Source organism: Lethenteron reissneri, chromosome 24 (assembly GCF_015708825.2).
Source record: "Lethenteron reissneri isolate LAM-NWPU_2019-01 chromosome 24, ASM1570882v1, whole genome shotgun sequence".
Lineage (NCBI taxonomy): Eukaryota > Metazoa > Chordata > Hyperoartia > Petromyzontiformes > Petromyzontidae > Lethenteron > Lethenteron reissneri.
This window is the reverse complement of record NC_083802.1, coordinates 726,806-795,313: the sequence shown is the minus strand read 5'-3', so window position 1 is coordinate 795,313 and position 68,508 is coordinate 726,806. Positions and strand designations below refer to the sequence as shown.

At 54.3% G+C, this 68,508-nt stretch overlaps 2 protein-coding genes across 2 annotated transcripts; one reads left to right on the top strand and one right to left on the bottom strand.

Moving 5' to 3' along the window:
• The first annotated feature begins 7,878 nt into the window (after positions 1 to 7,878).
• On the top strand, positions 7,879 to 16,033 carry LOC133346318 (WAS/WASL-interacting protein family member 1-like). The gene is made up of 4 exons (XM_061557814.1): positions 7,879 to 8,119; positions 9,682 to 9,779; positions 12,344 to 12,488; positions 15,291 to 16,033. The coding sequence occupies exons 1-4, from the start codon at positions 7,879 to 7,881 to the stop codon at positions 16,031 to 16,033; spliced, it is 1,227 nt and encodes a 408-aa protein (XP_061413798.1).
• Positions 16,034 to 16,915: 882 nt separating this feature from the next.
• On the bottom strand, positions 16,916 to 51,970 carry LOC133346376 (interleukin-6 receptor subunit beta-like). The gene is made up of 17 exons (XM_061557885.1): positions 51,664 to 51,970; positions 40,074 to 40,190; positions 39,451 to 39,557; positions 38,735 to 38,939; positions 33,906 to 34,029; positions 33,134 to 33,303; positions 32,578 to 32,732; positions 31,926 to 32,079; positions 29,394 to 29,476; positions 26,435 to 26,699; positions 25,605 to 25,829; positions 25,118 to 25,225; positions 23,743 to 23,895; positions 23,118 to 23,264; positions 21,156 to 21,243; positions 20,299 to 20,377; positions 16,916 to 19,156 (listed from the first exon to the last, which is right to left on the bottom strand). The coding sequence occupies exons 2-17, from the start codon at positions 40,150 to 40,152 to the stop codon at positions 18,470 to 18,472; spliced, it is 2,829 nt and encodes a 942-aa protein (XP_061413869.1). The 5' UTR covers positions 40,153 to 40,190; positions 51,664 to 51,970; the 3' UTR covers positions 16,916 to 18,469.
• Between the last annotated feature and the right edge of the window lie 16,538 nt (positions 51,971 to 68,508).

The window sequence follows — 68,508 nt, the reverse complement described above, 5'->3', positions numbered from 1 at the left end:
TCACGCCTGGTCAGAGTGGAAGAGTAGGCCAAGCACCACCTGGAGCTGCCTCTAGTCTCGTGGGTAACTTCCGACGCTCTTCAGCAACAGCAGCCTGGTCAGAGTGGAAGAGTAGGACCAATCACCACCTGGAGCTGCCTCTAGTCTAGTGGGTAACTCCGACGTCTTCCATCACGCCTGGTCAGAGTGGAAGAGTAGGCCAAGCACCACCTGGAGCTGCCTCTAGTCTCGTGGGTAACTCCGACGTCTTCCATCACGCCTGGTCAGAGTGGAAGAGTAGGCCAAGCACCACCTGGAGCTGCCTCTAGTCTCGTGGGATAACTCGCCGATCCTTGCTACACGCCTGGTCAAGTGGAAGAGGTAGGCCAAGCCCCACCCTGTCTTCGTGGGTGAACGACCTACTCTTTTCAACACGCCTGGTCAGAGTGGAAAGAGTAGGCCCAAGCACCAGCCTGGTCTCGATGGTTGTACTCCGACTCTCATTCCAACACGCCTGTTCAGAGTGGAAGAGTAGGCCAAGCACCACCTGGTCTCGTGGTTGACTCCTACTCTCTTCCAACACGCCTGTTCAGAGTGGAAGAGTAGGCCAAGCACCACCTGGTCTCGTGGTTGACTCCCTACTCTCTTCCAACACGCCTGTTCAGAGTGGAAGAGTAGGCCAAGCACCACCTGGTCTCGTGGTTGACTCCTACTCTCTTCCAACACGCCTGTTCAGAGTGGAAGAGTAGGCCAAGCACCACCTGGTCTCGTGGTTGACTCCCTACTCTCTTCCAACACGCCTGTTCAGAGTGGAAGAGTAGGCCAAGCACCCTCTAGTGGAGGAGCTTCTGCCAGCAGGGCCTTGCAGCAAGGAAATTGCAGTGGCTGCGCCTTGAGGTGCTTTAAGGCTTTAAGCGACCAGTGAGTACAGTGAAGTTGTATTCGAAAGTAAATTTAAACTATTTAAGAAAACAAAAACTTGGAACGTTTACGTTTGGAAAGCAAAGAACAACAATACGCAATTAAATTTTAAAAAATAGAACTTTAGTTTATCGCGACATTTACCTCAGCAGGTAAAATTCGCTTGGCGTCCAATAGAAAAAAACGACGTTGATCGACCGACGTAATAATAATAATAACAACAACAAAGTTACAAACGTGAGACATTACCGTGCGTGCGATGAAGTTGAATTAAATGCGAGGTTCGTTTTTTAAAAAAATAAAAAAAATTCCGTCGTCGGCGTCGTCAATGGCGACACCGATGCAGGAAGCGACGGCCGCGTTCCCTCACGCGAGGCGACACTTTTGTGGTTTATTGTTGCTGCTGCTGCATACAAACTCACGAAACTAACGACGTGCGTTTACAGCAGCCTCCGATTATGTTGTGGTGTTGTTGTTGTTAACGTTTGTAAAAAGAAAAGCCAGCAAGCGGTGTTTAAACGTCACTGTCGAGATCCCCTCATAACTTGAACCGCTGTGACGTCAACTTCCTCGATAGCGGGGGGCGGGGCGGGGCGGTGGGGGGCGGGGCGATGGAGGGGGCGGGGCGGTGGGGAGGGGGCGGGGCGGTGGGGAGGGGGCGGGGCGGTGGGGAGGGGGCGGGGCGATGGAGGGGCGGGGCGATGGGGGGCGGGGCGGTGGGGAGGGGGCGGTGGGGAGGGGGCGGGGCGATGGAGGGGGCGGGGCGGTGGGGAGGGGGCGGTGCAGGGGGCGGGGAGGGTGGGGAGGGGGCGGGGCGGTGGGGAGGGGGCGGGGCGGTGGAGGGGGCGGGGCGGTGGAGGGGGCGGGGCGGTGGAGGGGGCGGGGCGGTGGAGGGGGCGGGGCGATGGAGGGGCGGGGCGATGGGGGGCGGGGCGATGGAGGGGGCGGGGCGATGGAGGGGGCGGGGCGATGGAGGGGGCGGGGCTGTGAGACAACACAGAGACAGACAGAGAGAGACACACAGAGACACACAGAGAGAGACACACACATAGACACACAGAGAGACACACCACATAGACACACAGACACACAAGCAGAGAGAGACAACACAGAGACACACAGAGAGAGGCACACCACATAGACACACACAGACAGACACACACGCAGAGAGAGACAACACAGAGACACACAGAGAGAGGCACACCACATAGACACACAGACAGACACACAAGCAGAGAGAGACAACACAGAGACACATAGAGAGAGGCACACCACATAGACACACACAGACAGACACACAAGCAGAGAGAGACAACACAGAGACACACAGAGAGAGGCACACCACATAGACACACACAGACAGACACACAAGCAGAGAGAGACAACACAGAGACACACAGAGAGAGACAACACAGAGACACACAGAGAGAGGCACACCACATAGACACACACAGACAGACACACAAGCAGAGAGATACAACACAGAGACACACAGAGAGAGACAACACAGAGACACACAGAGAGAGGCACACCACATAGACACACACAGACAGACACACAAGCAGAGAGAGACAACACAGAGACACACAGAGAGAGGCACACCACATAGACACACACAGACAGACACACAAGCAGAGAGAGACAACACAGAGACACACAGAGAGAGGCACACCACATAGACACACACAGACAGACACAAGCAGAGAGAGACAACACAGAGACACAGAGAGAGAGACACACAGAGAAAGGCACACAGAGAAAGGCACACCACATAGACACACACAGACAGACACACAAGCAGAGAGAGACAACACAGAGACACACAGAGAGAGGCACACAGAAACACACACAGAGACACACAGAGAGAGACACACAACATAGACACACAGACAGACACACACAGAGAGAGACAACACAGAGACACACAGACAGAGACACACAACATAGACACACAGACAGACACACGCAGAGAAAGACAACACAGAGACACACAGAGAGAGGCACACCACATAGACACACAAACAGACACACACGCAGAGAAAGACAACACAGAGACACACAGAGAGAGGCACACCACATAGACACACACAGACAGACACACAAGCAGAGAGAGACAACACAGAGACACAGAGAGAGGCACACCACATAGACACACACAGACAGACACACACGCAGAGAGAGACAACACAGAGACACACAGAGAGAGGCACACCACATAGACACACAGACAGACACACAAGCAGAGAGAGACAACACAGAGACACACAGACAGAGGCACACCACATAAACACACACAGACAGACACACACGCAGATAGAGACAACACAGAGACACACAGAGAGAGGCACACCACATAGACACACAGAGAGACACACAAGCAGAGAGAGACAACACAGAGACACACAGACAGAGGCACACCACATAGACACACACAGACAGACACACACGCAGAGAGAGACAACACAGAGACACACAGAGAGAGGCACACCACATAGACACACACAGACAGACACACACGCAGAGAGAGACAACACAGAGACACACAGAGAGAGGCACACCACATAGACACACAGAGAGACACACAAGCAGAGAGAGACAACACAGAGACACACAGAGAGAGACACACAGAGACACACAGAGAGAGACACACACATAGACACACAGAGAGAGACACACAGAGACACACAGAGAGAGACACACCACATAGACACACAGACAGACACACAAGCAGAGAGAGACAACACAGAGACACACAGAGAGAGACACACAGAGACACACAGAGAGAGACACACACATAGACACACAGAGAGAGACACACAGAGACACACAGAGAGAGACACACCACATAGACACACAGACAGACACACAAGCAGAGAGACAACACAGAGACACACAGAGAGAGGCACACCACATAGACACACAGACAGACAAGCAGAGAGAGACAACACAAGACACACAGAGAGAGGCACACCACATAGACACACAGACAGCCACACAAGCAGAGAGAGACAACACAGAGACACACAGAGAGAGGCACACCACATAGACACACACAGACAGACACACAAGCAGAGAGAGACAACACAGAGACACACAGAGAGAGGCACACCACATAGACACACACAGACAGACACACAAGCAGAGAGAGACAACACAGAGACACACAGAGAGAGGCACACAACACAGACAAACACAGACAGACACACAGAGAGAGACACACCACATAGACACACAGACAGACACACAAGCAGAGAGAGACAACACAGAGACACACAGAGAGAGGCACACCACATAGACACACACAGACAGACACACAGAGAGAGACACACCACATAGACACACAGACAGACACACAAGCACAGAGAGACAACACAGAGACACACATAAAGAGACACACCACATAGACACACAGACAGACACACAAGCAGAGTGACAACACAGAGACACACAGAGAGAGACACACCACATAGGCACACAGACAGACACACAAGCAGAGAGAGACAACACAGAGACACACAGACAGACACACAGAGAGAGACACACCACATAGACACACAGACAGACACACAAGCAGAGAGAGACAACACAGAGACACACAGAGAGAGGCACACCACATAGACACACACAGACAGACACACAAGCAGAGAGAGACAACACAGAGACACACAGAGAGAGGCACAAAACACAGACAAACACAGACAGACACACAGAGAGAGACACACCACATAGACACACAGACAGACACACAAGCAGAGAGAGACAACACAGAGACACACAGAGAGAGGCACACCACATAGACACACACAGACAGACACACAGAGAGAGACACACCACATAGACACACAGACAGACAAACAAGCAGAGAGAGACAACACAGAGACACACAGAGAGAGACACACCACATAGACACACAGACAGACACACAAGCAGAGAGAGACAACACAGAGACACACAGAAAGAGACACACCACATAGACACACAGACAGACACACAAGCAGAGTGACAACACAGAGACACACAGAGAGAGACACACCACATAGACACACAGACAGACACACAAGCAGAGAGAGACAACACATAGACACACAGAGAGAGGCACACCACATAGACACACACAGACAGACACACAGAGAGAGACACACCACATAGACACACAGACAGACAAACAAGCAGAGAGAGACAACACAGAGACACACAGAGAGAGACACACCACATAGACACACAGACAGACACACAAGCAGAGAGAGACAACACAGAGACACACAGAAAGAGACACACCACATAGACACACAGACAGACACACAAGCAGAGAGAGACAACACAGAGACACACAGAGAGAGGCACACCACATAGACACACAGACAGACACACAAGCAGAGAGAGACAACACAGAGACACACAGAAAGAGACACACCACATAGACACACAGACAGACACACAAGCAGAGAGAGACAACACAGAGACACACAGAGAGAGACACACCACATAGACACACAGACAGACACACAAGCAGAGAGAGACAACACAGAGACACACATAAAGAGACACACCACATAGACACACAGACAGACACACAAGCAGAGAGAGACAACACAGAGACACACAGAGAGAGGCACACCACATAGACACACAGACAGACACACAAGCAGAGAGAGACAACACAGAGACACACAGAGAGAGGCACACCACATAGACACACAGACAGACACACAAGCAGAGAGAGACAACACAGAGACACACAGAGAGAGGCACACCACATAGACACACAGACAGACACACAAGCAGAGAGAGACAACACAGAGACACACAGAAAGAGACACACCACATAGACACACAGACAGACACACAAGCAGAGAGAGACAACACAGAGACACACAGAGAGAGACACACCACATAGACACACAGACAGACACACAAGCAGAGAGAGACAACACAGAGACACACAGAAAGAGACACACCACATAGACACACAGGCAGACACACAAGCAGAGAGAGACAACACAGAGACACACAGAGAGAGGCACACCACATAGACACACAGACAGACACACAAGCAGAGTGACAACACAGAGACACACAGAGAGAGACACACAACATAGACACACAGAGACTAAAACAGCTCAGTAGTGGGCCGTACCTGGTAAAATAAAAACAATAGCTTCGTTCTTAGCTAGTTCATCAATAACAGGGTCATTGCCCGAAACGTCGCCCTATTTTATGTTGTTTTATTGTCTCCATTTTGCTGTGCCTGTGAAACCGCTGTCAAAGTTAAGCACAACCTTTTGTGCATTCAAATAATAAAGCTCCCCTCAGACTGGAAAACCTACGACTCGACTTTGCGCAAACTGTATAAAGATGTCGAACTTAAGTCAACAGCGGCATTAGGGAGGGAATGTTGTGAAACGAAAAAGCATAAATCCGCAAAAATAGCCTCCAGAAATTTCTCCAACCCTCAGCTACAACGTTAAGCAAACACACACGCACAGACAGAGAGCCAGACTCACATAGGCTCACACGCGCACAGAGACAGAGAGACAGGCTTATACAGAGAGAGCCAGACTCACGCACGCACATATACTCACACAGACTCACACACGCACAGATACTCACACAGACTCACACACGCACAGATACTTACACACGCACAGATACTCAGACAGACTCACACACGCACAGATACTCACACAGACTCACACACGCACAGAGACAGACAGGCTTATACAGAGAGAGCCAGACTCACACACGCACATATACTCACACACGCACAGATACTCACACAGACTCACACACGCACAGACACTCACACACGCACAGATACTCACACAGACTCACACACGCACAGATACTCACACAGACTCACACACGCACAGATACTCACACAGACTCACACACGCACAGAGACAGAGAGCCAGACTCACACAGACTCACACACGCACAGAGACAGAGCCAGACTCACACAGACTCACACACGCACAGACACTCACACAGACTCACAAGCGCACAGAGACAGATAGCCAGACTTATACAGAGAGAGCCAGACTCACACACGCACATAGACCGAGCCAGACTCACAGACGCACACACACAGAGACACAAACATTTACACGCACACACAAATATTGACAGGCACGCACACATATAGACTGACATAGAGACACACACACGCAGGCAAACATTGAGAGACACACACAACCACACGGAGACACACACACTAGAGAGACAGACACACACGGACAGATAAACACACAGAGAGAGAGACACACACACAGACACAGACAACACACGCATAACCACACGGAGAGAGATAGAGAGACAGACACACACAGACACACACGGACAAACACAGAGAGACAGACACACACAGAGAGACACACACACACAGAGACACACACACAAACAGACACACACACACAAACAGACACACACGGACAGACACACACAGAAACACAGAGAGGCACAGAGAGACACAGAGAGACAGACACACACACAGAGAGACACAGAGAGACAGACACACACGGACAAACACAGAGAGACACACACACACACACACGGACACACACAGAAAGACACACACAGACAGACGCACACACACAGACACACAGAAAGACATACAGAGAGACACACACACAGAGACACAGAGACACAGAGAGACACACACACAGTGAGACACAGAGAGACACACACACAGAGACACAGAGAGACACACACACAGAGACACACACAGAGAGACACACACACAGAGACACACACACAGAGACACACACAGACACACAGAGAGACGCACACACAGAGACACGCACAGAGAGACAACACACACACACAGACACACAGAGTTACACAGAGACACACACACACAGACACACTGCGATGATTTCATCCGCCAACCCTCCATATCACCTCCTCCTATTTCCCATCATCATCATCGTCGGCACCACCACCAGCAGCAGCAGCATCAGCAGCAGCATCAGCAGCAGGGCGATGGCTCCTCCACTGCCGCCGGCGTCTCGACGTTCCGGGCTCGGCCCTGCCTCAGGCAGCATCGTGGAGATGATGCAGGTGGAGAGGGTGCAGCAAGGGGGAGCTCGAGGGGGGCCCCCCGCGACCCTGCACCCATACCTACGTCTCCTGTCGGTGATGGGAGGTGGAGGGGGGGGTGGAGGGGGGGGGCGCAGGACGTGGGGGGACGCGGTGACCCTGCGCAGCCTGCAAGTCCAGCCAGGTAACCCCGACTCTTACATACAGACGATGACGACGACGATGACGATGATGATGACGACGATGATGACGATGACGACGACGATGATGACGACGATGAGCGGAGTTGGCGTGACGACGATGATGATGACGACGATGATGATGATGACGACGATGATGATGATGACGACGATGATGATGACGACGATGATGATGACGACGATGATGATGACGACGATGATGATGACGACGATGATGACGATGACGACGACGATGATGACGACGATGAGCGGAGTTGGCGTGACGACGATGATGATGACGACGATGATGATGATGACGACGATGATGATGATGACGACGATGATGACGACGATGATGATGACGACGATGATGATGACGACGATGATGATGACGACGATGATGACGATGACGACGACGATGATGACGACGATGAGCGGAGTTGGCGTGACGACGATGATGATGACGACGATGATGATGACGACGATGATGACGATGGCGACGACGATGATGACGACGATGAGCGGAGTTGGCGTGACGACGATGATGATGACGACGATGATGATGATGACGACGATGATGATGATGACGACGATGATGATGAGCGGAGTTGGCGTGACGACGATGACGACGATGATGATGACGACGATGATGATGATGACGACGATGATGATGAGCGGAGTTGGCGTGACGACGATGACGACGATGATGATGACGACGATGATGATGATGACGACGACGATGATGAGCGGAGTTGGCGTGACGACGATGACGACGATGATGATGACGACGATGATGATGATGACGACGATGACGATGATGACGACGATGACGATGATGACGACGATGATGATGAGCGGAGTTGTCGTGACGACGCTTCACGCTGCCTTGACGAGGAAGTCTGCAGGGAGGTGTCTCTGTGGATCGGTCGTGGGGGCGAGCGCGCGCGGAGCGCAACGACTGGAGTCGACCGCGGCTGCTGCTGGGTTTTTTAATGACCTACGACGATGATGACGACGATGATGAATGATGATGAAAAATGATGATAATGATGATGAAGAATGATGATAATGATGATGAAGAATGATAATGATGAATGGATGATGATGAATGATGATGATGAAGATGATAATAATGGATGATGATGATGAACGATGATTAACGATGATGAATAATGATGAAGAATGATGATGATAATGAATGATAATAGGTGCTCGCAGACTCGCAACTCTTAAAACAGGGGGTGGCGGTGGGGAGCGATAGTGTAGCGGTTAGCGCGCTGCGCTATGAACCTGGCGACCCGGGTTCGATTCCCGCTCACGGCTAACACCAGTGACGATTATCTGAACCGGTCCTGGACCTCCCCGAGGTCGACTCAGCCTTAAATGAGTACCTGGTGCGGTGTGTAAACATCGCCACTGGGGAGACAAAGGCGGTCGGGCGTGGTGCTGGCCACCCACCCCCTCGTGTACCGTTTCGGCCTTCATTGGTGCTCGCTAACAGCACTTACCCCAAAAGTCTGTTAAGACTACACGGGGGATCTTTGTCTATCCCCCTGTCACCGTGCAGGGAGTCCCAGGGGCCAGCTCTGCTTCAATGCCTCGGGCCTCAGGACACCCGGCACCGTTCTGAGATTGGTCCTTCGAAGGCGCGTGCTGGAATTCAAGGTACAGTTGTACATCGTCGTCGTCATCGTCGTCGTCATCGTAGTCGTCGACATGATGATGATGACGAACATCATCACGATCCATGGGGCAGATAGCACAGTAGTAGCAGTCCGTGGTAGTGGTGGTGATGCACGTCTCTTCACGTGCCGCTTCCACTTTCTCTCTCGATCTCTGTGTGTGTCTCTGTGTGTGTGTCTCTCTGTGTGTGTGTGTGTCTCTCTCTGTCTCTCTGTGTGTGTGTGTCTCTCTCTCTCTGTGTGTGGGTCTCTCTCTCTCTGTGTGTCTCTCTCTGGGATCGGTGCCAGACAAGAAGTGGCCACCTCTTGTCTGGCACCGATCCCTCTCTGTTAGAGGTCTTCCTCTGTATCTCCGTTTATAGGTCTGTCTATGTGTGTGTCTGTGTGTGTGTCTGTGTGTGTGTCTGTCTGTCTGTGTGTCTGTCTGTCTGTGTGTCTGTCTTTGTGTGTGTCTGTGTGTGTGTCTGTGTGTGTCTGTATGTATGTATGCATGTGTCTGTATGTGTGTGTCTGTCTGTGTGTCTGTCTGTGTGTCTATGTCTGTGTGTCTATGTGTGTCTGACTGTATGTCTGTGTCTGTCTGTGTCTGTCTCTATGTCTGTGTGTCTGTATGTCTGTATGTGTGTCTGTCTCTATGTCTGTGTCTGTCTCTGTCTGTGTGTCTGTATGTCTGTATGTGTGTCTGTCTCTATGTATGTCTGTCTGTATGTCTGTATGTGTAATTTCTTTCGCACCGTACGCAGCCAACCCTGCTAACAACCACCATCGCCATCACGATCCGAGGCACAGACAGCAGCCACAGCAGCAGCCACAGCAGCAGCAGCAGCCGCAGCAGCAGCCGCAGCAGCAGCAGCCGCCGCCGCAGCAGCAGCCGCAGCAGCAGCAGCAGCCACAGCAGCAGCCACAGCAGCAGCCACAGCAGCAGCAGCAGCCACAGCAGCAGCAGCCACAGCAGCCGCAGCAGCAGCAGCCACAGCAGCAGCCACAGCAGCAGCAGCAGCCACAGCAGCAGCAGCCACAGCAGCAGCAGTAGCAGCAGCAGCCGCAGCAGCCACAGCAGCAGCCACAGCAGCAGCCACAGCAGCAGCCACAGCAGCAGCCACAGCAGCAGCCACAGCAGCAGTAGCCACAGCAGTAGCAGCAGCAGCCGCAGCAGCCACAGCAGCAGCAGCAGCCGCAGCAGCAGCAGCCACAGCAGCAGCCACAGCAGCAGCAGCAGCAGCAGCCGCAGCAGCAGCCACAGCAGCAGCCGCAGCAGCAGCCGCAGCAGCCACAGCAGCAGCCGCAGCAGCAGCAGCCACAGCAGCAGCCACAGCAGCAGCCACAGCAGCAGCCACAGCAGCAGCAGCAGCAGCCGCAGCAGCAGCAGCCACAGCAGCAGCCGCAGCAGCAGCCGCAGCAGCAGCAGCCACAGCAGCAGCAGCAGCCACAGCAGCAGCAACCGCAGCAGCAGCAGCCGTAGCAGCAGCCACAGCAGCAGCAGCCACAGCAGCAGCCGCAGCAGCAGCCGCAGCAGCAGCAGCAGCCGCAGCAGCAGCAGCCGCAGCAGCAACAGCAGCAGCCACAGCAGCAGCAGCAGCCCCAGTAGCAGCCACAGCAGCAGCAGCAGCCGCAGCAGCAGCCACAGCAGCAGCAGCCGCAGCCGCAGCAGCCGCAGCAGCAGCAGCCACAGCAGCAGCAGCAGCCGCAGCAGCAGCCGCAGCAGCAGCAGCCACAGCAGCAGCCACAGCAGCAACAGCAGCAGCTGCAGCAGCCGCAGCAGCTGCAGCAGCAGCCATAGCAGCCCCAGCAGCAGCAGCCACAGCAGCTGCAGCAGCAGCTGTAGCAGCAGCAGCAGCTGGAGGAGCGTCCACTGCTCGCCTCGTCACTGCCCATTCCTCACAGCCACAATCCTGGCCGATGTCCCCCCGTCGTCACCTTGCCCCCACCGCCAGGGTCACCACCACCGTGACCCCTTTGTTGGTGTTGTTGTTTGACTTGCATCCCACTGGGATGTTTGCACAGCGTTGCTTTTTTCTGGAAGACTTTGCAGTTTTGTCCTGAAATTTTCTGTTTGCGCATAGTCACTTTAATATGCTTTCTTGTTCATGTTTTTTGTTTGTTGCGGTTGCACCCGATTCAAGAGCCGAATGGCTCACAGGGCTATACCAAATAAATGAAATGAAACTGAAAAAAATTAACCCGTAAAAACAAAGTTTCTCACTATAAATCCTTTATATGCGTGGCGGCTCGAGTCCTCTCGTCCTCTGGCTTGAGATGGCTGCCACCAATGGGTCAGATGATTGCCTGCCACCATTAAGCAATTGTAATTAAATATTTTTAAAAAATCCTAAAAAGTGTAAAATTTTGGAAAAAATTTTCACGAAAATTAATTGTCACGCACAACGAGTCTGTGTGCAAAATGTCAGCTCGATTGGATCACGGGAAGTGGGTTAAAAAACGACCGAAAGATTTGCACGGTCGTAAGCGCGCAAGCAAGCAAGTGAACTTAATATAAAGGATTTTAAAAAACCCTCTGACTCCTAATGCCCCCCCCCCCTCCGCCAGAACGACCTGCAGGGCGAGGGCGACTTCCTCAGCGTCGGGGTGTCGGTGCTCAGCGTCCACCCGAGTCGACCACCCCACTGGCTCGACCGCTCCACCATCAGCCTGGCCCGGCACTCGACCCGCGCGGCTCCCCGACACACCGCTGGTGAGGTCACCTGTGGCAGAGATGCCGTGCGTGGCGTCGATTCTGAACGTGGAGGGGGAAAATCGGAGGACCCGGGGAAAAATCCACGCGACCACCACACAAACAAACAATAAACACAAACAATAGGACTTCACAAGATGTCAGAAATGCGAGTGGACTCAACATGGTTAGTTAAAAAATATTTTAATATGGCATTTTTGTTGTACACACAAAAGTGACATTACATTCATAAAAGGGTTTGTTATTAAATTGTTTTTAATCATTATTATTCATCTTCAGTGTAAAATGCCTCCAGACCTTTCAAGCAATTCACACGCGGGGAAACACTCAACGGCAGTCTTCAGTGTGGTTTTAAAAATAAATCTGCCACAGTCGATTAACGATCATCATCTCGGGCGCCGCGGTGGCTAGGATGTTGACTACCTCGCCTGGTGTACAGGAGGTCGTGGGTTCGATCACGACCCCTTACGCCTGCTGCTGTATATTTGGAGTTTGCGTGTCTCTCTCTGTGGTGAGATGTTAACTACCTCGCCTGGTGTACAGGAGGTCGTGGGTTCACTCCTGACCCTGACGCCTGCTGCTGTATATTTTGAGTCTGCGTGTCTCTCCCTCCCTGTGGTGAGATGTTAATTACCTCGCCTGGTATACAGGAGGTCGTGGGTTCACTCCTGACCCTGACGCCTGCTGCTGTATATTTGGAGTCTGCGTGTCTCTCTCCCTGTGGTGAGATGTTAACTACCTCGCCTGGTGTACAGGAGGTCGTGGGTTCAGTCCTGACCCTGACGCCTGCTGCTGTATATTTGGAGTCTGCGTGTCTCTCTCTCTCTCTCTGTGGTGAGATGTTAACTACCTCGCCTGGTGTACAGGAGGTCGTGGGTTCAGTCTCGACCCGACGCCTGCTGCTGCTGTATGTGGAGTCTGCGTGTCTATCTCTCTCCCTGTGGTGAGATGTTAACTACCTCGCCTGGTGTACAGGAGGTCGTGGGTTCAATCCTGACCTTGACGACGCCTGCTGCTGTATATTTGGAGTTGGCGTCTCTCTCTCTCCCTGTGGTGAGATGTTAACTACCTCGCCTGGTGTACAGGAGGTCGTGGGTTCAGTCCTGACCCTGACGACACCTGCTGCTGTATATTTGGAGTCTGCGTGTCTCTCTCTCACCCCGTGGTCGCGTGGATTTTTCTCCGGGTGTTCCCCCCCTCCACATTTAGGATGGACGTCACCACGCGTTCAGAGTATTTGGCTGCTGCTGCTTTAAATGTCCACGTGATGATAATCCACTTCAATTAGTCTTCATTTGTGGTAGCCAGGTCACTTCAGTGGGACATACCTGGTCAAATAAAAGTAGCTTTTCGTCATATATTAGTTATAACTCGTACAAAAGCCACAAAATCAACACTCGTGCATAGGCGGGCTGAATTTCCCATCAAATAAAAAGTCAAAATCAGTCCGCTCATCATGGCGTGATCCTGAGCAAGGGTTACGCAACATGTACGTACGTATGGAGAAGATCGTCACTCGAGACGATGATTTCAGAGTGGCACAGCTCCCAGTGGCTTCCGAACATCGGAGGGAAGGGAAGAGCGTTCCAGACGGCCGCAGAAACAGCGCGTCTGGAACGATGCCGCGAGTCCATGGGTCTCTGTGTGAGTCCATGGGTCTCTGTGTGAGTCCACGGGTCTCTGTGTGAGTCCACGGGTCTCTGTGTGAGTCCCTGGGTCTCTGTGTGAGTCTACGGGTCTCTGTGTGAGTCTACGGGTCTCTGTGTGAGTCTACGGGTCTCTGTGTGAGTCTACGGGTCTCTGTGTGAGTCTACGGGTCTCTGTGTGAGTCTACGGGTCTCTGTGTGAGTCTACGGGTCTCTGTGTGAGTCTACGGGTCTCTGTGTGAGTCTACGGGTCTCTGTGTGAGTCTACGGGTCTCTGTGTGAGTCTACGGGTCTCTGTGTGAGTCTACGGGTCTCTGTGTGAGTCTACGGGTCTCTGTGTGAGTCTACGGGTCTCTGTGTGAGTCTACGGGTCTCTATGTATGAATGTTGAACTTCTTTCGCACCGTGCTAATCGGCGGTGCAGGGGAAGGACAACAAACTAAACACATCAACAACAACAACGAGCAGTTCTAAAGAAATCATTTAAAAGTGCATCACAGCTCTCGGTAGCGTCTTCGTATCGGAAGGAAGAGAGCGTTCCAGACGGCCGCAGAAGCAGCAGCATCTGAAAGCGCCGCGCGACGCTGGCGATGCGGTGACCAGTACCGTCTTTGTTCGACGGTCAGCCAAAAGCCGCTGTTGCTGCTACTCCTGCTGCTGGCCGGAGTTTGCACGATGCTTTAGTCGCCGATGGCTTTGCGCTGGAAGAACGGAAGCACCAACACCGGATGTCCTTGATGCACCCAACGACTGCCGCTGCTTTTGCTCCGTCACACGGCACGCCGATCAACATCGGCGCTTGGCCTTTGAGATGACGGCGAGGCAAATGAGAATGGCGATTTTGACGTCCCGCGCATTTGAATTAGCTGCCACGAGCGATATCCAGGTCGCTTCTGAACAATAAGCTGAATGGCTCGGCCGGACTTTACCTTGTAAGTTGAAAAAACAAATGTTTTAGTTATATTTGTATATTTTTTTTAAAGTGATTTGTTTACTTTTAAAATACTTTGCGAAATTGAAATTGTTTTGTTGTTGAAACGTCACGACCCCGTGCCCCTACCTGTGACGCACCTGTGCAAAAAGAGCTTCATAACTCATCAGATTCCTCCTGCAGTATAAAGACTGATTCCGATTCTGACACCAACCCCATCCCTAGACGCTGGCTCCGGATCAAAGACTGGACTCCAACATAAACCCGGAACTGGACGTCAGCTAGGGGGAGGCTCCGAGTCAGAGGGTGGACTCCAATCCGGACCGGGAGTCGAACCCACAGCAAAACCAGAACCCGGATCGGAAGTGGAACGGAGGCCACGACTGGAATTCGGTTTGCCTGTGGGACCCACCGGCAAACCGGAATCTGGACTAGAACTGGATCCACCGGGGGGGGTGGGACCCAAGCCACAACCAACACCCCGACCGGAATCAAAACCCGGGTCGGACCCCGATCCGGGAACGGGTCCCATCTCAAAACCGGGGGCTCGATCCGAATCCGGTCCACGCCAGAGAGCGCCACCGCCGCCACCACCACCGCTGCCGCCGCCTGTCGCAAGTCCAAACCCCGGGCCTGGCGTTCGCCGGGAGCCGGATCAGGACCGTGGTTTCGCTGGCGCGGCGCCGCCGCCGGCGGCCCCCTACGACGTGTTTGACGTGACGGCGGCGCTGAGCGGCGCTGGCGACCCCGCGTCCCTCTGCTTCTCGCTGCGCTTCAGCGACGAGGCGGGCAGCCTGGTGCTGCACCACGAGCTGGCGCGCAGCTTCTACGCCCTCGAGCACCGCGGCGGCGGCGACGGCGGCGCCAGCATCGACAACGACGCCAACAACAACAACGCTAACAACAACGCTAACCACAACGCCGCGCCGCCGCTGCTGCTAGCGTACGTCGACTTGCCGGCCCGGTAGTGCCGCCAACGGTGGGTGGGTGAGTGGTGGGTGGCTGGTGGGTGGGTGACTGGTGGGTGAGTGAGTGGTGGGTGGCTGGTGGGTGGGTGGTGGCTGAGTGGTTGGGTGGTGGGTGGGTGGTGGCTGGGTGGGTGACTGGTGGGTGGGTGGTGGGTGGCCGTGCCAACAACAACAACAACGCTATCACAACTGCGCCGCTGCTGCGAGCGTGCGTCGACTTGCCGGCCCGGGCAGCATCGCAAAGTTGGTACTCGTTTTACTCACCCCCCACCACCCCACATGGATGGCTGATGGGCTGAGTCAACCCCCGCCCACCCAACCCCCCCCCCCCACCACCAACCAGGACGTGAACCCGTGACACTTCCGACCGACCTGCTGCGTGGGTTAACCGCCGTGGTTTACCCCCCGGATGAACCCCGGCCTGACCGTACACGACGCTCAGCTTTAACTACAAAGAGACGCACACAGGAGGCTCGGGCCGTGCTACGCGCAAACTTCTTTCGCGCCGTACGAAGCCAACGGGGCTACGTACGGATGTGCACGGCAAGCGCAGAGGCTAAACGACTACGTTCGTTTTGTCGCAACAACAACAACAACGACGACAACAACAACAACAACGACAACAACGACGACCACGCGCGCCAAATTTTCCCGGGGGCGATCGTTTGAAAAATTGCCCGCGACAGTGAAGAGGTCTTCTCCTTTGGCACGGCGAGCGAGGAGGTTCAAACGTACACAACATGTAACAGCAACCAAAGAGGTTCACCCCCCACAACACCCTCCCCCCCCACAACCCCCCCCACAACCCCCCCCCACAACATCCCCCCCCACCCCCACAACACCCCCACCCCCACCATCCCCCCCCGCTCTCTTGCCAGCGTATTGCCAAAACGACCGCCAGGCATCAGAGACTCGCTTTACAATCTTTTCTCCGCCAATTCTCCGGGTTTTATAAGACACCCAGCCCCCCCCCCCCCACTTCCCCCCACCCCCCCTCATCCCCCACCACACCGCGCCCCCCCCCGAAGGCGGAAAGAAAAAGCCGCAATAAACGCCTGGCACCAAAAAGTCGGTGTTAGATTGTCTAACAACATCTGGTGTCTCTCTCTTTCTCGCACGCACAAAAGACAAAGATCCCCCGTGTAGCCTCTCACAGACTGTCGGGGTACGTGCCGTTAGTTGTGAGTAGCAGCAGCACCTATGAAGGAGACAAAGATCCCCCGTGTAGCCTCTAACAGACTGTCGGGGCAAGTGCTGTTAGTAGCGTGTAGCAGCAGCGCCTATTAAGGAGACAAAGACAAAGGTCCCCCGTGTAGCCTCTAACAGGCTGTCGGGGCAAGTGCTGTTAGCGAGTAGCAGCAGCACTTATGAAGGAGACAAAGATCCCCCGTGTAGCCTCTAACAGACTGTAGGGGCAAGTGCTGTTAGCGAGTAGCAGCAGCAGCAACTATGAAGGAGACAAAGACAAAGATCCCCCGTGTAGCCTCTAACAGGCTGTCGGGGCAAGTGCTGTTAGCAAGTAGCAGCAGCAGCGCCTATGAAGGAGACAAAGACAAAGATCCCCCGTGTAGCCTCTAACAGACCGTCGGGGCAAGTGCTGTTAGCGAGTAGCAGCAGCGCCTATGACACACAGACACACACGCAGACACACAACAAAGACAAAGATCCCCTGTATAGTCTTAACAGACTCGGGGCAAGTGCTGTTAGTGAGTCACAGCACCTATGAAGGCCGGCACTGTGGCACACGAGGGGGTGGAGGTGGCCAGCACCACGCCCGGCCGCCTTTGTCTCCCTCAGTGACGATGTTTATTACACACACAGCACCAGGTACTCATTTGAGACTGAGTCGACCTAGTGGAGGCCTCAGGACCGGTTCCGATAATCGTCACCGGTGTTTGGTGGCCGTGAGCGGGAATCGAACTCGTGTCCTAGCCGGGGTTCAACAAAGCGTGGTGACGTCGGTTCTAAACGTGGAGAGGAAAAACAGGAGGACCCTGGAGAAAAATTCACGCCACCACCACGGTGAGAGAGAGAGAGACACGCAGACTCCAAATACACAGCAGCAGCAGCAGGCATCGTCGGAGGTCGGAATCGAATCCACGACCTCCTGTGTACCAGGCGAGGGAGTTAACATCTCCTAGCCACCGTGGTGCCCCTTGAACCCAGTGCTTCGACCCGGGTATCTTGCCCTTTTGAGAAGTCCATGGCGGTGATAAAAAAAAAACAGCAGCAGCAGTAAAAAAGAATCTACATTCACGTACAACAAATTGAAAACGTTCGTTCGTTTGTTTGAAAGGCACGCGTTCCAAAACCACACAATGTTTGTCGGCGAGAAAAGAAAAATGCGGCTTGCGTGCTGCTCCCCGCCTCTCTCTCACACGGCGGCAGTTCATTCCACCCCCCGGTGATCGTAGCCGAGCCCGCCTGCGATTCCGTTCACAAACCCCCGACGGCGATCAGCTTCGCGATGTCGAAGTCGTCCGGCAGCCTCAGCTGCCCGCCGTCGCCAAATCCCGCCGCGCCGGAATCCGGCGACAGCGGCGGCATGAGGTGCGAGAAATCGTTGCAGCCGGAGGGCGGCGTCCCGCACGCCGCTCCGCCTCCACCGTCGCCACCGCACCGCAAGTCCAACGCGGAAAATCTCTCCTCCTCCTCCTCCTCCTCGTCGTCCTCGGCATCTCCCTGCCGACCTACGGCCTGCGGGATCGCCGCCCCCACCGCCTCCTCGTCCTCGGCCCTCCCGCCGGCCGTGCCCATCGCCTCGCACGACTCGTCCTCCCCGGCGGCGGTAGAGCCCGGTGCCAGCCGCACGATCTCGAGGCCCGAGCTGACAGGCAGCGTCTTGAAGTAGCCGGTGGACACGATGACCCGCGGCGCCGGCGCGGCGGCAGCGTCGCCGCTGGCGGCGGTGAGCGAAGGGCACCGAGGCGTCGACAGCCCGGACGAGCCCCCGACGCCGCTGCTCGACTCGCTGTCGGCGTCGGGGTCGGCGTCGCCCGCCTCGGTGATCGTCGAGCGGCACTTGCCGCCCTTGCCGCCGCCGGAGACGCCGTCGGCGGTGACGCCGTCGGCGGTGACGGGCGATACGAACGCGTCGTCCGAGGGGAACGCCGAGTAGGAGCACTGGAGGAGGGGGGGGGGGGCACCGGAGGTTCGCACATTAGGGTGCGGGCGGGCAATCGTCTGCACACGCACGAGCCGCCGAACCTTCACCCGGCACTCGAGTGCCCACTGGGGAGACAAAGACGGCCGAGGTTGGGGGGAAGGGGGGGGTTGTGCGTGCGCGGTGTGGATAAAGTGAGATTCACGCTCGAATTGTGCCGTTGTTGTTTTTGTTAAGAGCTGGTAACTCCATCTCCCCGTGCGATCTGTACACGCTGTACACGCAAGCGCCGCGCCGGGGAGACAAAGACGGCCGAGGGGGGGGGGGTGCATGCGTGCGTGGTTTGGAGGAGGTGGAATTTCCACTCGAATCGTGCTACTGTTTTAGAGGTGGGCTCTCCATCTCTCGGTGTGCTGGACATCGGTGAAGAAGAGTTCCGAAGCTCATCGGACTCCTGCAGGATAAAGATTCTGATGGTGATTCTGGTGGTTGTACAGTGGGGGTGGGGGGGGGTTCAGCTGACTCACTACGATGCTCCCACCAGGTTCTCAATCACCAGTGACTCACACAGAGACCCATAGACTGACATAAAGACCCATAGACTCGCATAGAGACCCACAGACTCATACACAGACCCACAGACTCACACAGAGACCTATAGACTCACACAGAGACCCATAGACTCATACAGAGACCCACAAACTCACACAGAGACTCATAGACTCACACAGTGACCCATACTCACAGAGAGACCCACATACTCACACAGAGAGCCACATACTCACACAGAGACCCATATACTCACAGAGACCCATACTCACACAGACCCATATACTCACGCAGAGACCCATAGACTCACAGAGAGACCCACATACTCACACAGAGACCCATATACTCACAGAGACCCATACTCACACAGACCCATAGACTAACACAGAGACCCATAGACTCACATGGAGACCCATAGACTTACATGGAGTCCCATAGACTCACGTAGAGACCAACAGACTCATACAGAGACCCATGGACTCGCATGGACTGAGTTGTGACCGAACCAAGTGTGTGTAGCGAGTGGCGGGGGGGGGGGTCTCAGTCATCACCGGTGACTGGGCGGCAAATCCACCGTGTTAAAAATGTGGCGACGCCGCGCTTCCAACCGTACCGCCATGTCCAGATTCAAGGACTTGAAGAGTTTGCTGTCCGCCGGATCGGGGATGTGTTGCCAGAAGAGCAGCTTGTGGCTGCGTGCACCGGCACACACGGACAAAAAAAAGACAAAGATCCCCCGTGTAGCCTCAACAGACTGTAGCGGCAAGTGCTGTTAGCGAGCACCTACGAAAGCCGGAACGGCACACGAGGGGGTGGGTGGCCAGCACCACGCCACCCTTGCGGCGATGTTTACTACACACCGCGCCAGGTACTCATTTGAGGCTGAGTCGACCTAGGGGAGGACGAGGACCGGTTCAGATAATCGTCACTGGTGGTGTTGGCCGTGAGCGGGAATCGAACTCGGGTCGCCAGGTTCGTAGTGTAGCGTAGCGCTAACCGCTGCACTAGACACACAGACACACACAGACACACACAGAGACACAGACACACACAGACACACACAGACACACAAGACACACACACAGACACACACACAGACACACACACAGACACACACAGAGACACACACAGAGACACACACAGAGACACACACAGAGACACACACAGACACACACAGAGACACAAACACATCGCTCGCTCGCTCGATCGATCAAGCGATCGAACGAGCGATCGGGTGATTCAGGGATCGATCGAGCGATCGAGGGATCGGGCGATCGGGCGATCGAGGGATCTTGCGACCAAGGGATCGAGCGTGCGATCGATCAATCGAACGAGGGATGGAGCGATCGAGCAAGTGAAAGGGCGAGCGGGAGGGCGGGCGGGCGGGCGAGCGAGCGAGCGAGCGAGTTAACGGGGATCGAGCGAGCGAGCGATCGTCCCCAGGGTGGGTGGCACCCCCGGTTGCCTCACCTCCTCAGCTGCCAGAGGGCGATGGCGACCGCGACGCCCACCACGACCGAGAGCAACAGCAAGGTGGCGAGGGTGACCACCCATCGCGCTGCGGTGGTGGGGGGTGGGGGGTGGGGTAGTGGGGGAGTAAGGGGTGGGGGGCGGTGGTGGGGTGGTGGGGTGGTGGGGAGAAGGAGATTAACCGTTTGCGATGATGTACGGAGGTCGTCGCCGGCGCTCATGACACCGTCACCAACGTCAACCCCCCTCGCCACCCCCGGCTGGCACGCACTGCGCGAGGGCACGGCCAAGGTGTCTCTGCGTGTCTCTCTCTGCGTGTCTCTGCGTGTCTCTGTATGTGCGATGTTCTGCGTGTCTCTGCGTGTCTCTGTGTGTGCGATGTTCTACGTGTCTCTGCGTGTGTCTGCATGTCTCTGTGTGTGCAAGTCTCTGCGTGTCTCTGCGTGCGTGTCTCTGCGTGCGTGTCTCTGCGTGCGTGTCTCTGCGTGTGTCTCTGCGTGCGTGTCTCTGCGTGTCTCTCTCTAGCGTGCCTCTGCGTTGTCTCTGCGTGTCTCTGCGTGTCTCTCTCTGCGTGTCTCTGCATGTCTCTGCGTGTCTCTCTCTGCGTGTCTCTGCGACTCACTGGACGAGGGCACGGCGAAGGTGTCTCTGTGTGTGCGTGTCTCTGCGTGTCTCTGCGTGTCTCTGCGTGTCTCTCTCTGCGTGTCTCTCTCTGCGTGTCTCTCTCTGCGTGTCTCTCTCTGCGTGTCTCTCTCTACGTGTCTCTGCATGTCTCTCTCTGCGACTCACTGGACGAGGGCACGGCGAAGGTGTCTCTGTGTGTGCGAGTCTCTGCGTGTCTCTCTCTGCGTGTCTCTGCGTCTCTCTGCGTGTCTCTCTCTGCGTGTGTCTCTGCGTGTCTCTCTCTGCGACTCACTGGACGAGGGCACGGCGAAGGTGTCTCTGTGTGTGCGAGTCTCTGCGTGTCTCTCTCTGCGTGTCTCTCTGCGTGTCTCTCTCTGCGACTCACTGGACGAGGGCACGGCGAAGGTGTCTCTGTGTGTGCGAGTCTCTGCGTGTCTCTCTCTGCGTGTCTCTGCGTCTCTCTGCGTGTCTCTCTCTGCGTGTCTCTGTCTGCGTGTCTCTCTCTGCGACTCACTGGACGAGGGCACGGCGAAGGTGTCTCTGTGTGTGCGAGTCTCTGCGTGTCTCTCTCTGCGTGTCTCTCTGCGTGTCTCTCTCTGCGACTCACTGGACGAGGGCACGGCGAAGGTGTCTCTGTGTGCGTGTCTCTGCGTGTCTCTCTGCGTGTGTCTCTGCGACTCACTGGACGAGGGCACGGCGAAGGTGTCTGTGTGTGAGTGTCTCTGTTTGTCTCTCTCTGCGTGTCTCTGCGTCTCTCTGCATGTCTCTCTCTGCGTGTCTCTGTGCGTGTCTCTGCGTGTCTCTGCGTGTCTCTCTGCGTGTCTCTGCGTGTCTCTGCGTGTCTCTGCGTGTGTGTCTGCGACTCACTGGACGAGGGCACGGCGAAGGTGTCTGTGTGTGAGTGTCTCTCTCTGCGTGTCTCTCTCTGCGTGTCTCTGCGTCTCTCTCTGCGTGTCTCTCTCTGCGTGTCTCTGTGCGTGTCTCTGCGTGTCTCTGCGTGTCTCTCTCTGCGTGTCTCTGCGTGTCTCTGCGTGTCTCTGTGCGTGTCTCTCTCTGCGACTCACTGGACGAGGGCACGGCGAAGGTGTCTCTGTGCGTGTCTCTCTCTGCGTGTCTCTGCATGTCTCTCTCTGCGTGTCTCTGCGTGTCTCTCTCTGCGTGTCTCTGCGTGTCTCTCTCTGCGTGTCTCTGCGTGTCTCTGCGTGTCTCTGTGCGTGTCTCTCTCTGCGACTCACTGGACGAGGGCACGGCGAAGGTGTCTCTGTGCGTGTCTCTCTCTGCGTGTCTCTCTCTGCGTGTTTCTGCGTGTCTCTGTGCGTGTCTCTCTCTGCGACTCACTGGACGAGGGCACGGCGAAGGTGTGCTCCGTGCCCGCGGGGCCCTCGCCCCCGCTGGTGGCGGCGCGCACCCACGCCACGTAGCGCGCTCCCGCCTGCAGGTCGCGCAGCGCCAGCCGGCGGGGCTCGCTCGCACCGAGCGTCACATCTGGGTGGGTGGGGGGTAGGGGGGGTGGGTAGGTGGGGGGTGAGAGGAGAGGTGTTGGGGGAGGGGCGGTTGAGATGCCAATGTTGATCAATGAGACTCATCACCAATGCTAATGAATGAGACTGGTTTGGTATTCGTGTTAATCAATGAGACTCATCACCAATGTTAACGAGTGAGACTCGTCACCAATGTTAATCAATGAGACTAATCACCAATGTTAATCAATGAGACTAATCACCAAAGCTAATCAATGAAACTCATCACCAATGTTAATGAATGAGACTGGTTTGGTATTGGTGTTAATCAATGAGACTCGTCACCAATGTTAACGAGTGAGACTCGTCACCAATGTTAACGAGTGAGACTCATCACCAATGTTAACGAGTGAGGCTGGGACCAATGTTAATTAACGGCGCTGGTGAGCCTGGCGTGGGTTGTGGTTGGTGCCGGTGCGGCCGCACCGCCGGTGCCCCCTCACTGTGGATGGCTCCGCGCGGGTCGGTGGCGCGGTAGTAGACGGTGTAGCCGGTGATGAATCCGCGGCTCTCGTTGACCGTCAACTCGGCCCACTCGACGGTGGCACCGGACTCCGTCACGGACTGCGTCGTGACGCCGGGGCCACGCGACGGCACTGAGCGACGCGGGGCGCAGAGACACGGAGACACGCAGAGACACACAGAACATCACACACACAGAGAGACACACAGAGACACACAGATCATCACACACGCAGAGACACGCAGATCACACACACAGAGACACACAGACACACAAAGACACGCAGAACATCACACACACAGAGAGACACACAGAAACACACAGAACATCACACACACAGAGACACGCAGAGACACGCAGATCACACACACACAGAGACACACAGAGACACACAGAACATCACAGAGACGCACAGAGACACGCAGAGACACACAGAGACACACAGAGACGCACAGAGACACGCAGAGACACACAGAACACCACACACACAGAGACACACAGATCACACACACAGAGACACGCAGATCACACACACACAGAGACACACAGAGACACACAGAACATCACACACACAGAGACACGCAGAGACACGCAGAGACACACAGAACACCACACACACAGAGACACACAGAAACACACAGAACACCACACACACAAAGACACACAGAGACACACAGATCACACACACAGATCACACAGAGACGCACAGAGACACACAGAGACATACAGAGACACGCAAAGACACACAGAACACCACACACACAGAGACACACAGAGACACACAGATCACACACACAGAGACACGCAGAGACACGCAGAGACACACAGAGACACACAGAACATCACACACAGAGACACACAGAACATCACACACAGAGACACGCAGAGACGCACAGAGCATCACACACACAGAGACACACAGAGACGCACAGATCATCACACACACAGAGACGCACAAAGACACTCAGAGACACGCAGAGACACGCAGGACATCAGACCCACAAAGACACGCAGAACACAGACTAGTACTGTGTCTATGGGCAATGTAGGTCCCTGGGTTATATTAGTCGCTAGGCAATGTTACCCTAAGTACAATGTTCGTCTATGGGTTACGTCAGTGGAGGAAAATCAAGAGGACCCACACAGAAACCCACGATCTTCTGCATACCAGGCGAGGTAGTTAACATCTCCTAGCCACCGTGATGATGATGATGAGAGAGAGAGACACGCAAACTTCAAATACAGCAGCAGGCGTCGTCAGTGTCGGGATCGAACCCACGACCTCCTGTATACCAGGCGAGGTAGTTAACATCTCCTAGCCACCGTGGCTCCCCTGGCAGTGTGCGGTGCCATACCCAGCTGCTTGCTGTAGGCCTGCACCGTGACGGGCCGGCTGACGTCCGCTCCGTCACCGTGCACCGCAAACACCGACACGTCCAAACGCTCGCCGGCTCGTACCACGTCTGGGGGGGGTGGCGGGGGGGTGGGGGCGAGAGGCGGGGGCGGGGTGGGCGACAACGTCTTTGTTTATTTTTTACCGGGGCTTTGCCGGTGTGGTGCAGCTGTTGCCGGCGAAGGAAGATGATGGAAAGGGGGTTGACTGCGCCGGACACATCGCCACTGTCTCCCCAGTGGCGATGTGTCGTAAACATCGCCACTGGGGAGGCAAAGGCGGCTGTATCGGGGTGCTGACCACCCTCGAACAACAACCCTTTCCGCAAGAGCCACCGCACCTCCACCAACATCACCACCACCACAGTCACCACCACCACAGTCACCACCACAGCCACCACCACTGCCACCACCACCACCGCCGTCACCACCGCCACGTTGGCTCCTCACCCCGAAGCTCGACGCTCGTCTTGCCGGCGGCCAGCCACAGGAAGTTGTATCGACACGACCCCTCTGGGGCGGCCGCGACAGGACACCACGTGACCACGTGGTGGGCCGTCGCGGCGGCGCCGGCGCGGTGAGAGGCGGCGCCGTGGCCCGGTGACGCCCAGCTGACGAGCACGCCGGTGCTGTCGCCGGCCTCTGCGGCGTACACCGCGCTCGGAGCCGGCGGTCCTGCGGATACCGTGGCAGAGACGGCGGCGACAGGAGCGCAGGGGGGTGAGAGGGAGGGAGGGGAGGCGGGGAGGGAGGGGACAGAGGGATGGTGGGGAGGGGAGGAGGTGGGGGACGGAGGGAGGTGGGGAAGGGAGGGAGGTAGGGAGGGATGAGTGGAGTGATAGGGAGAGGGATGGGGGGAGTGAGGGAGGGGGGGAGGGAGGTGGGGAGGGGAGGAAGGGATGGGGGGGAGGGGTGGGATGGGACGGGAGGGAGAGAAGGAGGGAGGGAGGGGAGGGATGGGGGGGGAGGGATGGGGGGGAAGGGGAGGGATGGGGGGGAGGGAGGGATTGGGGAGTGAGGGAGGTGGGGAGGGGAGGGATTGGGGAGGTGGGGAGGGAGGGAGGGAGGGGAGGGATTGGGGAGGGGAGGGAGGCAGGGGAGGGATTGGGGAGGGGAGGGAGGGAGGGAGGGAGGGAGGGGAGGGATTGGGGAGGGAGGGAGGGAGGGAGGCAGGGGAGGGATTGGGGAGAAGGGGAGGGAGGCAGGGGAGGGATTGGGGAGAAGGGGAGGGAGGCAGGGGAGGGATTGGGGAGGGAGGGAGGCGACCGCCGACTCCTCACCGTGCGACCCTACGGCGGCGACGCCGACGCGCGACGCCGGGCTCTCCCCCGCCGAGTTCTGCGCCGTCACCGTGAGCCGGTGGGCGCCGGCGTCCAGCGTCAGCACGGCGCTGCAGCCCCCCCCCGCCGCCGCCGGAGTGGCCGCGGCGTCGCCGCATCGGTCCGTCGCCACGACGACGGTGGCGTTGCGGAAGGGGCCGTCGACGCTCTCGGCGGTGACCGCGTAGCGGAGGACGTTGCCGCGGGCGACGTCCGGCTCCAGCGTCTGTCGGCAAGAGACGGAGGTCAGTGACTGTTGTTGTTGTTGTTGTCTTGTGTGTGGTCTGGGACTGTTGTTGTTGTTGTTGTTGTCTTGGTGTGTGGTCTGGGACTGTTGTTGTTGTCTTGGTGTGTGGTCTGGGACTGTTGTTGTTGTTTTGGTGTGTGGTCTGGGACTGTTGTTGTTGTTGTTGTCTTGGTGTGTGGTCTGGGGCTGTTGTTGTTGTTGTTGTCTTGGTGTGTGGTCTGGGACTGTTGTTGTTGTCTTGGTGTGTGGTCTGGGACTGTTGTTGTTGTCTTGGTGTGTGGTCTGGGACTGTTGTTGTTGTTTTGGTGTGTGGTCTGGGACTGTTGTTGTTGTTTTGGTGTGTGGTCTGGGACTGTTGTTGTTGTTGTTGTTGTCTTGGTTTGTGGTCTGGGACTGTTGTTGTTGTTGTTGTTGTCTTGGTGTGTGGTCTGGGACTGTTGTTGTGGTCTTGGTGTGTGGTCTGGACTGTGTTGTTGTTTGGTGTGTGGTCTGGGACTGTTGTTGTTGTTGTCTTGGTGTGGTCTGGGACTGTTGTTGTTGTTGTCTTGGTGTGTGGTCTGGGACTGTGTGTTGTTGTTGGTGTGTGTGGTCTGGGACTGTTGTTGTTGTTGTTGTCTTGGGTGTGGTCTGGGACTGTTGTTGTTGTTGTCTTGGTGTGTGGTCTGGGACTGTTGTTGTTGTTGTCTTGGTGTGTGGTCTGGGACTGTTGTTGTTGTTGTTGTCTTGGGTGTGGTCTGGGACTGTGTTGTTGTTGTTGTCTTGGTGTGGTCTGGGACTGTTGTTGTTGTTGTCTTGTGTGTGGTCTGGGACTGTTGTTGTTGTTGTTGTCTTGGTGTGGTCTGGGACTGTGTTGTTGTTGTCTTGGTGTGTGGTGGGACTGTTGTTGTTGTTGTCTTGGTGTGGTCTGGGACTGTTGTTGTTGTGTGTTGTCTTGGTGTGGTCTGGGACTGTTGTTGTTGTTGTCTTGGTGTGTGGTCTGGACTGTTGTTGTGGTCTTGGTGTTGGTCTGGTACGTTTGTTGTTGTACTTGGTTGTGTGTCTGGACGTGTTGTTGTTGTGTTGCTTGGTGTGTGGTCTGGGACTGTTGTTGTGTTGTTGTCTTGGTGTGTGGGTCTTGAGCACTGTTGTTGTTGTTGTGGTCTTGGGTGGGTGAGTCCTGGGACTGTTGTTGTTGTTGTTGTCTTGGTGTGTGGTCCTAGGGACTGTTGTTGTTGTGTTGTTGTCTTGGTGTGTGGTCTGGGGACTGTTGTTGGTGTTGTTGTTGGGTGTGTGGTCTGGGACTGTTGTTGGTGTTGTTGTCTTGGTGTGTGGTCCTGGGGCTGTTGTTGTATGTTGTCTGTGGTGTGTGGTCGGGGACCTTGTTGTGTTGTTGTCTGGGTGTGTGGTCTGGGAGACTAGTTGTTGCTGTTGTTGCTTGGTGTGATGGTTCTGAGGACTGTTGTTGTTGTTGTTGTCTATGGTGTGTGGTCTGAGGACTTGTTGTGGTTGTTGTTGTCTTGGTGTGTGGTCCTGAGACTGTTGGTGTTGTTTGTCTTGGTGTGTGGTCTTAGACTGGTGTTGTGGTCTGATGTACGTGGTGTGTGGTCTGGGAACTGTTGTTGTTGTTGTGTCTTGGGTGTGTGGTCTGGGACTGGGGTTGTTGTTGTTGTTGCTGGGTGTTGTGGGTCTGGGACTGTTGTGTGTTGTCTTGGTGTGTGGTCTGAGACTGTTGTTGTTGGCCTGGTGTGTGTCTGGGACTGTTTGTTGTTGTTGTCTGGTGTGTGGTCTGGGACTGTTGTTGTTGTTGTTGTCTTGGTGTGTGTCTGAGACTGTTGTTGTTGTGTTGTCTTGGTGTGTGGTCTGAGACTGTTGTGTTGTTGTTGTTGTCTGGTGTGTGGTCTGGGACCTGTTGTTGTTGTTGTCTGGTGTGTGGTCTGAGACTGTTGTTGTTGTTGTTGTTGTTGTCTTGGTGGTGGTCTCGAGACTGTTGTTGTTGTGTTGTCTTGGTGTGTGGTCTGAGAATGTTGTTGTTGTTGTTGTGTTGTCTTGGTGTGTGGTCTGGGACTGTTGTTGTTGTTGTCTTGGTGTGTAGTCTGGGACTGTTGTTGTTGTTGTTGTTGTCTTGGTGTGTGGTCTGAGACTGTTGTTGTTGTGTTGTTGTCTTGGTGTGTGGTCTGAGACTGTGTTGTTGTTGTTGTCTTGGTTGTGTGGTCTGAGACTGTTGTTGTTTGTTGTTGTTGTTTGGTGTGTGGTCTGGGACTGTTGTTGTTGTTGTCTTGGTGTGTGGTCTGAGACTGTTGTTGTTGTTGTGTCTTGGTGTGGTGGTCTGAAGGACTGTTGTTTTGTCTGTGTTGTTGTTGTCTTGTGTGGTCTGGGACTGTTGTTGTTGTTGTCTTGGTGTGTGGTCTGGGACTGTTGTTGTTGTTGTTGTCTTGGTGTGTGGTCTGGGACTGTTGTTGTTGTCTTGGTGTGTAGTCTGGAACTGTTGTTGTTGTTGTTGTTGTTTTGATGTGTGGTCTGAGACTGTTGTTTTTGTCTTGGTGTGGGGTCTGGGTCTGTTGTTGTTTGGGTGTGGTCTGGGATTGTTGTTGATGTTGTCGTGTGTTTATTGTCCTGCTATTATCACACGCTCGTCTTGCCGAGCTGCAGGGTCGGTGGACGGGGGGGGGGGGGGGGGTGCAGGGGGCGGGTCACCTTCCAATAGACGAAGACCTTGCGTTGACCCTCAGAATCCGCCGGGGTCACGACTCTCCACACCTCGGGGCCTGCGGAGGGAGCTGCGGCAACACGGAGGGTCATAGTTCACCGCTCGGCGCGTTGACGGTGTCGCCAGCGGGTCCGGCAATCGATTCCCCGCGCTCGGGGACGCACGCGCTTTGCTTAAGAGTCGCTCGTCCGTTAGCTCGCTCATTTGTTAGGTCACTCGCTCGCTCGTTCGTTAGCTCGCTCATCTGTTAGGTCACTCACTCGCACGTTCGTTAGCTCGCTCATCTGTTAGGTCACTCGCTCGCTCGTCTGTTAGCTCGCTCATCTGTTAGGTCACTCGCTCGCTCGTTCGTTAGCTCGCTCATCTGTTAGGTCACTCACTCGCACGTTCGTTAGCTCGCTCATCTGTTAGGTCACTCGCTCGCTCGTTCGTTAGCTCGCTCATCTGTTAGGTCACTCGCTCGCTCGTTCGTTAGCTCGCTCATCTGTTAGGTCACTCACTCGCTCGTCCGTTAGCTCGCTCATCTGTTAGGTCACTCACTCGCTCGTCTGTTAGCTCGCTCATCTGTTAGGTCACGCACTCGCTCGTTCGTTAGCTCGCTCATCTGTTAGGTCACTCGCTCGCTCGTTCGTTAGCTCGCTCATCTGTTAGGTCACTCACTCGCACGTTCGTTAGCTCGCTCATCTGTTAGGTCACTCGCTCGCTCGTCTGTTAGCTCGCTCATCTGTTAGGTCACTCACTCGCTCGTCTGTTAGCTCGCTCATCTGTTAGGTCACTCGCTCGTTCGTTCGTTAGCTCGCTCATCTGTTAGGTCACTCACTCGCTCGTTCGTTAGCTCGCTCATCTGTTAGGTCACTCGCTCGCTCGTCTGTTAGCTCGCTCATCTGTTAGGTCACTCGCTCGTTCGTTCGTTAGCTCGCTCATCTGTTAGGTCACTCACTCGCTCGTTCGTTAGCTCGCTCATCTGTTAGGTCACTCGCTCGCTCGTCTGTTAGCTCGCTCATCTGTTAGGTCACTCGCTCGTTCGTTCGTTAGCTCGCTCATCTGTTAGGTCACTCACTCGCTCGTTCGTTAGCTCGCTCATCTGTTAGGTCACTCGCTCGCTCGTTCGTTAGCTCGCTCATCTGTTAGGTCACTCACTCGCTCGTTCGTTAGCTCGCTCATCTGTTAGGTCACTCACTCGCTCGTTCGTTAGCTCGCTCATCTGTTAGGTCACTCACTCGCACGTTCGTTAGCTTGCTCATCTGTTAGGTCACTCGCTCGCTCGTCTGTTAGCTCGCTCATCTGTTAGGTCACTTGCTCGTTCGTTCGTTAGCTCGCTCATCTGTTAGGTCACTCGCTCGCTCGTTCGTTAGCTCGCTCATCTGTTAGGTCACTCGCTCGCACGTTCGTTAGCTCGCTCATCTGTTAGGTCACTCGCTCGCTCGTTCGTTAGCTCGCTCATCTGTTAGGTCACTCACTCGCTCGTCCGTTAGCTCGCTCATCTGTTAGGTCACTCACTCGCTCGTCTGTTAGCTCGCTCATCTGTTAGGTCACTCGCTCGTTCGTTCGTTAGCTCGCTCATCTGTTAGGTCACTCACTCGCTCGTTCGTTAGCTCGCTCATCTGTTAGGTCACTCGCTCGCTCGTTCGTTAGCTCGCTCATCTGTTAGGTCACTCACTCGCTCGTCCGTTAGCTCGCTCATCTGTTAGGTCACTCACTCGCTCGTCTGTTAGCTCGCTCATCTGTTAGGTCACGCACTCGCTCATTCGTTAGCTCGCTCATCTGTTAGGTCACTCGCTCGCTCGTTCGTTAGCTCGCTCATCTGTTAGGTCACTCGCTCGCTCGTCCGTTAGCTCGCTCATCTGTTAGGTCACTCACTCGCTCGTTCGTTAGCTCGCTCATCTGTTAGGTCACTCACTCGCTCGTTCGTTAGCTCGCTCATCTGTTAGGTCACTCACTCGCACGTTCGTTAGCTCGCTCATCTGTTAGGTCACTCACTCGCTCGTCTGTTAGCTCGCTCATCTGTTAGGTCACTCACTCGCTCGTCTGTTAGCTCGCTCATCTGTTAGGTCACTCACTCGCTCGTCTGTTAGCTCGCTCATCTGTTAGGTCACTCGCTCGTTCGTTCGTTAGCTCGCTCATCTGTTAGGTCACTCACTCGCTCGTTCGTTAGCTCGCTCATCTGTTAGGTCACTCACTCGCACGTTCGTTAGCTCGCTCATCTGTTAGGTCACTCACTCGCTCGTCTGTTAGCTCGCTCATCTGTTAGGTCACTCACTCGCTCGTCCGTTAGCTCGCTCATCTGTTAGGTCACTCGCTCGCTCGTTCATTAGCTCGCTCATCTGCTAGGTCACTCACTCGCTCGTTCGCTCGCTTGTTAACGCGTTAAATGGAGAGAGCGAGGGAGCGTCTTTAAAAACCACGTCGCAAAAAATTCGATAAAGTTACTATTTAAGTTTCCCCTCCCTCAATCCCCTCCCTCCCCTCCCTCCCCTCCCTCCCTCCGCTCCCCTCTCTCCCTCTCTCCCGTCGCTCACCCAACTCCGCGGTGGTGGCATTCGCCTCGGCCCAGTCGCTCCACCAGAGCTGCCCCCGGCCGCCGATGCAGCGCAGCTGCACGCTGTAGGTGGTGTGCGGGAGCAGCTGGTCCAGCGCAAACGAGGTGGCGCTCAGGTTCTGTGGGACGTCCGTCTGCACCCACCCGCACGCACGCACGCACACACACACACACACAAGAACCCACACGCTACCCACACGCACACACGCACACACACACACACCCACACGCACACACACGCACCCACACGCACACACACACAAGAACCCACACGCACACACACACATACGTTCACGCGCACACACAAACACGCACGTAGATATGTAAGCGCACCCACGCACGTACGTACACGTAACCACGCACGTACGTACATACGGGCGGTGTGGTGGGTGGTGTGGTGGGTGAGTTGGGTGGGGTTGGGTGGTGGGCGGTGTGGTGGGTGAGTTGGGTGAGTTGGGTGGTGGGCGGTGTGGTGGGTGGTGTTGGTGGTGTGGTGTTGGTGTGGTGGTGATGGTGGTGTTGGTGTGTTGGTGGTGTGGTTGTGGTGGTGTTGGTGGTGTGGTGGTGGTGGTGTTGGTGGTGGTGTTGGTGTGTTGGGGTTGTGGTGTGCGGGTGCCTGCACGGCTGCGTACCCACGGCTGCTGGGGCAGTGCGGAGGGGCGGTAGCGCAGGTGGTAGCGCAGCTTCACCACCAGCGGGTCGATGTCCCGCGGGCCGCTCCAGCGCACCAGGGGGTAGTCGCTCAGCTGGAAGTCGTCCATGTCCAACGTCGGGGGGTCGGTTTTCACTGGGCAACGATCGCAACGGCAACGACGATCGTAGTCACGGCGACAACGATCGTAATCACAACGGTGGTGGTCATGGTGGCGACGGTGGTGTTAGTGGTGATAGTGGTGCTGGTGGTATAGGTGATGGTTCTGGTGGTGCTGGTAGGTGGTAGTGGTGGTGGTGGTGGTTCTGGTAGTAGTGGTGGTGGTGGTAGTGGTGGTGGCGATGGTGGTGGTAGTGGTGGTACTGGTGGTGGTAGTGGTGGTGGTGGCGGCGGCGGTGGTGGTAGTGGTGGTGGTAGTGGTGGTGGTACTGGCGGTGGTGGTGGTAGTAGTGGTGGTAGTGGTGGTGGTACTGGTGGTGGTGGTAGTGGTGGTGGTATTGCTGGTGCTGGTGGGGGAGCCGGTGGGCGCGACTCACGGAACTTGGTGGGGTCGAACTCAGCGAGGTGATCCGCGCTGCCCAGACTGCTCTGGGCGAGCAGCCGGAACGTCTGGGTCATGAAGATGTTGAAGTGTTCGCGCGGCACGACGCAGCGCGCGACACCCGCCCCGCACGCGTGCACACTCGTCGTGGTGGTGTCCGGCACGCTGCGGTGGCCCGAGAGGGGAGGGAGGTTGGGAGGGAGGGAGGGAGGGAGAGAGGGAGGGCAGGGGAGGGGTGGAAGGGGAGGGAGGAAAGGGAGAGAGGAGAGGGAGGGAGGGGAAGGAGGTTGAGAGGGAGGGAGGAGAGGGAGGTTGGGAGGGAGGTTGGGAGGGAGGGAGAGAGGAGAGGGAGGAGAGGGAGGGAGGCAAGTTGGGATGGGAACGATGGGATCGCAGACGGGTCGTCGTGGTCGTGATCGTCATCGTCATCATCGTCGTCGTCATTATTATCGTCGTCACCATTGTCGTCGTCATCATTGTCGTCGTCGTCATGATCGTCGTCATCATCATTATCGTCGTCATCATTATCGTCGTCATCGTCGTCATCATCATCATAGTGGTCGTCATCATCATCATCGTCGTCGTCGCCATCGTAGTCGTCAACATCACATCCGTGCTGCCGCCAGCCCTTGCTAGGTGGGTCCACATCTCACTGGGCGAGTAGTTGCGCGGCTGACGCGCAGGTGCTGCCCGGTGACGATGGTGGTGCAGTCGGTGGGGAGGTGGAAACCTGACGATGGTGGTGCAGTTGGTGGGGAGGTGTAAACCTGACGATGATGCTGTAGTTGGTGGGGAGGCAGCTCTTCGGCAGGGAGTCCCAGGTGCACATCAGGTCGCCATCCAGGTCAGGCCCCATCACGTACATCACGCCCGTGGGCACCTCTGGAGGACCTGAGGAACGGGGGGGCAGCAGCAGCAAGGGATTGTGGGTACGCGGGATGACGTATGGATCACTCCACTCCCCTCCACGCTCTCTCCTGCCTCTCCCCTCTCATCTCACTCTACTCCACTCCACGCACTCTGCTGCCTCTCTCATCTCACTCCACTCCCCTCCACGCTCTCCCCTGCCTCTCCCCTCTCATCTCACTCCACTCCCCTCTATGCACTCTCCTGCCTCTCCCCTCTCATCTCACTCTGCTCCCCTCCACGCACTCTCCTGCCTCTCCCCTCCCATCTCACTCCTCTCCCCTCCATGAACTCTCCTGCCTCTCTCATCTCATCTCACTCCATTCCCCTCCACGCACTCTCCTACTTCTCCCCTCTCATCTCACTCCACTCCCCTCCACGCTCTCTCCTGCCTCTCCCCTCTCATCTCACTCTACTCCACTCCACGCACTCTCCTGCCTCTCCCCTCTCATCTCACTCTGCTCCCCTCCACGCACTCTCCTGCCTCTCCCCTCTCATCTCACTCCACTCCCCTCCACGCACTCTCCTGCCTCTCCCCTCCCATCTCACTCCTCTCCCCTCCACGAACTCTCCTGCCTCTCTCATCTCATCTCACTCCATTCCCCTCCATGCACTCTCCTACTTCTCTCCTCTCATCTCACTCCACTCCCCTCCACGCTCTCTCCTGCCTCTCCCCTCTCGCCTCACTCCACTCCCCTCCACGCACTCTCCTGCCTCTCCCCTCTCATCTCACTCCACTCCCCTCCACGCTCTCTCCTGCCTCTCCCCTCTCATCTCACTCCACTCCCCTCCACGCACTCTCCTGCCTCTCCCCTCTCATCTCACTCCACTCCCCTCCACGCTCTCTCCTGCCTCTCCCCTCCCATCTCACTCCACTCCCCTCCACGCACTCTCCTGCCTCTCCCCTCTCATCTCACTCCACTCCCCTCCACGCACTCTCCTGCCTCTCCCCTCCCATCTCACTCCACTCCCCTCCACGCTCTCTCCTGCCTCTCCCCTCTCATCTCACTCCACTCCCCTCCACACACTCTCCTACCGCTCCCACAGTGGCTAGGAGATGTTAACTACCTCGCCTGGTATGCAGGAAGTCGTCGGTTCGACCCCGACCCTGATGCCTGCTGCTGTATATTTGGAGTTTGCGTGTCGCGCTCTCTCTCTCCCGGTGGTCGCGTGTTTTTTTCTCCGGGCACTCGCTCAACTAAGTGGCTTATCAAATTTTAAAAAATTTACGCAGCAGCCAAATAATATAAATGCATGACATTAATTCTCAAGGTGGAGGAGGGAAAATCCGGAGGACCCGGAGAAAAATCCACACGATCAAACTCCAAATATACAGCAGCAGGCGTCGTCAGGGGTCGGGATCGAACCCACCAACTCCTGTATACCAGGCGAGGTAGTTAACATCTCCTAGCCACCGTGATGATGATGAGAGAGACACGCAAACTCCAAATATACAGCAGCAGGTGTCGTCGAGGGGTCGGGATCGAACCCATGACCTCCTGTACACCAGGCGAGGTGGTTAACATCTCACCACGGTTAGAGAGAGAGACGCAGACTACACCTGTGGCACCCCGTGTCGGGAAAACCAACAACAACAACAACAAATAGAACGAGGAAACAGAAGAACAAAATCCACGTCTGGTAAAACAGCGCTTCCCCCGGCCCCCACCCCCCGGAGCCTCCTCTGCTTTTCTTGTTGTTTGTTAGTTTGAGGGCTGCTGGAAAGGAAAAGAAAAACGGCGGTGAGTCACTGCACCGCAGAGGAAGCCGGGACGGCGAGTCACCAGTGCCGCGATTACGCCCCCCCCGGCAAGTTACATGGCGGCGGTGGCGGCGACGACGACCAAGATTACGATGACGACCACGACGATGATAACGACGATGACGACAACAATAACGACGATGATGAATGATGACGACGACAATGACGACAATGACGACAACGATGGCGGCAGCACGGCTACGATGACAACGATGACGATGATGACGATGACGACGACGACAATGATGACGATGACGACGACAATGATGACGACAATGATGACGACAATGATGACGATGACGACGACAATGATGACGATGACGACAACGATGGTGGCAGCACGGCTACGATAACGACAACGACGATGATGATGACGACGATGACGACGACGACGACAATGACGATGACGACGACAACCATGACGACAATGATCACGACAACGATGGCGGCAGCACGGCTATGATGACGACGACGACAACAATGCTGGCGACGACGACCAAGAGAGCTCTCCCTTCAGCCCGCCCGTGCGCCCCGCTCCCTCCCTCCCTCCCTCCCTCTCTCTCTCGACCGACGTCTTCATTTCGTCGCAGATATTCACGCTGTTCATGTCCACATTGCCCATAGACTCACACAGAGACCCGCAGACTCACACAGAGACCTGTAGACTCACACAGAGACCCATAGACTCACACAGAGACCCATAAACTCACACAGAGACCCATAGACTCACACAGAGACCCATAGACTCACACAGAGGCCCATAGACTCACACAGAGACCCATAGACTTACACAGAGACCCATAGACTCACACAGAGGTCCACAGACTCACACAGAGACCTATAGACTCACACAGAGACTCATAGACTCACACAGAGACCCATAGACTCACACAGAGACCCAGAGACTCACACAGAGACCCATAGACACACACAGAGACCCATAGACTCACACAGAGACCCATAGACTCACACAGAGACCCATAGACTCACACAGAGACCCATAGACTCACACAGAGACCCCATAGACTCACACAGAGACCCATAGACTCACACAGAGACCCCATAGACTCACACAGAGACCCCATAGACTCACGCAGAGACCCATAGACTCACACAGAGACCACATAGACTCACAAAGAGGCCCACAGACTCACACAGAGACCCATAGACTCACACAGAGACCCATAGACTCACACAGACCCATAGACTCACACAGACCCATAGACTCACACAGAGGCCCACAGACTCACACAGAGACCCATAGACTCACACAGAGACCCATAGACTCACACAGACCCATAGACTCACACAGAGACCCATAGACTCGCACAGAGACCCATAGACTCGCACAGAGACCCATAGACTCGCACAGAGACCCATAGACTCGCACAGAGACCCATAGACTCGCACAGAGACCCATAGACTCGCACAGAGACCCACAGACTCACGCAGAGACCCACAGACTCACACAGAGACCCATAGACTCACACAGAGACCCACAGTTTATTGTCTTTCCCCAGCATCTCTGATTAGCTCCGTTGGCTGCGTACGGTGGTGCAGTTCAAGCTCCGCGCCACTCGCAGAATCTCTCCAGACTACGAGAGAAATCCGATGAGCTACGAAGCTTTTGTCCACATGACGTCCGGCACTTGTGCCTCTGGCGCCCTCCCAGTGTTAGAATTCCCTCCTCCTCCTCCTCGTCCCCCCCAGCCGGGCCCTTCACCACCCCCACGACTCCCAAGTCTTGAGGCAGCTCTCGACAGCTTCCCGTTTCTCCCTATGAGTGTCTCTCCTTTTAAACAAATAAATAAGGAAAAAATATATAACTCGTGGGGAGGAGCGGCGGTGCATCGGTTAGCAAGGGCGCTGCGCCATGGTTCCGGTAAACGATTTCATTTCATCATCATGGGACCTCCCCTTTGCCAGAACCAAAATATGCTAATAGGTTTTACCCCTTTTTCTGGCAACAAAACAGCTGTTGATAATTGTATTGACGCATGCGGCTAAACCCGCGGCTATCCAACGACACGCCGTCGCTGCGAGCAGATGCGGCACCACGGTGGCTGGGAGATGTTAACTACCTCGCCTGGTGTACAGGAGCTCGTGGGTTCGATCCTGACCTTGACGACGCCTGCTGCTGTATATTTGGAGTTTGCGTGTCTCTCTCTCATCATCATTATCACGGTGGCTAGGAGATGTTGACTACCTCGCCTGGTATACTGGAGGTCGTGGGTTCGATCCCGACCTTGACGACGCCTGCTGCTGTATATTTAGAGTCTGCGTCTCTCTCTATCCTCTCTCCCCGTGGCCGCGTGGATTTTTCTCCGGGTCCCTCCAGCTTTTCCCTCCACATTCAGAATCGATGTCGCGGGTCGCGGAGTCTTTGGCTGCTGCTGTGCATGTCCACGTGGCGATGACGACGACGCCAAGCCAGCACTTCGTCGAGCTATCGTCTGCAGTGGCCAGGGTCGCTCCTCAACAAAGAGCTCTACAGCTCAAGCGAGGGCCTTGCCTGGTCAAATAATAATTAGCTTAGTATAATGAGGCGCGTGTAGGGCTACCATCTAGGAGGCATCCAGCAGCATCCCAGCGCCTCGCGGGACAAAGCGCCCGTTCCCCCTCGCACGACGCAGCAGTTCCCCGTTCGCTCTGATCATCGCGTCAACGTGCAACTCGCACGCGCCGCACACGCGTCGCACACGCGTCGCACACGCGTCGCGTTACACGTCCAACCGGCGTGGCGAAAGCAAACGCGATACGGGAGGACGGACCGCCTGCGCGTACACATAGTTGTATCATAGTTGAACACGTGGGGCGGAGGGAGGGGGTGGGGTGGGAGTGGCGCCGATGCAACGTTGAAAGCCGCCGGATAATCGCCGCACCGCTACGACGAAGCCGCCGCCTGCCGCCTATTTGCGCGGGACTCACTTGCTCCGCACACGACGGCCGCGGCGAGCAGCGTCTCGCCCGAGGGGCAGTCCAGGAGGCAGACGAGCTTGGAGAGCCCCGCGGGGCCGTAGCGCGACACCCTCAGCGCCGCCACGGCCGCCGCCTCGACGCTGGGCCGCGCGTTCGGCGGCCCCAGGCGCTCGCCGGCCAACCTCCAGACCACATCGTGCACCGTGCAGCCCCTCTGCAATGTCACCGGCGGCGTCACCAGCGGCGTCACCGTCGGCGTCACCATCACCGTCGGCATCACCGTCGGCATCATCGTCGTTACCGTCGGCGTCACCATTACCGTCGGCGTCACCATTACCGTCGGCATCGCCATTGTTACCATCGGCGTCACTGTCATTTGAAAGCCACCAGGAGCCGTGCGCTTGCACTTTAAAATCGCCCACAGACTGATAAACTCGCGCCTTGACTAGAAGTGGCTTCATCCACGCGCTGACATGGACGCGTGTGTGTGTTGGGCGTGTGTCGTGCGTGTGTGCGCGTGCGTACGCGTGTGTGCGCGTGTGTGTGTGCGTGTATGTACGCGTGTGTGTATGCGTGTGTGTACACGTGTGTGCGCGTGTGTGCGCGTGCGTACGCGTATGTGCACGTGTGTGCGCGTGTGTGTACGCGTGTATATGCACGTGTGTGCACCTGTGTACGCGTGTGTGCGTGCGTGTGTGCGTCTCTCATCCCGAGCTGCGCCGCACCTCCAAGCCGCCCAGCTGTCCAGGCGGCAGGCGGCAGCGCCAGGTGAACGGCAGCCCCAAGGTCGCCACGGCGTCCTGCGGCTCCAACGAGGCCTCCGGGCGCCCTCCTGCCGGCCAGGGGGGAAACACACCACTCTCCTGTCAAGTCGGTCAGTCGGTCAGTCAGTTGGTCAGGTGGTCAGTCAGTCAGTCAGTAAGTTCGTCAGTCAGTTGGTCGATCAGTCAGTCAGTCGGTCAGTCAGTCGGTCAGTCAGTCGGTCAGTCAGCTACAGTCAGTTGGTCGATCAGTCAGTCAGTCGGTCAGTCAGTCGGTCAGTCAGTCAGTCAGCCACAGTCAGTTGGTCGGTCAGTCAGTCAGTCAGTTCGTCAGTCAGTTGGTCGATCAGTCAGTCAGTCGGTCAGTCAGTCGGTCAGTCAGCCACAGTCAGTTGGTCGATCAGTCAGTCAGTCGGTCAGTCAGTCGGTCAGTCAGTCGGTCAGTCAGTTAGTCAGTCACAGTCGGTCGGTCGGGCAGTCAGTTGGTCAGTTGGTCAGTCGGTTGGTCAGCGAGGGCTACGGTTTGGCCGAAGCCAGGGGGGTGAGGGGGGGTGGGGGGGCGAGGGGGGTGGGGGGGCGGGGCTCACCGGATCGCACCGCGGCCGCCCAATGCAGCAGCAGCAGGAGGGGTGTCACCAAGAGGAGCGCCGGGCGGGGCGGCCTCATCGCGTCACCGCCGCCGGGGACGGCGCGCTCGGCAAAACCTGCGAACCACAAGTACACGGCAAAGGCAAAGGTCCCCCCCACCGTGTGTAGCCTCTAACAGACTGTCGGGGCAAGTGCTGTTAGCGAGTAGCAGCAGCATCTATGAAGGAGACAAAGACAAAGACCCCCCGTGTAGCCTCTAACAGACTGTCGGGGCAAGTGCTGTTAGCGAGTTGCAGCAGCACCTATGAAGGCCAGCACTGTGGCACACAATGGGGGTGGGTGGCCAGCACCACGCCCGGCCGCCTTTGTCTCCCAAGTGACGATGTGTTACGCACACACCGCGCCAGGTACTCATTTGAGGCCGAGTCGACCTAGGGCAAGCCCAGGACGGGCTCAGATAATCCGCACCGGTGTTGGCCGCAAGCGGGGACAGATCTACGGCCGCCGGGTTTCGTAGTGCGGGGCGCTAACTGCTGCGCCACCACTCCCCACACACACACACAGGTTCGATCTCCAACTCGGGCGCCTTGCTGTATGCCGTCTGCGTGTTCTCCCCCTGTTCTCTAGAGTGTGAGCGAGCGTGTCAGCCGGTCTGCGCTCCTTCGTGCTATGCGTCTGTACGTCCTCTGTGTGAGCATGTGCACCTGGCCTGGCACAGGAGCCGTGGTGATGTCACCGTCACTTAGTGGCAGGGGGTTGGTATTGGTACGTTCGTTTAACTTCTTTCCTACCGTACTTATCCGACCGTGCTAATCGGAGGTGCCAGGGGAAAGTAAAACAAACTAAACACAACAACAAGCAGTTCGAAAGAAATGAGTTTGCCAATCTAGACGACGATGATTTCAAAGTGCATCACAGCTCCCAGTGGCTTCCTCGTATCGGAAGGAAGAAAGCGTTCCAGACGGCCGCAGAAGCAGCAGCAGCACCTGAAAGCGATGCGGTGACCGTCTTTGTTCGATGGCTAGACACAAGCCGCTGTTGCCTCAAGCATGACCGGAGTTTGCACCGTATGTAGCCCTCCCGTGCTATCTGTGTGTGTGTATATTGAATTTCTCTCGCACGTACATAGCTAACCGTGCTATGAGTGTGTGTTGAACTTCTCTCGCACCATACGTAATCGGAGGTGCGAGGGGGCGGAGGGGGAAGGACAACAAACTGCACACAACAGCAGGCAGTTCTACAGAAGTTACTTTGTCAATCCAGACGACGATTCAAAGTGCGCAGCTTCCACCAGGCGGCTTCCGAGCAAATCGTCGGAAGGGGTCCGTCAGTGCGTGCAGCGGTGCGTCGTGGTGGTCGTGGTGGTGGTGGTGGTCGTGGTGGTCGTGGTGGTGGTGGTGGTAGTGGTCGTGGTGGTCGTGGTGGTGGTCGTGGTGGTCGTGGTGGTCGTGGTGGTGGTGGTCGTGGTGGTGGTCGTGGTGGTGGTCGTGGTGGTGGTCGTGGTGGTGGTGGGTCGGGGCGCTCTCACGCCCACACCACCCCCGGCGTGGGTCCCGCGGTCAAAGTTACGGCCGCCGCTAAACCTCCGACCTCCAACCCAGGTGCATTTGTGTTTTTGATATTTTTTTATTTAAATTGTTTTCATGTTGAGCCTCCGAACTCGCCCCGCGACAGCTTTCCCAACGACGACGCCTCCCGGGCGCGACGAACGGACGAATGAACGAATGGATGAACGAACGGATTAACGAACAAACGAATGAACAAATGAACGAACGGATGAACGAACAAATGAACGGACGCGCGACCACTTTCACCCTCGCCCCCCCCGCCCGCTCCACCGTTCGTTCCTCTTCCACGTAACCGCGGCAGCCGTTCAACTCTCGCTAGAAAAAAAAACCCCAACACCACGACCTCCTAACCACGGTCAAGGCTTTCTGTTTTGCTTGTTTTGTAATGTTTAATAAATAAAATAGTTATATTAATTTTCCCGGGCCGTTTGGGTTGTGCGACCGCATGCCAGCAGCACGCTCCGGCGCCCGCGCCCTCTCAATCGAGGGGGGGGGGGGGAGAGACCTCTCGCAGGCCTTGCCCAAACCACGCGCTCACAAGGAACTGGCACGAGCGAGCACGCGTGTGGCCCCGTTGCCGTTGCAACAAGCGGAATGAGAATCGGTATTTATACCGGAGTAAGAATCCGGTGAGCTATGAAGCTCTTTTTCCCCCACGCACACGCACGAGCGCGTGTCCAGCGAGGGTGCGGGGGCGGTATAGAACGTTACGACAACAACAAACACAACTACGACAACAAGAAACGACACGAGTGCAAAGTGGGGGAAAGGTAAACCAATTATCCAAACGCATAGCGCGTATATACGTACACACACACGCGCTGCGTACGTACGCACACGCTACGCACAAACGCGCTAAGTATATACGTACGCACTACGCGCTACGTACGTACGCACTACGTACGTACGCACTACGTACGTAGCGCTATGCACATACGCGCTAAGTACGTACGTAGCGCTACGCTCAAACGCGCTAAGTACGTATGTACGCGCTATGCACATACGCGCTAAGTACGTACACACGCACAACGCAAGCGCTACGCAAACACGCCACGCGCTACGTACGCACGCACACACGAGCTACGAACGTGCGCGCGCGCTACGCACAGAGACAACCAACGGGCCGCTTGGTGGGGCAGCGGGGCAAAAATCCGGAGCGCGGCTCGCGGTTGGAAACTCAGATCCAGCTTCCCGCGAAATCACCGAGAGACGGCTGGGCCCGGCGCTCGGCAAGTCTCGGTCCGGGTCCCGGTCGCAACGCCGATGCGGGTCACGACGAGTCCACCGTGTCTCCCGCAGCTCTCGGCCGTAGCCTCGCCAAAGACCGTTGACGGCGCTTGCCGAACGATACCGAGCGCGGCGGCGGCGGCGTCACGTCGGCTAAAATAGGACGCAGAAGCGGGAGGAGGGTGGCGAAACGCTCGCTCGAACCTCGAGCAACTTCCTGCGACGAGGAAAGTAAAACAAATCAGATGTGTTTCTAAAAATCACGTTTCTCCATCGGCAGCACTCGCTTACCCGCCCAACCACCCACTCCACTCAATGGCGGAGCCAGGGTTTTCAGGTAGGAGGGGCAACCCCTCCAGCAATGAAAAAGTTATAGGAGTTGTTAGTATAGTAATAAGTTTTTACCCTTTCAACTGGTACAAAAACTGACACCTTTATACAAGGCATCATGTTTGCAATAACCACAACACAAGCAGTCAAAATGCAAACAAAACGAAACAACTGTGATGATGAGTTGTTAGTAAGTAAGGACTTACTAACAACTGTTCGACACGTGTGCGGCGATGGCGCAGCCATCGATCGAGGGTCGAATTCGAACCGCGTCGTGTGATCGGCATCGCGCTCGCTGAAGGTGTTGATGCCTTCAGGGAAGTCGTGTCCTGTATACGCAACTGCGCACAATTCTGTGAGTCGCTTATAACTGCTTTGCCGTTACTTATTGCCAATTATGGACTCAGACTATTGTCCTATCATCTCATAGAGTCCCTGGCACTTAATAATATGCTACACAGCGGCAGTGGGGGTCGCAAAATGCCGATTTATTAATAATAAACCCCAATGATCCGATCGAAATTACGGATTTCAATTGGATCATTGGGGGGCACGTGCCACCCCCACTGACTCCGCCAGTGACTCCACTCCCCCTCCCCCCACCCCCCCTCCATCCTCCTAGCCCTCCCCTCCCCCCACCCCCCTCCTCCCCCCTCCTCTTCCCACCCCCCCTCCTCCTCCCACGCCCCCCCCCTCCTCCTCCCAGCCCTCCCTCCCCGTCCCCCCACCCCCCTCCTCCCCCCTCCTCCCACCCCCCCCTCCTCCTCCCACGCCCCCCCCCCCTCCTCCTCCTCCTACCCTCCACCCCCCCTTCCCCCACCCCCCCTCCTCCTCCTACCACCCTAACCCCTCCTACTCCTACCCCCCCTCCTCCTCCTCCCCCCACCCCCCCCTCCTCCTCCTCCCCCTCAAATCAAACAAAAAAGGTGTCAATCTCTTTGCCATCGATCCGCAGCTTTCAACGGCTGCCGTTTTGTTTCCTGGACGCTTTACTTTGTTTGGGCCATTGGGGAGGGTGGGGGGGGGGGCTCCGGGCTTGGCAAGAGTGGAAAATATAAAAAATAGAAATGCATCGCGATAAAAACGTTGAAACGCCGCCGTGTGAACGTCCGGTCTCATGATGAACCGCCGGGCTTGGTCAAAGGGTGGTGACCGGCCAGCGGACCCCCTCTGCGTCACCTCTGCATGACCTCTACGTGACCTCTGCGGGCCACCCCGGCCACCCTCTGACGATCGCGCTGCGTTACCATTCCCTGGGCCTTCACTCCCGTGACACGCGCACTGTGGATCTCCCTGGGCCTTCCCCCTCCCATGACACGCACACTGTGGGGCTCCCTGGGCCTTCTCTCCTGTGACACGCGCACTGTGGCACTCCCTGGGCCTTCACTCCCGTGACACGCGCACTGTGGGACTCTCTGCCCGAAGGCCGTAAAAGGAGTCCGGTTCCGTTAGCAATCTACAAGTCCCTGGGCCTGAAAAACAGCGTTTCTCCATCAGAACCCACACCGCCTCTTCCCACCGCCATTTGTCGTGGATGCCAAGCGCCCGCCATGAGATTTTACGAAGGGTCCTCTTCTTCTTTATGAGCCGCGACGGTAAATAGCAATAACAGTTATTGTTGTGGTTCAAACCCTTAACAGCTCGGCCATTATAAATGATAAATCAGCGCACGAAGCAGGACGGGCGGACCGGACCGACCCACCCACTGGGGTGGCCACGGTGGCTCTCTCTCATCATCACAGTGGCTAGGAGATGTTGACTACCTCGCCCGGCACACAGGAGGTTGTGGGTTCGATCCCGACCCTGACGACGCCTGCTGTATATTTAGATTTTGCGTGTCTCTCTCTCATAATCATCACGGTGGCTAGGAGATGCCAACTACCTCGCCCAGCACACAGGAGGTCGTGGGTTCGATCCCGGCCCTGACGACACCTGCTGTATATTTGGAGTTTGCATGTCTCTCTCTCTCATCATCATCACGGTGGCTAGCAGATGTTAACTACCTCGCCTGGTATACAGGAGGTCGTGGGTTCGATCCCGACCCTGACGACGCCTGATGTATATTTGGAGTTTGCGTGTCTCTCTCTCATCATCATCACGGTGGCTAGGAGATGCCAACTACCTCGCCCAGCACACAGGAGGTCGTGGGTTCGATCCCAGCCCTGACGACACCTGCTGTATATTTGGAGTTTGCATGTCTCTCTCTCTCATCATCATCACGGTGGCTAGCAGATGTTAACTACCTCGCCTGGTATACAGGAGGTCGTAGGTTCGATCCCGACCCTGACGACGCCTGATGTATATTTGGAGTTTGCATGTCTCTCTCTGTCTTTCTCTCCCAGTGGGGCCCCCTCCACGTTTAGAATCGACCGCGCACGTTCAGACTATTTGGCTGCTGCTATAACTGTTCACATGATGATGATGAACCCACTTTCGTTGAGCTATGATTTCCGATGCCCAAGTCGCTTCTGATAAAAAAAAAACAAAGAGCTTACTAAAAAGCAGCTCAGTGGTGGGGCCTTAGGCGCAAAAAAAAAGTTATTATCGGCACGGCGCAGCCAGTCGGCACCGGTCGGGCACGAGAAGGGGAAAGCGGTTTTTGTTTAGAAAGAGTGAAAAATAAAAAATGATTTAACCACAGCGACGCGCGGGCGGACGTGTGCACACACGCGCACACGTGGGCAGACGTGCAAAAAAGACAAAGATCCCCCGTGTTGCCTTAACAGACTGTCGGGGCAAGTGCTGTTAGCGAGTAGCAGCAGCACCTATGAAGGCCGGCACTGTGGCACACGAGGGGGTGGGGTGGCCAGCACCACGCTCGGCCCGCATGTGGCGATGTTTACGCATCGTACCAAGTCCTCATTTGAGGCCGAGTCGACCGAGGGGAGGCTCAGGACCGGTTCAGATAATCGTCACTGGTGTTGGCCATGAGCAGGAATCCAACCCGTGTTTGCTGGGTTCGTAGAGCAGCGTAGCGCTAACCGCTACCGCTCAACACCCACACACACAGGCACACGCGCACACAGAGAACACGAGCCAATTCCCACCTCAGGCTGTGGATCCGTCTCAGTACTTCCCCCCCCGCACCACCGCAGTGTTATTGCGCAAGCACAGCTGCGTGATGAACCCAACGGCTCGGTTCTTCATTTGGTGGGGACGAGTTCCCCGGATTTCGCCGAGGATCGTAAACAACGTCCCCGATCCTCATCGGCGGGCCAGCGGGTGGCGTTATTTGGAAGCTGCGGCAGCCGGGGAGATGTTAACTACCTCGCCCGGTATGCAGGAGGTCGTGGGTTCAATCCTGATCCTGAACCCCGGACGCCTGCTGTATATTTGGAGTTTGCGTGTCTCTCGCTCTCCCCCCACGGTAAGGTTAACTACCTCGCCCAATATGCAGGAGGTCGTGGATTCGATCCGGATGACTGAACCCGACACATGCTGGATATTTGGAGTTCGCGTGTCTCACCCCCACCCCCCCCCCCCCACGGTGAGATGTTAACTACCTCACCTGGTATGCAGGAGGTCGTGGGTCCGATCCTGATTATCCGGCGTTTTTTGAAAATCCGGCACCCTCTTCACACCCCCTTCGCGCCGAAGCCGCCGGACAATCGACGACCGACTGCAGTCATTTAGTTTATGGACAAAATAACTGGAACTTGAAAGCTTCCTGGTTTGAGGAGCGATCGGGTGCGATGGGGGGGGGGGAGTGGCGGCTATGGGTGGCGAAGCGTCTCGTGGAAATCACGTGCGTGCACTTTGGAAAGGCAACAAAGAATTTCGGCCGCCCACGCAGCAGATTGGACAAAAAAACCACGGGGCGCACACACAAAACATTCCCACGGCTGATTGGAATGAGAAATCAATCACAAGAGTATGGGACCATTTCTTGCAAGTATCAAAAAAAAAACAGTACGTTTCACCCTTTCTGGAAATGCAACAGGTGTTAAGATCCACAATAGAGGTTTTTGGGTTCACGAGGTGTAAAGATCTTAATTTTGGAGCTTTCGTGACTGCAGGAATTATTCTTTGGTTTTTTCGGTAAAGTATAAAAATAAAATAATAAATTAAATAATAGCATACGACGTTTCGATTGCAACACAAGCAATCATCATCAGGTATAATGAAATAGCGACATAGAATATAACCAGAAAACTATAGACAGACATATAAGCAGACAGATATCACCAAGATACATAGAGAGAGCAACCCAGGTACAGAGAGAGGTGATCGTCTCTGTGGGGTGGCCTTAAATAGACAGAGGGGGGCGGAGGCAGAGAGAGGGAGGGGGTAGGGAAAACATTTACATGTCAATGAGTACGAAGGGAGGGGAGTAAGGTAAGCAGGCTTAGAGGGAGACAGAACACACTAAATTAAATAACCTAGCAAAGTATCGAAATGTTCAGTAAAACGACTGCTTGTGTTGCAATCGAAACGTCGTATGCTATTATTTAATTTATTATTTTATTTTTATACGTGACTTTACCGAAAAAACCAAAGAATGAGGTGTAAAGATGTTAAAACACCAAACGTTATCTTTTTTAACACCTGTGCTATTCCCAGAAAGGGTAAAACCTATTGTTATACTTTGATACTCAAGTTCAAGTTCATTTATTAGCTATAGCCCTGTGAGCCATTCGGCTCTTGAATCGGGTGCAACCGCAACAAACAAAAAAACAAAAACATGAACAAGAAAACATCTTAAAGTGACTATGTGCAAACAGAAAATCTAAGAAAAGACAGCAAAATATTGCAGAAAAAGCACCGTACACCGACGCTGTGTGCAAAAATCCCAGTGGGATGCAAGTCAAACAACAACAACCACAAGACAACTTAAATTAAGGCCATCAGTCTAACTCTGTACTACAACAAACAAACATGGGCAAACCGAAAAACTTTGCGAAAATCACCAAAATAAAGCCATAAAAGCAATTAAAGAGTGCAGGTCATAGGAACTGTGACCGAATTTTCACAATAAACGACATAAACAATGCTGACAAGAAAGGTCCCATATTGTAGCTAGGGGTGAGCTAACACTGTTTGAGACTAGGCTCAAAAGAGAAAGCCGTCTCTGGTGTGAACCAATCAGTGTCAAAGACAATGCATATATTGTCAGAGCATGTTATTTTGTTTGCATGTTCACCACAAGAACGTGTGGTTAATGCAGACATGATTCCTTGAAAAAAAAATTCTGTGTGGTGTTTTAACACCTTAACACCCTTGAAACCTCATTTGCCAGTAGCAAAATATAATTGGTTTTTTACCCTTTTATCTGGCAACAAAACTGACACCTTTTTTTACAAGGAGTCATGTTTGCATAGAACACAATACCTGCATTCCGACTGCAGGTATTGTAGTCTATGCAAACATGACTCCTTGGTTCTTCACGTTCTGCATATGTAGATGCCACTGGGTCTTCACGTTATGCAGATGTAGATGCTACTGGTTCTTCACGTTCTACAGATGTAGATGCCACTGGTTCTTCACGTTTTATTTCCAGAAAGGGTAAAACTTATTGTTACGATCATAAGACGTTCACGGTACATAAACCCCTTGCTGGTAAAACCAGATGTTCAAACGCCAAAAAGACGCACAGCGCTTACGTCAACTGCGATGGTGGCCGCGGGCGGGAATCGAACTCGGGTCATCGCCGGGTTGTGTAGCGCTAACCGCTGCACCACCGCTCCCCACATGCATGCACTACTCCCTGCCCGTCATGGGCGGTTGTTGTTCGTAAGTCGTTCACAAGTCCCAAATATACTCCCGTACGGCGTGTACACTAAACACGGGGAATAGCTTTAAAAGTTGTATAACCTCCTGTAGACGTAGATGCCACTGGTTCTTCATGTTCTGTAGATGCCACTGATTCTCCACGTTCTGCAGATGTAGATTCCACTGGTTCTTCGTGTTCTGCAGATGTAGATGCCACTGGGTCTTCACGTTCTACAGATGTAGATGCCACTGGTTCTTCATGTTCTGAAGATGTAGATGCCACTGGTTCTTCACGATCTGCAGATGTAGATACCACTGGTTCTTCACATTCTGCAGATGCCACTGGTACTTCACGTTCTGCAGATGTAGATGCCAATGGTTCATCACGTTCTGCAAATATCGATGCCACTGGTTCTTCACGTTCTACAGATGTAAATGCCACTGATTCTTCACGTTCTTCAGATGTAGATGCCACGGTTCTTCACGTTCTGCAGATGTAGATGCCACTGGTTCTTCACGTTCTGCAGATGTAGATGCCACTGGTTCTTCACGTTCTGCAGATGTAGATGCCACTGGTTCTTCACGTTCTGCAGATGTAGATGCCACTGGTTCTACACGTTCTGTAGATGTAGATGCCACTGGTTCTTCACGTTCTACAGATGTAGATGCCACTGGTTCTTCACGTTCTGTAGATGTAGATGCCACTGGTTATTCACGTTCTACAGATGTAGATGCCACTGGTTCTTCACGTTCTACAGATGTAGATGCCACTGGTTCTTCACGTTCTGCAGATGTCGATGCCACTGGTTCTTCACGTTCTGCAGATGTAGATGCTACCACCGCCATCTGTTGCGCGGCGGTTGAACTTACGACAACTGGACCAGGATTATTCGTATCTCTGAAAGTTTTTAGTTGAATGTTCATAAGTATAGTCTTTTTTTACGGAATCAAGTCTGCATACACTAAACACACAGGCACTGGTGGTATACAACCACAAACGTCCTCCAATGATAATAATAAAACGTACAACCACAAACATGCTCCGATAATAATAATAATGTACTGGGGCACAAACATTTCCACGTCCTGGGTATGAGAACCGATCAGGATAGGTTTACAGCACCATCACCACTTTCTGGTAAATAAACGGGAGTCGTGTTAAAGTTGTTCAAACACAAAAGTAGATCACACACACACACGCACCTATCATTTTGCAAAGGAACCAAGTCTCCATTCACTAACCACGGCTAATTGTGGCAAAACACGCAAACAAACGTTCTCTGATAAGAATGGTTAAAACACATTCCTGCGGAGGGAGCTGGTAGGAACGTTGGGTTGCTCGGTGAATGGCCAGGGTCAACGGCGGCGTGGTGTATTCCGCAAATATGTCCGACTGTGAGGGCGGGCACAAGCCGGCGTGAGTAGGTTAAACGTTGAGTTTTATAAGGGCACCACGGGGTGACCAGCCCCTCCCCACCCAGCCCCAACCACCCCACCCAGCCCCACCCTCCCCACCCAGCCCCTCTCCACCCAGCCCCACCACTCCAATTTTTGGATTCACGACGGACGGACACAATAATCCCCTGTGGGCTGGTGGAACCAGGAGGTTCCTTCCAGTACCATCCCCATCTGAGCAGAAAGTAATTGCAGGGTCCGGACGCGACCTCGTATTGTCATCGAAGGCGTGGAGCGGTGGCGCAGTGGTTAGCGCCATGCTCTGCGCATTGAACATCGGCACACAAAAAATACCCGCGCTTGATTCCAGACCCACGGGCTACCGCGTTGAGTGAATATTTAGTGAGACTTCAGGAGGAATCCGAAGAGCTATAAAGCTCTTTGTGCATGGATGTCCAATAACAGAATCAGCATATTTAGACTGCTGGAGGAATCCGAAGAGCTATAAAGCATTTTTTTCGCACACGAATCAGAACGTTACAACAAAGACGATTACAAAAGCACGACGGGAGTGCTAAAGTATAGAAAAAGTAAACAAATAACTGTTTTTAAAAGAAAAATATAAATACGAATAAAACTACAGTATATATATATTTTACTTTAACAAGATTAAAGCCCACCGAGGTATTAACGTGTTTTAAAACGACCCACCGCGTCTTGACTAAGACTAAAGCTGCCGCTGGTGATATCTTCAAACAAATCTATTTTAAAATTATAAAAAAAATGTTATTTTGTCAAATACACAATCGCCCCCCACCCCCGTTTTCCTAGCAACCGCAGGCGGTGTCAGAGCCCCGTGCTCCGGCGCGGCCGTCCAGGCAAGCCGCTAGGCCTCGAGGCGCCCGCCAAGGCCGCACTAGGCCCCACCCCTACCCACACGCAAATCCCATAACGGCCTCCACTGTTCGATGGAATTCCTGCCTACGAATCAATCGATTTTATTCAAATTCAATCTCATCAAAGTGTCTCTCTCATCGGCGTCAACTCGTCAAAACCACGCGGTCACAAATCCCCACATTTTTTTTGTAATCTATACAAAACAATGTTTCAGTTCTCCATAAGCCTACACAGACAATCGCCCCCCCCACCCCCTCTCTCTCCATCTCTCTCGATCGGCAATTTAACTTTATAACTTGACAACATTTATCCCCCCTCTGATGTGGGCCGTCTCAAGTTGCCTTTTCAAAGATCGCGGCGCTCTAAAAGTCGTCGGGGAGACATTCAAAACGATGGGGAACGTCTCTCTTTAAGCTGCGTGTGAAGCAATGCGCACACACCACGCACACCACCATACCCTCACCTTTATCGAGTTCCAAATATTAAAATCGTTGACAATCTTCTCTCTTTTCCTCTTCGCCTTCGGACTCACATCGCCGTCCACAGGAATAGCAATGCCCCCTCCCCTCCCCTACCCACCACGCTTCTACTGACAGCGATTAACGGGGATTTAATTTTTATTTTTCTACACCACGAGTTCAATTCCTCGACGCACGGAGAACTTCGCGTTGAACGTCTTGTCCCACCCTTTACGTGACAGAACGAACCACGACGCGTTCGACTTGTCCAGCTGAAAGACCCCACCACCGCGCTCCGCTCGATGCCACCGGGCAACGATTGGAGGGGGCCGTGGGGGGGGGGGGCCGTGGGGGGGGGCGGGGCAACCGCCACGCCGCTCACAACAACGCGCGGAGCTCGCCGGGCTGATAAAACGACGCACGAGATGGGGCCAATCGTCCAAGCGACAGACCGGATTTGTCACTGTGGTGGCCGTTCCATTTGAAGCACCGGGGCTGTAAAACGGCGGGGAGAATGTTAACTGCCTCGTCTGGTATACAGGAGGTCGTGGGTTCGATCTCGAACCCGTGGTGACGCCTGCTGCTGTAGATTTGGAGTGTTGTTATATTTTCAAACTTTGATACTGGCAAGAAAAAAGGTCGCATGCTGAATATTTGAAGTGTGCGTCTCTCTCTCTCTTTCATCATCATCACGATGACTCGGAGATGTTAACTACCTCGCCTGGTATGCAGGCGGTCGTAAGTTCGATCCCAATCCCTGACACCTGCTGTATATTTGGAGTTTGCGTCTCTCTCTCTCATCATCATGGTGACTCGGAGATGTGCACTACCTCGCCTGGTGTACAGGAGTCATGGGATCGTTCCCGACCCTTGACGACGCCTGCTGCTGTATATTTGGAGTTTGCGTGTCTCTCTCTCATCATCATCATCACCACGGTGATTAGGAGATGTTCACTACCTCGCCCGGTATACAGGAGGTCGTGGGTTCGATCCCGACCCTTGATGGCGCCTGCTCCTGTATATTTGAAGTTTGCGTGTCTCTCTCTCATCATCATCACAGTGGCGAGGATATGTTAACTACTTCGCCTGGTATACAGGAGATCGTGGGTTCGATCCCGACCCTAACAATGCCTGCTGCTGTATATGTGGAGTCTGCGTGTCTCTCATCATCATCACGGTGACTCGGAGATGTTGACTACCTCGCCTGGTATACAGGCGGTCGTGGGTTGGATCCCAATCCCTGACGCCTGCTGTATATTTGGAGTTTGCGTGTCTCTCTCATCATCATCACGGTAACTAGGATATGTTAACTTCCTCGCCTGGTATACAGGCGGTCGTGGGTTCGATCCCTGCTGTATATTTAGAGTTTGCGTGTCTCTCTCATCATCATCACGGTAACTAGGAGATGTTGACTATCTCGCCTGGTATACAGGAGGTCGTGGGTTCGATCCCAATCCTTGACGATCCCTGCTGCTGTATATTTGGAGTCTGCGTGTCTCTCTCCCCGTGGTGGTCGCGTGGATTTTTCTCCGGCGTCGTCCGGTTTATTCCCCTCCACATTTTAGAATCAACATCACCAGCGTTTGGAGTTGTTTGGCTGCTGTCATACATTTCCACGTGATCGTGATGATAATGATGATGACAAGCCACTTGGTTAAGCTGCTTTCATTTGTGATTGCCAGGTCGCTTCTGGCAAAGTAGCTGCAGAGAGTTCAGTGGGGCCTTGCCTGCTGAAAAAAAATAAATCGTGTTTAAATAGTTTCGTTTATTTTTCCATTCAGTAAAAGCTCTTTTGTAAACAGCGACTCAGCCGGAAGACAACATCGAAGCGTTCCACACCAACCGCCTCTTTTGGACCCAGGTCACACTTTGCAAATGAGACCTCTCTCTGCTCCTGCTGATGGAGCCACGATAACGTCTCGTCAAGGGAGCGTGAAGCATCATCATACGAACTCCGCTCATCATCCTCGCAACAGCAGCAGCAGCGGCTCTTGTTCTCAAACGTCGAACAAAGGCATCGTCGTCATCATCAGCAGCATCGCGCGGAGCTTTCAGATGCTGCTGCTGCTTCTGCGGCCGTCTGGAACGCTCTCTTCCTACCGATACGAGGAAGCCAGTGGGAGTTGTGATGCACTTTTAAATCATCTCGATTGAAAAATTCATTTATTTAGAACTGCTTCTTGTTATGATTAGTTTGCTTTCCTTCCCCTCCCCCGGCACCTCCGATTAGCACGCTTGGCTACGTACGGTGCGAAAGAAGTTCAACGTGCACACATAGAAACCAATTGACTCACGAAGAAACCCATAGACTCATCACACAGAGAGCCAAAGTCTCACACAGAGACCCACAGACTCATCACACAGAGACCCATAGACGCATACAGAGAGCCATGGACTCACACAGAGAGCCATGGACTCACCACACAGAGACCCATAGACTCACCACACAGAGACCCATAGACTCATCACACAGAGACCCATAGACTCATCACACAGAGACCCACAGACTCATCACACAGAGACCCATGGACTCACACAGAGACCCATGGACTCCCAAACACTGCATCGAGCACTTTCAGATGCTGCTGCTTCTGCGGCCGTCTGGAACGCTCTTTTCCTTCCGATACGAGGAAACCACTGGGAGCTGTGATGCACTTCTAAATCATCTCGATTGGCAAATTCATTTATTTAGAACTGCTTCTTGTGATGATTAGATTGTTGTCCCCCCCCCCGCACCTCCAATTAGGACGGTTGGCTACGTACGGTGCGAAAGAAGTTCAACGTAGATATATCAAATCGAATTGCGAACTGAAACCATCTTGGCGAGTGAGTTCCAATGTAGATCGTCATCTAGTCGCTAGGGCGCAGTATGATACCATCATAAGTAAAATAAAAATAGGCGTTTTACCCCTTTCTGGCAATGAAACAGAGAGTTGTGTTAAGATGTTCAAACACCGAATAAAATTAAAGTTACTGCATTAACCACGCGCGGATTCTTGTGATGAACATGCAAACAGAACATGGCTCTGATAATATACAAGGCATCATTGACTTTGGGGCCGTCCATAAATGACGTCACGCGATTTTGGACGATTTTTGACCCCCCCCCCCCCCCCCTTTGTCACACGGCGTCACAAAAAGTCAGACCCCCCCCCCCTCAAATATGACGTCACAAAGCTCTGCCCCCCCCCCCAAACCATATTTCAATTTTGAAAATAAAAGATGCTTCAAATCGCTTTAAACTATTGTCATTGTAGTGCGTATTTAATGTGGCGCTGCACTCTGATGTTGTAGGAGAAAACATTTATTAAAACGTCTATTTAATCAAGTAGAACGTGTTGTCTATATTTATTTAAAGTTGCGCATTTTGATGTGACGTCACATTTCTCAAACCTCCCCCTCCCCCCAAAATGTCTGACCCCCCCCCCCTCCCCTAGGTGCGTGACGTCATTTATGGACGGCCCCTTTGAGACTGATTGTCCGACGCCAGAGAGAGAGAGCAGCAGCCTTCTTCAGGGCCTCGTCTCACCAGCAGTGTCAGGCCAGACGACGCCGAAAGGGCGGACAGCACAATGACAATGCCACACGGAGCAGAACGTCTGTAGCCCGCGGTGAGCGAAAAATGCCAGCATCAGAGTGTGAATAAATTAAAAAATATTACTCTTTGGTTCTTTCGGTAAAGTCACGTAGATAGAAAAGCAATCGATCACGACATCTTGTGTTGCGATCGCAAACGTCGTGATCTATTGATTTTCTACCTACGTGACTTTACCGAAAGAACCAAAGAGTATGGATTCCTGCAGTCACGAAAGCTTGAAATCAAGATTAAATCAAGAATAGGTTTAACCCTTTCTGGCAATGAAACAATGAGTTGTCTTCTTGGTTCTTTCGGTAAAGTCACGTAGAAGGGAAGTAATAAAATAAAAAATAAAAACATAATAAAATAATTCTTACGACGTTTCGGCCACAACGCAAGCAGCCGTCCTCACCTGAGAATTATTTTATGTTTTATTTTTTTATTATTTTATTACTTCCCTTCTACGTGACTTTACCGAAAGAACCAAGAAGATGAAACAATGAGTTGTGTTTGGATGTTCAAACACCAAATAGATCATCACCCTTTTTTGCAAGGAATCAAATTACTGCATTAACCACAACGCAGACAATTCTCCTGCGGGTTTGAAGCGGCTCACGGTTCACGCTAAACCCGCACCATCCACCCACTGCACAAACCAATGGCCAACAGCAGCGGATGATGATGATGATACCTGATGATGCACAAACGGAAAACTAAAACGTCTCTCTGGTAGTAGTGATGGTGCAGACTGTGGGTCATGCAAAACAATCCAAATTGTATTTGGTAACACACTCCTGCAGAGGGAGCTGGTAGGAACGTTGGGTTGCTCGGTCAATGGCCAGGGTCAACGGCGGCGTGGTGTATTCCGCAAATATGCCCGACTGTGATGGCGGGCACAAGCCGGCGTGAGTAGGTTAAACGTTGAGTTTTATAAGGGCACCACGGGGTGACCAGCCCCTCCCCACCCAGCCCCACCCCTCCCACCCCTCACCCAGCCCCACCCTCCCCACCCACCCAGCCCCTCCCCACCCTCCCCTCCCCACCCTACCCCTCCCCACCCTCCCCACCCAGCCCCTCCCCACCCTCCCCTCTCCACCCAGCCCCACCCCTCCCATTTTTGGATGCACGACGGATGGACGGACACAATAATCCCCTGTGGGCTGGTGTAACCAGGAGGTTCCTACCAGTATTATTATCCAACCATCTCTCACTCTCTCTATGTCGCCTCTATGCGATATGAAGAAGGGGCATTGTCTGAAACGTTGCCTATCTTATACACTTAATTTGTTAAAGGTCTCGATGCAATGTTTTGAGTTGTTTTTGACTGTTTAACACGTGGTGCGAGGCTTTTCGCGACCAACATCCATAACAGAGGTGTGTGTTGGGTTCGATGGCGTACGCATGATGAACGTGTTAAATTCATCCATCTATTTAAGAACGAGGCAGGAGGATTTCTCCGCAAATCTGGCCGTCACCTGACGATGCTGGTAAAGTTTGCGGTGGGTTTACTCTCCAACACACAGCCGGTTAGTGCTGAACGAGTAACGTGCAAAAAACACCTTAGTAATTGACCGTGTGTGTTGGGTGGTGCCGGGTTTAACAACACAGTTATATTTATGCGATCTAACCTAACAAAAAAAACTCTATTGTGAATCTATGGGCAGTGTTGAGTCTATGGGCAGTGTCGAGTCTATGGTGCAGTGTTGAGTCTATGGTGCAGTGTTGAGTCTGTGGGCAGTGTTGAGTCTATGGGCAGTGCTGAGTCTATGGGCAGTGTTGAGTCTATGGGCAGTGTTGAGTCTGTGGGCAGTGTTGAGTCTATGGGCAGTGTTGAGTCTATGGGAAGTGTTGAGTCTATGGGCAGTGTTGAGTCTATGGTGCAGTGTTGAGTCTATGGGCAGTGTTGAGTCTATGGGCAGTGTTGAGTCTATGGTACAGTGTTGAGTCTATGGACAGTGCTGAGTCTATGGGCAGTGTTGCGTCTATGGGCAGTGTTGAGTCTATGGGCAGTGTTGAGTCTATGGGCAGTGTTGAGTCTATGGGCAGTGTTGAGTCTATGGTGCAGTGTTGAGTCTATGGGCAGTGCTGAGTCTGTGGGCAGTGTTGAGTCTATGGGCAGTGTTGAGTCTACGGGCAGTGTTGAGTCTATGGGCAGTGTTGAGTCTATGGTGCAGTGTTGAGTCTATGGGCAGTGTTGAGTCTATGGTGCAGTGTTGAGTCTATGGGCAGTGCTGAGTCTATGGGCAGTGTTGAGTCTATGGGCAGTGTTGAGTCTATGGGCAGTGTTGAGTCTATGGGGCAGTGTTGAGTCTATGGTGCAGTGTTGAGTCTATGGGCAGTGTTGAGTGTACGGGCAGTGTTGAGTCTATGGTGCAGTGTTGAGTCTATGGTGCAGTGTTGAGTCTATGGTGCAGTGTTTAGTCTATGGGCAGTGTTGAGTCTATGGGCGAGTATGCACGTGAGTACGTTGCACTTCTTTCACACCGTACGTAGCCAACCGCGTTAATCTGGAGATGCGGGGGGGGGGGCAAAGCACGTGGCATGAGAAGCGAGGCTTTACTGGGATTCGGGAGAACAAAGGCAGGACGCGTTTTCTCTACCCCCCCCCCCCCCCCAAAAAAAAATCCACGACTCATAAATAATAAGTTAATAAACAACCACCCACACCAAAAAAAATGGAACATTTAATTTATTTAACAAAAAAATAATCGATTCTTTTAATAAAATCGACACAATCGAATCGTCACTAGGGATTAATCCGAACGCCCTCCTCGGTCGAACATCCTGTGAAGAACAATTCAGTTGCAGTCGGATTATTCCACCACCCAGCCACCCACCCCCTTCCCACAACATTACTCTTATTATTACGTCAATAATCATAAATTATTTTCTTTTTCAAACCACACACAACACACAAAAACACTTTTCCCGTAATTGTGATATTGTTCTTTTCACCTATGCGCTCATTTGTTTAGGAAAGGTTTGGCTGTGGCGGGGTCACTCCGGAGGGACTTGATGGGGGGGGGGCTGGGGGGGCCATGGTGGGGGGCCTGGGGGGGGCTGGAGGGGGGCCTGGGTGGTACACGATGGGTGGGGGAGGGGGTTAGCATGGACCCAGCGACCCCTCGACCTTGCCCCCCCCACCCCTCCTCCACCCCACCCCAATGCCCGGCCGCCTTTGTCTCCCCAGTGGTGATGGTTCACAGGAGTTTGATAGAACCGCCGTCCTCTTTAGATGGGGAGGCGTGGAATTTCAGAGTTCTTTTCACGCAGTGGGGACGCCGCAGTAGTGAGTGAGATGTCAACTACCTCGCCTGGTGTACAGGAGGTCGTGGGTTCGATCCTGAACCCCTGACGACGCCTGTTGCTGTATTTTTGGAGTTTGCGTGTGTCTCTCATCATCGTCACGGTGGCTAGGAGATGTTACCTACCTCGCCTGGTGTGCAGGAGGTCGTGGGTTCGATCCTGAACCCCTGACGACGCCTGCTGCTGCTGTATAGTTGGAGTTTGCGTGTCTCTCTCATCATCATCACTATACAGCAGCAGGCGTCGTCAGGGGTTCAGGATCGAACCCACAACCTCCTGTATACCAGGCGAGGTAGTTAACATCTAGCCACCGTGATGATGATGAGAGAGACACGCAAACTCCAACTATACAGCAGCAGGCGTCGTCAGGGGTTCAGGATCGAACCCACGACCTCCTGTATACCAGGCGAGGTAGTTAACATCTCCTAGCCACGTGATAATGATGATGAGAGAGACACACAGCAAACTCCAACTATAGAGCAGCAGGCGTCGTCAGGGGTTCAGGATCGAACCCACGACCTCCTGTATATCAGGCGAGGTAGTTAACATCTCCTAGCCACCGTGATGATGATGAGAGAGACACGCAAACTCCAACTATACAGCAGCAGGCCTCGTCAGGGGTTCAGGATCGAACCCACGACCTCCTGTATACCAGGTGAGGTAGTTAACATCTCCTAGCCACAGTGATGATGATGATGATGCGAGAGACACGCAAACTCCAACTATACAGCAGCAGCAGGCGTCGTCAGGGGTTCAGGATCGAACCCACGACCTCGTGTATACCAGGCGAGGTAGTTAACATCTCCAAGCCACCGTGATGATGATGCGAGAGACACGCAAACTCCAACTATACAGCAGCAGGCGTCGTCAGGGGTTCAGGATCGAACCCACGACCTCCTGTATACCAGGCGAGGTAGTCAACATCTCACTAACCACCAAGTCGCCCCACACTGCGTGCAAAGAACTCTGAAATTCCCCGCCTTCCCTTCTAAAGAGGACGGCGGTTCTATCAAACTCATGTGAACCCTCACCACTGGGGAGACAAAGGCGGCCGGGCATTGGGGTGGGGTGGAGGAGGGGTGGGGTGGGGGTGGCGAGGCCGGGGGGGGGGTTGCTTGGTTCAAGCCACGCCCACCCCCCTACCCCATCCTTCATGTACCAGACTTAGAATCTTGACTTGAAGCTTTCGTGACTGCACGAATTCACTTTCTTTTGGGTCTTTCAGTAAAGTCCCGAACGTTTTGTGTTGCGTAATTTTTTGGTGTTATTTTCTTTGAACCTATCTACATGACTTTACCGAAAGACCCAAAGAATGCAGGATCATAATATTTATTCATCCTGTATCGTAGTGTTTTTTGTTTTTTTTTGTGTGTTATTTTCTTTGAACCTATCTAACGTGACTTTACCGAAAGACCCAAAGAAGACACGATCAGAATGTTTACTCATCCTGCATGAGGAATCCGATACGCCACGAAGCTCTTCCACGGCGCGTGTCCAGGCTCGATGGTGTGGGGGGTGGGGGTGTGTGGAGGGGGGGGGCACCTGTGTGTGTTGTTGTTGTTGTGCCCCTGGACGGCTCTGCCGGATTAAGCCCCCCCCCCCCCTTCTCATAAATGACCGGATTTGAGTCGATTTCCTCCAGCGCACGATGGCGGGGTGGGTCGGCTCTGCCCGCTGCGGGAACAATGGAGCCTCCGCCCCTGTCGCCCCCCCCCCGCCCCCCGCCCCCCCAATTGCCATTCCCAGCATTCAACACAAGGGGATTGGTGGATCACACGGGGACGGGAGAAGTGTGTTCTCACGCTCGGCTCGCCAATGTCTCCCTCCCTGTCTGTCTGTGTGTCTCGCTGTCTCATCTCTCTCGCTCGCTCGCTCCACATTGTTCCTCGCGACGCCACTTAACTTGCTCGACCGACTCACTCACTCGGCCAAGCGTCTATTTAGGGCGTCACAGTGACGAGGAGATGTTAACTACCTCGCCTGGTATACAGGAGATCGTGGGTTCGATCCCGACCCTGATGACTCCTGCTGCTGTATATTTGGAGTCTGCGTGTCTCTCTCTCGGTCCCTGTGGTGAGATGTTAACCACCTCGCTTGGTGTACAGGAGGTCGTGGGTTCAATCCTGACCCTGACGCCGGCTGCTGTATATTTGGAGTCTGCGTGTCTCTCTCTCCCTGTGGTGAGATGTTAACTACCTCGCTTGGTGTACAGGAGGTCGTGGGTTCACTCCTGACCCTGACGCCTGCCGCTGTATAATTGGAGTCTGCGTGTCTCTCCCTCTCTCCCCGTGGTGGGAGAGAGAGAGAGAGACACGAGAGACTCACACAGAGACCCACAGACTCATCACACAGACTCCCATGGACTCACACACAGAGACCCATAGACTCACACAGAGACCCATATACTCATCACACAGACACCCATGGAATCACACAAAGACCCATGGACTCACACAGAGACCCATAGACTCATCACACAGAGACCCATAGACTCACACAGAGACCCATGGACTTGCACACTGCATTGAGCACTTTAAGATGCTGCTGCTGCTTCTGCGGCCGTCTGGAACGCTCTATTCCTTCCGATACGAGGAAGCCACTGGGAGCTGTGATGCACTTTGAAATCATCGTCGTCTAGATTGGCAAACTCATTTCTCTAGAACTGCTTCTTGTTGTTGTTGTGTTTAGTTTGTTGTCCTTCCCCCTGGCACCTCCGATTTAGTTACGGTTGGCTACGTACGGTGCAAAAGAAGTTCCAACATACGGTGCACATACATAGACTGACATAGAGACGCAAACCCACCATCACCACTCACCCACCCACTCACTCAACCACCCGCTCTCAGCACTGCATGTCACAACCACACACACCCACCCAGTCACCCACCCAAAAGACAAAGATCCCCCGTGTAGCCTCTAACAGACTGTCGGGGCAAGTGCTGTTAGCGAGTAGCAGCAGCGCCTATGAATGAGACAAAGACAAAGATCCCCCGTGTAGCCTCTAACAGACTGTCGGGGCAAGTGCTGTTAGCGAGTAGCAGCAGCGCCTATGAAGGAGACAAAGACAAAGATCCCCCGTGTAGCCTCTAACAGACTGTTGGGGCAAGTGCTGTAGCGAGTAGCAGCAGCTGGCACTGCGGCACACGAGGGGGGTGATTGGTGGACAGCACCACGCCCCAGCCACCACCACCACAGCCCACGACTCACAACCTCCCGTTTCCACCCCCCCCCACCCCCCTTACGTCTTGTAACCCTCAGCGAGAGTGAGGGTTGGGTGGGTGGAGCAGGGGGGGGGGTGAGTTACATCCATCCAGGATCCATCTCTGGTGCGTCGCCGCGACGTCTATCGGCGTCAGGACATCGTCGAGTTTGGGCATCTTGGGCAGCGCTGCTGTAGCGGCAGCCTCTGGCACGCGAAGCACATCCAAGCGCTGGTTTTTTGGGCTACGTACGGCGCGAACGAAGCCCGACGTTTCGCACGCACGGACCACTCCAGCAGCCGGTATTTGAATTTCGGTCGGGTCTTACAGCTGCGCGCTTGTAACACAGCGCAGCCTCTGGCGACAGCTGTTGGAGAGACGCTACAGCAGCCCGTGGACACAGCCAGCAGCAGCAGCAGCTACAGCGGGACCGACAGACGTGACTTCATTCAACCTCTGACACAGCAAGCAGCGGCAGCAGCCGCTGACACAGCCACCAAAGCAGCCTCTGCTACAGCAACTACAGCAAGAACTCTCTGAGCTTCTGACACAGCAAGCGGCAAATGCATCCTCGTCTGATAAAGCGACCATAGCAGCCTCTGACACAGCACACGCCTATATCAGCATCTGACACAGCAAGCATAGCAGCCTCTGCTACAGCAAGCGGCGATAGCAGCTTCTGCAGGAGCGACTACTACGGCAATAACTTCAGCAGGAACCATAGCAGCGTTTGACACAGCGGGCAGCTACACTGTCACGTGACAGCTACCTGTGATGGTGGTGATGATGGTGGTGGTGGCGATGGCGGTGGTGTGCAGTCCGCTCCGTCGTTGCTTCTAGCGCTCCTTTACTGAAACCCTCGAGGTGAGTGCGGAGTCGTTGTGGAAATTCCACATTCCCATGGCGGGGGTGGAGGTGGTTGGGCGGTTCAGACGTGTCCGTAAGACGATCACTGTTTTGTGGTGCCCGCACAGGAGTTGGTGCTTATTTTATCGACCCCCGCAGGGATGATGGGCTGAATCAACCACCCCCCCCCCCCATGGTATCATCATCATCATCGCCATCATCATCAACATCATCACCATTATCACCATCTCCATCATCACCATCATCACCATCATCATATCCATCATCATGCGTTTAATTAAATTCAGTAAGATTCTAAAATGTAAAAAAATACTTTGGGAAAGAGACGGTGACGGGAGGAGGGAATTTATTCCAAAGTGGAGCGGTGCAAGAGAAGAGGCGGTATGGTGAGCGGGTGGGTGAGCGGGTGGGTGAGCGGGTGGGTGAGCGAGTGGGTGGGTGAGTGGGTGAGCGGGTGGGTGAGCGGTGGGTGAGTGAGTGGGTGAGTGAGTGGGTGGGTGAGTGGGTGAGCGGGAGGGTGAGTGAGTGGGTGAGTGGCTGGGTGGGTTAGCGAGTGGGTGAGTGAGTGGTTGGGTGAGTGGGTGAGGGAGTGGATACGTCGGTGGGTGAGTGAGTGGGTGAGTAGCTGAGTCAGTGGATAAGTGAGTGGGTGAGTGAGTGGGTGGGTGGATGAGTGGGTGAGGGAGTGGATAAGTGGATGGGTAAGTGAGTGGATGACTAAGTCAGTGATTGGTGAATGAGGTAGTGACTGGGTGGGTGACGGAGTGGGTGAGTGGATGGGTGAGTGGGTGAGGGAGTGGATAAGTGGGTGAGTGGGTGAGGGAGTGGACAAGTGGGTGGGTGGGTGAGTGAATGGGTGAGTGGGTGGGTGATTGATGGGAGGTCTCACTCCGAATCAGTCGGGCGGCATTATATTTTCATCGACTGCGTCACACTCCTGTGTGGAAGCTACCTGGTCTGTCGCTTCACAAGAACCTTCGGGTCTTCTCGGCCACAGACATGTCCTCCCTTTCTCTACGCGTGCGAAACGTGGTGCCCTCAAAATTAACATTTGCGCCGATTTGAAACATTCAGGATGGCCTGCTTACGATCCATCCTGGGGTTAACCAGCAGGCTGAATTGTGTGAGGATCTCACAAATCCTTGAAAGACCTGGACACAGTCACATCGGTGAGCTCATCGGGCAGGCAGAGGCTGCGTTGGCTGGGACACGGAGCCCGCATGCCGTAGCACCGCATTCCCAAACAGATTTATTTGATTTTTTTACTTAAAACTTTCGTGACTGCAGGAATTCATATTCTTGGTTCTTTCGGTAAAGTCACGTAAATAGAAAAAAATAATCTAAAAAATGAAATGAAATAAATATTTATTTTAAAAGTTAAGATAATTTTAAACTTTTTATAATTTTATTTTGATTGTATATTCTTTTTTTCTTTCCTATTTACGTGACTTTACCGAAAGAACCAAGAATATAGATTTTGTTTGGCCGAGTAGAAGCGGGGGCTAAACGGGTGCGGCACGGGCTCGAGAGGAGGTGGAGCTGATGCGATACGGGAAGATCTGGAGCTGAGTGGACTGGTGCCAGCGGTGTCAAGAACGGCCTTGATGGTGAAGGCTCGTAAAGGACGCTACTGGTCAGTTGGAGGCAGTCGATTATCTGAACCTGTCCTGGACATCGCCTAGGTCGACTCAGCTCCAAATGAGTACCTGGTGCGGTGTGTAAACATCGCCACGAGGAAGACAAAGGCGGTCGGGCGTGGTGCTGGCCACCCACCCCCTCGTGTACCGCTCCGGCCTTCATAGGTGCTCGCTAACAGCACTTGCCCCTACAGTCTGTTAAGGCTATACGGGGGATCTTTGTCTTTTGGGTGAGTGAGTGAGTGTGTGGTTGTGACATGCAGTGTGGAGAGCGGTTGGTTCAGTAACTGGGTCAGTGAGTGAGTCAGTGGGTGAGTGAGTAGGTGAATGAGTGAGTGGGTGAATGAGTGAGTGGGTGAGTGTGTGGGTGAGTGAGTGAGTGAGTGGGTGAGTAAGTGAGTGAGTAGGTGAGTGGGTGGGGGAGTGAGTGAGTGAATGAGTGAGTGAGTGTGTGGGTGAGTGAGTGAGTGGATGAGTGAGTGGATGAGTGAGTGGGTGAATGAGTGAGTGAGTGGGTGAGTGGGTGAGTGAGTTGGTGAGTGAGTGAGTGATTGAATGAGTGGGTGAGTGGGTGAGTGGGTGGGGGAGTGAGTGAGTGGGTGAGTAAGTGGGTGAGTGAGTGGGTGAGTGAGTGGTTGTGTAAGTGGGTGCGTGAGTAGGTGAGTGAGCAGATGAGTGAGTGGGTGAGTGGGTGAGTGAGTGTGTAGGTGAGTGAGTGGGTGAGTGAGTGTGTAAGTGAGTGAGTGGGTGGGTGACTGAGTGGGTGGGTGAGTGAATGGGTGAGTGAGTGAGTGAGTGGTGGGTGACTGGGTGAGTGGGTGAGTACGTGGGTGAGTTAGTGGGTGGGTGAGTGAGTGAACGAGCGTGTGGTTGTGTCACGCATTGTGGTGGTTGGTGGTGGCTGTGGACACAACACAGGTGAAGGAGGAATCAACGAGTTCACAGCAAGAAAGGCAACAGTCGTTGTAGCGTTAAAGGAGTGACAGTGATGACGATGACGGTGATGCTGTTCATCTAATAAGAATCGCCCCTCCTCCCCCACCCGTGTAACCGCTAAGGATTTCGAGAGTCGGAGTTGCACGAACTCACCTGCGTGGCCACATCAACCTCACCTGCGTGGCCACATCAACCTCACCTGCGAACCCTCGCGCCGTGACCACCACGCGGTTAGACCCCCTCCCCCCAGGCCCGGGCGCTCAACGCGGACGACAAAATGCCTCGGCAGAAGCGGTGAGTGGCTTCGGTGAGTGAGTGACAAAGACGCCCCGTGTAGCCTCTAACAGACTGTCGGGGCAAGTGCTGTTAGCGAGTAGCAGCAACGCCTAAGAAGGAGACAAAGATCACCCGTGTAGCCTCTAACAGACTGTCGGGGCAAGTGCTGTTAGCGAGTAGCAGCAGCACCTATGAAGGAGACAAAGACAAAGGTCCCCCGTGTAGCCTCTAACAGACTGTTGGGGCAAGTGCTGTTAGCGAGTAGCAGCAGCACCTAAGAAGGAGACAAAGATCCCCCGTGTAGCCTCTAACAGACTGTTGGGGCAAGTGCTGTTAGCGAGTAGCAGCAGTGCCTATGAAGGAGACAAAGACAAAGATCCCCCGTGTAGCCTCTAACAGACTGTCGGGGCAAGTGCTGTTAGCGAGTAGCAGCAGCGCCTATGAAGGATACAAAGACAAAGACCCCCCGTGTAGCCTCTAACAGACTGTTAGGGCAAGTGCTGTTAGCGAGCACCTATGAAGGCCGGCACCGTGGCACACGCGGGGGGTGGCCCAGCATCACCAACGACCGGCCGCTTTTGTCTCCCCGGTGGCTGATGTTTAATGCATCGCACCAGGCACCCATTTGAGGCGGAGTTGACCCAGGGGAGGCTCAGCACCGGTTCAGATAATCGTCACTGGCGGAACAGACCCAGGTGGTGCCATGGGTTGACCAACTGAGATGACTGGCAGATGAACGAATGGGACGCCACGGTGGCTAGGAAATGTTAACTCCCTCGCCCGGTATGCAGGAGGTCTTGGGTTCGATCCCAAAACATGAAGACGCCTTCTGTACACTTGGAGTTTGCGTGTCTCTCTCTCATCATCATGATCACGGTGGCTAGGAGATGTTAACTACCTCGCCTGGTATAGAGGAGGTCTCGGGATCGATCCCAAACCCAGACGATGCCTGTTGCTGTATATTTGGAGTTTGAGTATCTCTCATCATCACAGTGGCTACCTCGCCTGGTATACAGGAGGTCGTGGGTTCACGCCTGACCCTGACGCCTGCTGCTGTATGTATGGAGTTTGCGTGTCTCTCTCTCATCATCATCATCACAGTGGCGAGGAGATGTTAACTACCTCGCCTGGTATACAGGAGGTCGTGGGTTCGATCCCGACCCTGACGACGCCTGCTGCTGTATATTTGGAGTTTGCGTGTCTCTCTCTCATCATCATCATCATCACGGTGGCTAGGAGATGTTAACTACCTCGCCTGGTATACAGGAGGTCGTGGGTTCGATCCCGATCCCTGACGACGCCTGCTGCTGTATATTTGGAGTTTGCGTGTCTCTCTCTCATCATCATCATCATCACGGTGGCTAGGAGATGTTAACTACCTCGCCTGGTATACAGGAGGTTGTGGGTTCGATCCCGACCCCTGACGACGCCTGCTGTATATTTGGAGTTTGCGTGTCTTTCTCTCTCTCATCATCATCATCACGGTGGCTAGGAGATGTTAACTACCTCGCCTGGTATGCAGGAGGTCGTGGGTTCGATCCCGACCCTGACGACGCCTGCTGCTGTAAATTTGGAGTTTGCGTGTCTCTCTCTCTCTCCACGTGGTCGCGTGGATTTTTCTTCGGAACCTTCAATTGTTCTTCCCTCCACATGTAGAATCAACGTCACGCATTTCGCGTTGTTGGCTGCGATAAAATGTCCCCGTGACGATGACGACGATGACGAGAAGCCACCACTTCGTTGAGCTGTCGTTTGTGACTGCCAGGTCGCTTCTGAAAAAAAAATTACCTTCCTGTATAGCAGCTCAGTGGAGCCTTATCTGGTTTAAAAAAGAAGAAGAAGATGCCCTTACAGCAGTGTTTCTTGATATTTACTGCAGCCTTGCACCCCTGGTTCTCGATCGTTGAACACATTCTAACATCGTGAATAACTACACAGGGCTTTGATGAAACGAAGCAAGTTGTAACTCGAGTTGCCCGTGCTCGATTCGTGTTTTCCATTATTTACCTTCTAGAACAGGGGCGGGGAACCTTCCTTCTGCCAAAGGCCGTTTGGATATTTACAACATCATTCGCGGGCCATACACAATTATCAACTTTAAAAATAAGCCCGTTATATTTGGTCAAACATTTAATTAACTCGTCCCTAATGCGATGGCTGTAACTGTTTCTCTTTGGCGAGGCGTGTGATGATGTTAGCTGGCTGTTGATGATGTTGCTGCTACTCGCAACTGCTTTTCCAGGTTTGCTCCTGAGATTTATTGAATTTCGAGTCTCGCCTGCGGTTGCCTTGGCAGGGCCACACCAAATGATTTCGTGGGCCTCGTACGGCCTGCGGGCCGGACGTTCCCCACCCCTGTTCTAGAGAGAGGCGGAAAAAATCTGACCGCGTCTCGCCACCCCCAGAAAGGGCACCTCGCAACACCCCAGGGGGTCTGCGTGCCCCCCCCCCCCACCAGCTAAACAACAACCACCGCTCTCCACTATTCACGTACAATGCGCGTGACGTCACGAGCCCCCCCCCCCCCCCCCACCAGCTAAACAACAACCACCGCTCTCCACTAAACACGTACAATGCGCGTGACGTCACGAGCCCCCCCACCCCACTAGCTAAACAACAACCACCGCTCTCCGCAAAACACGTACAATGCGCGTGACGTCACGAGCCCCCCCCCCCCCGCCCCCAGCTAGACAACAACCGCCGCTCTCCACTAAACACGTACAATGCGTGTGACGTCACGAGCCCCCCCCACCCCCCTAGGGACAGGTGCAGCACAGAACAATCGAGCAGGGAGAGCCAAGTGTGACTCCCATTCCCACGTGTCACCCGCGCGTGCGATGGGAGAGGGAGGGGTGTCAAGGTCGCCCTCTGCGGAGTAAGAGGCTACTCCTGGGCAGTGCCAGGCTACGTGCACCTTGAGGCTACTGGTCAGTTGGAGGCAGTTCCACCCCCCCCCCACCATCTCCATCAGCAGAGGAGCGACTGCTCACAACAACGAGCGGAGCGCCGGGCGGATAAAACGCGGCAAGTTGGCACAGTAGGGGGTACAGG

Coding starts and splice junctions, on each gene's coding strand:
- LOC133346318 (XM_061557814.1), top strand. CDS start 7,879: ATGGCTCCTCCACTGCCGCCGGCGTCTCGACGTTCCGGGCTCGGCCCT. Junction 9,780..12,343: donor GGCGCGTGCTGGAATTCAAG/GTACAGTTGTAC, acceptor CCCCTCCGCCAG/AACGACCTGCAGGGCGAGGG. Junction 12,489..15,290: donor GGCTCCCCGACACACCGCTG/GTGAGGTCACCT, acceptor CCCCATCCCTAG/ACGCTGGCTCCGGATCAAAG.
- LOC133346376 (XM_061557885.1), bottom strand. CDS start 40,152: ATGAGGCCGCCCCGCCCGGCGCTCCTCTTGGTGACACCCCTCCTGCTG. Junction 25,830..26,434: donor CGCCGCCGTAGGGTCGCACG/GTGAGGAGTCGG, acceptor CGGTATCCGCAG/GACCGCCGGCTCCGAGCGCG. Junction 23,265..23,742: donor CCCGCGCGGAGCCATCCACA/GTGAGGGGGCAC, acceptor CCACCCACCCAG/ATGTGACGCTCGGTGCGAGC.